General features: G+C 34.4%; 3 protein-coding genes across 3 annotated transcripts; 1 reads left to right on the forward strand and 2 right to left on the reverse strand.

Moving 5' to 3' along the window:
* The first annotated feature begins 4,884 nt into the window (after positions 1 to 4,884).
* Positions 4,885 to 7,933, forward strand: LOC139841382 (11S globulin seed storage protein 1-like). Its single transcript, XM_071831602.1, has 4 exons — positions 4,885 to 5,179; positions 5,744 to 6,009; positions 6,622 to 7,098; positions 7,538 to 7,933. Exons 1-4 carry the CDS (start codon positions 4,888 to 4,890, stop codon positions 7,931 to 7,933), a joined length of 1,431 nt encoding a protein of 476 aa, XP_071687703.1. The 5' UTR covers positions 4,885 to 4,887.
* Positions 7,934 to 10,742: 2,809 nt separating this feature from the next.
* On the reverse strand, positions 10,743 to 13,523 carry LOC139843273 (protein root UVB sensitive 2, chloroplastic-like). The gene is made up of 10 exons (XM_071833347.1): positions 13,386 to 13,523; positions 13,172 to 13,303; positions 12,986 to 13,074; positions 12,756 to 12,840; positions 12,613 to 12,672; positions 12,452 to 12,545; positions 12,263 to 12,360; positions 12,000 to 12,179; positions 11,768 to 11,890; positions 10,743 to 11,254 (listed from the first exon to the last, which is right to left on the reverse strand). Exons 1-10 carry the CDS (start codon positions 13,404 to 13,406, stop codon positions 10,841 to 10,843), a joined length of 1,296 nt encoding a protein of 431 aa, XP_071689448.1. The 5' UTR covers positions 13,407 to 13,523; the 3' UTR covers positions 10,743 to 10,840.
* Positions 13,524 to 29,038: 15,515 nt separating this feature from the next.
* LOC139841383 (inorganic phosphate transporter 1-4-like) lies at positions 29,039 to 30,631 on the reverse strand. The gene has a single exon (XM_071831603.1). It carries the CDS (start codon positions 30,629 to 30,631, stop codon positions 29,039 to 29,041), a length of 1,593 nt encoding a protein of 530 aa, XP_071687704.1.
* Positions 30,632 to 72,089: the final 41,458 nt, after the last annotated feature.

The raw sequence follows: 72,089 nt of genomic DNA on the forward strand, positions 1-72,089 counted from the left end.
GAAAGTTCGTAAGTTTACAAAATATTAAACACCCGTTGAATGCTAGCGCGACTAGCCCGAGCGGGGATGTCAAACCCTATGGATCCATATCTAAGATTCGCGTTCACCGGTTCATAAACCAATGATTAAACGTTACCATACTAAGGGGAATCTTTGTGCCGTTATGTCACCCACACATATATAAAGTTTAAGTACTCGTGTCTAGTATGTAAAACATAAAAAGCGCATGTATTCTCAGTCCCAAAAATAGTTAAAGTAAAAGGGAAGCTATAACTCACAGTGATAGATGCAGTAAATGTCGATATGAAAAGTATGCAAGTAGTAAGTCGGTCCGAAAGGTCCTCAACCTAAGTCAAAGGTCACTAGGTCAGTATATTGTCCCCAAAAGTTTAAAAGTGAATAAGTTAAGTCTTAAGTATCATCATCATCATCATCATTCGTAAAAGATAAAGTAAGTTTTTAACAAGAATAGAGATCAAAACAAAAGGCTGACTTCGGACAGCTGCTACGACCTCTATACAAACCGAAAAGATGCGTGGTCAGTGGCCAAGGCTCCGTATGTGAGTCCTCGTACCGCTGTCCAATTTTCAGATCCTAACTCGATGTAGTTTGACCGTGGCGACGGTTCAAGCGCGAGTTGGTCAGAATTTTCAGCACGTCATTACAAAGGTGTAGTGACTTTCGGAAGGCTATATATCCTAAACCGTATATCGAATTTAGGCGAGTCTTGAACGAAAAGTCATCTAATCAAACCGAACTATCTGAAAATCAATTTTCCAGAAGTCCCAGGAGTCTGATCAGACCCCGAAATATAGCAAACAAGTGCTCCAGTGGGTTTCTTGGTGCTTGATGCTCATCACAGTTCTCATTCTTGATGCGTGTAAGCTTCAAGTGTACAACTCTTTGATGTTTTAGCATCACTTTGACCAAGTTTCAACCACCAACACACAACTAAGAGTAAAAGCTAACATTCTACAAGTTTTGAACATCAAGGTTGTCTCTTTATTGCATAAACACAATAAAGCTTCAACCTTTGTCCTTTTAACACAAGTTTATGCATCTTCATCATATGAGATAATGAAGACTTGATTTTTATCACCATAAAAGGTTCCAAGTAAGTGAGATCTACAATAATAACTTAGATCTCAAGTATTAAGAAACCCTAAGCTAGAAAGCTTGGATTTTTACAAGATTAATGAGACCATAAGCTGGAAAGCTAAGATCTAGTAAAAGTAATGAGACCATAAGCTAAAAAGCTTAGATCTTAAACAAAATAATGAAACCCTAAGCTAGAAAGCTTGGATCTTTAATGTTCTTGAAGATCCTTAAAGCAAAAGGCTAGATCTTCAAGTTTCATGAAGATCATAAACACAAGTTTTGATCTTTTTAACAAAATAAAGGGATCATAAGCTAGAAAACTTAGATCCAACAAAGTAATGAAGATTCAAAGCTAGAAAGCTTGAATATTTCATGTTCTTAAAGGATTCAAATCCAAGTTTGAATCTTCAAGATATAACAAGATCAAGAAGCTAAAAAGCTTGATCTTATGAAGATGATGATGATGATGTCGTGTATAAGAAGAAGAGAAGAAGAAGAAGAAAATTTAAAACTTACAATTTTTAGTGTGAGAAAGACTAGAGAGAAAATTAGAGATTAAGTGTGTGTAAAATGAGAATGAAATCAAGTGTAAAATGGGTGAATAAGCTTGGTATTTATAGTGGGGAGGGTGATGGAGGTCGTAGGTTGTATGGGGGGAACAAGGGGACAACTTTTTGCTTTTTGCTTAGTGGTGGTCTAAAGGTGGTGCTTATTGCTGGGATCCCATGCAACATGTGTAGTAATGGTTAATAAAAATGCTAGTGTGTTGGCTCATATTAATGGATTTTTGTCATACATCTTAATGGGTCATAAACTTATTAAAGTTGGGCTAATTTAAAAGTTCATTAGCTAGAGTAGGGTGGGCTTAAGTCCAATAAGGTAGAAAGTCCACTAAGACTAACTAGTGTGCATTAGTAAATTACTAAGCATAATTAAGCAACCAATAAGCCAAGTAATTGTCATTAGAAAATAACAATTAGTATTACGTAGTCATAATATTCCAATTATACGTGTACCAAGTACGTAGCTCGCTTTAAACGTCAAGTGACACTAACGGTCGTAAAAACATTCGAGGATCAAGTTAAGTGATTAAACACTTAATAGCATGTTTTAAGACATTAACGAAAGTAATTAATCATGAATAAAGATCCCAGAGCATAAACTAGCTCAGTACGCACAAATACGCAGTTTCGTGAAAGTAATAACTACAAAAATATAAGTCGAAAAAGTCGGGTCGCTACATGTGGGCCAATGATCACTAGAATGGAAGGCCAACCCAACACAACTATGTGAATATCCAAACATAAGTTACGCTATGACCATTTTTGTAATGATATAAGGCTCGTTTAGTTGGCGATGGCAGATCGCTACAGATTGTTTGTATTGTGCGAAAACTTTCAGCCCGATAGTCAACTGACAACTATTACGATTGTACTTACGTTGACTATTTCAAACTCATGGGTCATTCATCAACTTGACGGTAATAACGGTTTCTTGCACATGAACCTTCATAAAAATCGTTTACATGCACCAACCTATGTGGATTCGTGACTCATCATCTCTTGAAGAAATCTTTATACGGGCTTTAACAAGCTCCTCGAGCTTGGTACCAAAGTTTTGCAGACTTTGTGACAACTCTTAGCTTCATTCATAGCATGTACGATCATTCATTGTTTATCTATAAATAAGGTTGAGAGACACTGCTTACATTTTACACTGTAGATGACATAATTTTTACAACCTCGTCTGATGTACTATCATGTGCCATTTATCTTTTGACTTTGTGATGAAAGATCTAGGTAGACTCAGTTATTTTTTAGGCATTGTAGTTACTCATACTTCAAATGATTTGTTTCTAAGCCAAACTAAGTATGCTCGATTATTGATCATGCATGGATAGCCTCTTGTAAATCTTCTAAAACTCTCGTAGACGTTAAATCTAAGCAAAGAGAAAATGTTGGTGAAACTTACTCGAATATGAAATTTTTCATACTTTAGTAGGGGCACTTCAATACCTGACTTATACTCGCTCTACTTCGGATATTGTGTTTATTTTGGTGATATTATTTCTTGGACATATAAAAGACAACAACACTTTCTCGGTCTAGTGTCAAAGCAGAATATCGTGGGTCTTCTAATGTTGTGTCACTGTTTTGTTGGTTGCGTTAACTTATTACTTGAACTACATTGTCCCATACACGAGGTTACTATTGTGTATTGTGATAATGTTAGTGCATATTTCTTTCGAGTAACCCTATTCAACATAGCAGACAAAACACATTGAGCTTATATTTATTTTGTCCGAGAAAAGGTTGCTCGCGGTCAAGTACGAGTCTTACATGTTCCTTCAAGATATCAAGTTGTAGACATCTTCAGTTAAGGTTTGCCAAATGTTCTCTTTGTCAATTTTCGTTCTAGTCTCAACATACATACTCTTCCTCATTCGACTGTGTAGGTCTATTAGAGGGTTTCCAACGGTAGTCACCCTAGTACCCACCTTGATCTAGCTCTTAAGGGCTCTATTGACAAAGGATGGATGTTTAAGAAGCATTAGTGGTCCTTTTTTCTTTAACATTTTTACATTCGATTAGTTAAATAATAGTGGGTCCCAACTGTAAGTTCTGGAAAGAAAATACGTCATGGTTGAGAGTGATTTAGTCATGAGTTAGTGCTTGTAAGGAAGTCCTGATATGTCGCTGATGTGACAGTCAATTCTGGTGAGGAAATATGACATGGTTGAGAATGATCTTAGCAAATGATATTATATTGATTATGATTATATACATAGTATTTAACTATTTGATCTAAGAATATATCTTATATAATTGGAAATGGATTTCTATTCCTATTTTGTCTCCTCGTTATAGTCAGTGTTTTAGAAGGCAACCGAGACGAGATGTTCATCTCTCGAGATTTCTCGGTCAACGGGGTCAAACTTAGTCAAAGTCACGATTTCTCAGATTTTCTTGCTAATTTGTAAGATTTTCTTGTAAAATTCATAATTTCTAAGATTTTCTCGCTCATTTCTCCGATATTTTTGTAAAATCTCGTAAAAACGTATATAAATATACATATATTTATGTTTTTATGTATATTTTTATTATAAAAAAAACTATAAAGTCAACGTACTCAACGTCCGAGATCTCCCCGAGATTATTTCGAGATGTCGAGATCTCTCTAAAAAAGTCCAAACGAGATCTTCCCGAGATCCGAATTCTCCAACCTTAGTTATAGGTAATAGGTATACATAGATGTATATATTGTGAATGGAATGGGCAGCCGATTACGTTCTTGTAGTATTCAGTTTTGTATATTCCTTACTAGCCAGATATATGAATACCAATTCCTTTGTAAATGTTAAATTCTCATTTGAGCTCCCGTCAAGAAAATTAGTAAAATATCCAAATATCTATAAAATGGAATCACGCTTTCATCGTTAAGATACTACAGTAAATAACATTAATATTAATAATCAACGACAACATGTATATAAATTAAATGATCATCCAAAGTACAACAAAAACCAGACGCATGTCTCATGCAACTAAACGACAGATACATGCACACACAAGTTGCCGCTCATTGTATGTAAAAAACCACAAAACCTTACAAAGTTACAAGTCACCTTAATTATGTGTCAATCCCCATGCCATGCAAGCTGCAACTTGGCTCCATTTTGCCTGACACCATCACCTTATGTGTCAACCACTTAGCCACCTTCAACTTCTTTAAATTCCACCATGATGCACCATACCATCCTATCGATCATACGCACTATCAGTAACCAACATGGCTAAACTCTTTCTCTCTTTGAGCTTCTTGCTACTCATCCATGGATGCCTTGCTCGCCAGTATCAGCATCCATTGTTCCAACAGAACAGTGAGTGTATGATTCAAAGACTTGATGCTCTTGAACCGGTTGAACGAGTTGAATCACAAGCTGGTTTCACTGAGTTCTTTGATCACAATGAACAACAGTTACAGTGTGCCGGTGTTGAGATAATTCGTCATACCATTCAACCTCAAGGACTTCTTTTGCCGTCCTACACAAACACTCCCATCCTTTTCTATGTTGAACAAGGTACCTTACATTATAGATTCACAAACTATTACTACGTACTATATATATTTAAAGACCAATCAAATACAGTATTATTTTTAATACTGAAAAAGGTTGCCAGCAAACAAGCCACCCAATTATCAAATGTATATTACAATCATGAATCATTTAAATATGGATTGGTTTTTTATAGCAATGCATCATGCATGCCATGCACAAGTTTTGATATACTATGTGTTATTATTACGCATCTTGTGTACTACTCTTTTCGTCCCAATATAACACAAATTGATTGTTCTTTTCCATTAGTTAAAATAAACAGGTAAAGTTCACTTATTGAGTTATAGTCTTAAATAATGAATGTATGCATTTAATAGTACAATAATATAAGTTAAAAGTAAGGAATAACATTTTAAAATAAACAAAAACTACTAATAATATTTCTTAAACTGCTTATTTTATATTTGTGCATCAGGTTGTTTAACCATTATATATATATTCATGTATTTGGATGGTATAATTAGTTAGTATATGAACATAAAAGTCTTATAATTAAGTGATAATCATTTTGTGTTTGTGATATAGGAAGGGGTATTCAAGGAGTGATGTTACCTGGTTGCCCAGAGACATTTGAAGAACCACAACAACTACAACAATTCCAAGGACGACGTCAAGGAGGTAGTCCAATGGAGGATCGCCACCAGAAGATTCACCATTTCATTCAGGGCGATATGGTGGCAATCCCCACCGGAGCTGCACATTGGCTTTACAATGATGGACAAGATGAACTTGTTATTGTTGCTTTACTTGATAGCACCAATGCTCAAAACCAACTTGGCAATGAACACCAAGTAAGCAGTTATATTAATATATAAATAAGACAAAAGAACACAACGTTGCTGATGAATGGTACACCATCCGACTAAAAAAAACCTGACGGTTATTATATACACAAATTCACTAACATACTCTTAAATTATGTCTTATACAAATTTTTTCACATAATTTATAAGAGGGTAATTTTGGAAAATGGCATCATATAGTGGTGGTGGATCTATTAAAAATGTGTTCACATCCCTTATTGAAAGTAAACCAGGCCTAGCTATTGTCAGATACTCGTAGTAGAAAATTTAGATTTGACAATTATATTTTAATATTTTATCCGCCTCTTATTAATATTCCAGTATTACTTTTTGAGTGTCATTGCTTTTGAGATTTTTCAAATTAATCAAATTAATTGTCAACTTTTAAATATACTTAAAATTATGTTTTAAATTTTTTTTTTTATACTCTTACATCATGCAAAACATAAAGATATGTAAAAAGTAAATGATTAAACTATAAAAGATAACATCTCTTAAACTACTTGTTTTTTGTTAGGAGGTGTAATGTAATTTGTTATGATTAATTGTTAATTTCCACTGACAATGTTCAAGACTAACTTTTAAGTTTTTTTTGTGTAGAGATTCTTCCTTGCCGGAAACTCTGGAAACTCACAACAACAACAATTTCAAGGAAGACCAAGATCATGGGGAAGAAGACGTCAACAAGGCATTGCGCAACAAAAGGGTTCCAACAACATTTTCCAAGGATTCGATGTCGAGATCATTGCCGAAGCCTTTAATGTTGACCGAGAAACAGCCGAGATGCTCCGATGTGAAGAGGACCAGAGAGGACACATTGTCATGGTTGAAAGAGGTCTTCAGGTTGTCAGTCCAACAAGCCGTGAAGGACAACAACAAGAGGGGCGTTCGGGACGTGGTGCAGCCAATGGGTTCGAGGAAACTATCTGCTCCATGAAGCTCCGAGAGAACATCGATGAACCTTCGAAAGCCGATATCTATAACCCACAAGCTGGAAGGTGCACAAACCTCAACAGCTTCAAGTTCCCCATTCTGCAGTTTTTGAAACTTAGCGCCGAGCGCGGTGTCCTCTACGAGGTAATATATTCAAATTATTATTCTCTCCGTTTCAAAAAAAAATGTTCACATTACTATTTATATATCTTTTAAAATAATTGTTTCTTTAAAATAATACTGAAAAGCAATGAAATTACAATTCTGTCATTTTAATAAATGGAAATTAAGAATTAGATAAGAATTAATAAATGAGAACACTTGGCATAACTTAATTATAACAACTTCCAACTTATTAGAATTAGAATTAGAATTATTTATAACTAACTTATTATATGAATTAAATAGACATTTTAGTAACATATCATAAATTAGAAAAAAAATTGTTGGGGGGACAATTTTTATGGCAGGGATATTAATTTACGGGATTATAGATCTAGAGGCTTACCATAGTAGGTATGTATATATATTACGATATTTTTTGAATCGATAATTGGACTAAAATTGTTAATAATCGTTGCAGAATGCAATAGTAGCACCACTGTGGACAATGAACGCTCACAACATCATCTACGTGACAAGTGGTAACATGAGGTTACAGATAGTAAACGACCAGGGTGAAGAAGTGTTCAACGACCAACTCCGTGAACGACAGCTCGTGGTGGTCCCACAAAACTTCGCTGTAGTGAAACAAGCTGGTCAACAAGGGTGCAAGTTTATTAAATTTAGAACCAACGACAACGCAATGATCAACACGTTGGCTGGAAAGAACTCAGCCATGAGGGCGTTGCCTGTGGACGTAATCTCAAACGCGTACCAGATGTCGAGGGAAGAAGCACAAAGACTTAAGTACAGTAGAGAAGAAACTGTGTTGTTTAGCCCACAATCAATGTCGTCATATGGTAGGAAGATGGAGTAAGCTCGTACGTAGTTGGTTCGAGTTTCTTAAGAATAAAAAGTGTAATATGTGGTTGATTATTATCGACTTCATAACTACAAGATAAATAAGGAAGAGATGTTTGTTTCGTGATGTTGCTTGTTCGAATAAATAAGATAATCTATGACCCTTTTGTTATGTACATGTGTGTTGTCATATTGCAAAATGGATTACTTCACTTTTGCAGTTTTAAAATTGTTATATATAACTAGATGAAGATTAAATTTTACTTGCTTTTCAAGTACAAAAAGCTGTGAGAATTGAAGCTTCTAAGTTTGAAATAAGTTAACTCTGGCGATTAAAAAAAATTCCAACTCATGTACATGTTTAATATCTTCTAGGAAAGCTAAAATTGAGTTTGAGAGTATAGCTCTGGTCGATAGGGATGTGTTAAACCCGGTGTTGCAGAACTAGGAATTACTCAATGAGTATTCGATATTGCAACTCGGAAGTACTCGGAAAGTACTCAGTCAAACTCAGCCCAACTCGGTCAAAACCCGGTCAAATTCGGTCAAAACCCGGGATTGCTCGGAAAATTGGTTACAACTCGGCGAAAACTCATGATTAAAGTCTTAGTTAAAATCGGTCAAAGTAAAACATGGTCAAAAGTCCCGACAGACCGAGTAGCAATTTTTGCAACCTTGGTTAAATTAGTTACATTGACGATAGCGTAATCACTGTTGTATCCTCTTAACAATGAACAATTATCTCTCTAGTCTTAAAAGTGATACATCATTCATGTAGAATTTTAGGAGCAGACTCTTTTAGGAAAGAGAAGGCCCAATCAGAGGTCAATGGCAAATCTTAAGCTACAAAATGGTTAGACCTTCTCTAACGTTCACGTGGTACCAGCAATGTGCAAGGAACACGCCTCCAACACGTGGCTAACGCGGCATGTTGGAGGGTAGAGTCCTAGGCGTGCTCATTCCCAACAAGGTTCAGTTTACCAGCGTGCCACATGACGTGTTCGAATATTATTGGCCAATTCAAATATAACGGATACGTTTGGTGTTGACTCAAAATAAATAAATTAAATAAAATTAATTAAACACTCCTCTATATATACACTTCAAACATATACACTTTTTCACAACTCAAACACTTCATCTCATATTCATTTTCAAATACTTTATCTCACAAAATTATTAACAATGTCAAACCCGAACGAGTGGTCGGTGTTTAACAACATTTTAACTGGCAGCGGCGAGCCGACAACACCAGGTTCGTCATCTTCAAACCAATCCCGACCTGGACTTTGTTTTGCCAATTATACAACTAGCTCGTTCAATATGAATATGAACCCACAAGAAGTTGAACAACAAATCCATCAACTACAACAATTACAAAAATTACAAAAAATTCAAAGAGAACTCGGGTTATCCCCACATCCACGTTTTCATTCACAAACACAAGTATAAACTGAATCACAACCCGAAGTAGAACCCGAACCCGAACAAGGCGGTGATGCGAGGAGAAGAAGAAGTCACCAACGTAAAGACAAACAAAAGGCACGTGAACCGTGTCAAAAAAAAATTTGGACATCGGCCGAAGAGGTTTGGTTGGCGAAATGTTGGCTTGATGCGTCCGAGAATCCGATTGTCGTAAAGTCTATGAAAATATGCATCATTGTGGGGTACCTTTATGAGCAAATTCAACAATAACGAAGAAGGATGGTATCGAAATGAAGATGCGTTATCGGGAAACTGGCATTATGTGGAGTGGGGGTGCAAAGCTTTTCAAGGCTATTATGAGGTCAAAAAACGCAATTCAAGGTGTAGTGGAAAAACTGAAAAATGCTTTTGTGAGGTTGCAGTAAAAGCGTATTGTAACACTGAGTTGAAAACTTGGGCGTTTAAAGATGCATGGGAGTTTTTGAAAGATAAACCGAAGTGGCTTGAGCCTGCTGCGATTGGTGGAACTGTTTATGGTGAAGGTGTGCGCGGAGAAGATGAGGAGTACACAGTCCAAACGATTGATATCACTGATGACCGTCATGATAATGTGCTTTTAGATGATGATCCGATTGAAAGGCCCATTGGAAGGAATCGAGCAAAGAAAGCGGCTAAGACTTTCGCATCTTCCGATGCATCACAAAGCTCTTGTTCTACAAACTCTTCAAAATTTGAGGAGTTATTTGAATCGGTTAACGCGTAAAAGACCGAAGTTGCAAAGAAAAAGCTTGAACAAATGGACACAATCAACAAGGTGGAACGTATGAAAGCCGCACTCGAAGCCACAAAATAAATTTCGTCCTTGGACATCGCAAACATAAGGAACCCGAAGGAAAAGAAACATTGCTTGAAGATGAAGAAGACCTTGCTCGCAGAGTACGACGACTTAATTCAATTGTCGGATGACGACGGCGACGAATAGCTTTAATATTTATATTTTATTGTATTTTTAAAATTTTAGGACTTTTTAAAAATAAAGTAAGTTGGTTTTTTTTATTATTGTATTTTTTTTAGAACTTATGTAATCGTATTATTTTAATTTTAGTATGTTTTATTAAATTTATTTGTTTTTTATAATTTACAAAATAATAATAATAATAATAATATAAGTAATTAAACAAAATAAATTAAAATCAATAAAAATGAAAGAAAAATGAAAAAGAAATTAAAAATACCCACCCCTACCAGCAATACGCCACTCATCACGTCACCCATTATCTAACAGTTTACCAGCACGCCCATCAAGCACCCCACCCCCACCCAACAACACGCCTACACACCCGAGAGGGTTAAAGATGGTCTTAGAACCCAATGGCCCCTGCACTCTAACTAGTGTCAACTACCATTTAAACCGAAATTCATAATTAAAATTTAGCCTAAGATATTCATATACATATAAGCCTAGCTACAACAAAAACCGTGTATTAAGAATCAAAATCTACAAGCCATAACGGCTACCTGTTCCATCTAGAAAACGATCAGTATGCCATCCTTTCGACTGTAATTCAGACTGCAACATAGGCATCACTGTATTCATCTTTTCATACGCCTCTTCTAACATTTCAACATCCAGGTTAACTGCCGGAAACACATACGCCGCCACCAGCCAGCCTCGTAACGCGTCTTCACCGCTAGCATTCTGCTCTAATACCATATCGGTCGATTTGTTTCCAAAATTCAAAATAAATTTCTCGTCTGGAAATATTTCTTTAAGTTGTTTAAACCTTGAAGGCTTCATAGCCTTGTGCAATTGTCGTCCCACTTTGACATTTCCAGCTTCTTTTATTACTCTCCCCGGAAAAAGAAGATCTTCTCTGTATCTCAGGTCTGCAGGACTTGATACCTTTCCTGTCTGAACAATAAAGTTCGGGTCAAATCAAACCGACCAACCTATTGATATTTGCTTATATCATACATATATTTAGTGGTAACATCGGTCATTATTATATCTCATGTTAGTTACCTTTATGAACTTTTGATACTTAATTGGCATCGATGTCAAATTTAGCACCAAATTAAATCCTATTACAACTACGGCTCATGTTTTATTCTAGACAACCTGGGCGATTTTGATAAGATCTTAGGCCACCAATCATCATCTTAATTATTATAGTAGTTATAAAGGATCATCATTTATCAAATAAATTTACTTTCTTCGGTTAATTATCATTTCTATCAAGCATTTCAGTCCACAAATCCCTCTAATTTGTCATTATTGAGAGGTATATTTAATGAGTTAAAAATCAAGCATTTTTATCAACCTACGTCATGGTTGCAACTCTACTGAACATAGACTAATCAAGTTCAATGATATAGATATAGGGTAAGTAATTAGCAAAGCCTGAATATCATTCGCTATACCAACCTTTAAGAAATCTTCTATAATCATTGCAGTTCGCTGTGGATTAAGCGTGTTAATAGGAGCAGCTCGCATTTCTTCATAGGTACTGTAAACATGTACTACCGAAAGCAAAGATCCAACAATCATCTGCCACAGAAAACAAATTAGAATACCCAAACCTTATGCGAATATGTCAAATAACTTATAATTTGCTAGCAAGACATACAAAGACATGAAAAGTGAAAACAAAGTGTACCTTTCCTTGCATTGATGTACAAACTGTAGAAAGTAACTGAATCCCAGCACCCAATCCAACCACATTAAACACGGTCGAAATCGCCTCTCCTTTTGCATATAAGTCACTAAGATTTCCCTCTTTGGCAAATGAAGAATAGATCGGCAATCTTGTTGCTCTTGCAGCAACCGTTGCCATTCCCTGTCAATTTACAACATAAAAATCGTTTTAAACGTTAGATAATTATGTAATCTTGCAAGATAAATGACGAACAGCCGATATACCTTTGCAAAGTTTCCAAGTCCAGCCATTTCAAGAAACAACTGTGGACATAACGGGGAAAGAACTTCCAAACTAGTGCCCAAGTCATATAACACATCGGCTACAAATCAAAAGGTTGGTCAAAAATAAGCAATTCGGTGATAATGTAAAAAAAAAAAATAAAAAAAATTGTTTATTGGAACGATTCAAACCAAAAACCCGCCAACGTTTGGGCTCAGAATCCATTCTTGCACCTAAACTGCTACATATTAGCTTTCCCATATGCTGCATACCGTCCTTAAGTATCTGATCGAAACAAACTGAATCAATAAAATGTAACCAAATCATTAGCATATTAAGAACTCGTTCTCACCCAACTAACAGCCGTTGCTTGTGCCGGTGTTGGTCTCAATCCTGCAGCATATAATAGTGACTGCAAAGATGTAACATCAATTAACCCCATTATTCTAAATAAATTAAATTATGTAGATAGATTTCAAGTATCAGAAGCACAACCTGAGTTGATAAAACAGATAATGCTGCACTCGAAAAGTGTTGTAAAGCTCGAAATTGTGTGTATCTAAGATAACCTTCATTAACACTGCCACATGATATTTCAATTAGACTCTTTACAAGTAACAAATTAGCATAAAAATGTGTGTGTGTGTGTGTGTGTGTGTGTGTGTGTGTGTGTGTGTGTGTGTGTGTATGTATGTATGTATGTATGTATGTATGTATGTACTCACCTATATGGATAACCAGAAGGGAAAAAGGTATTCACAAAAGACTCAGACACTTTATGAATAATTGGTCTTGAATCATTAACCACTTTCACCTACACCAATAAACAAAACAAAATAAAAAATCCCTAATTTCTAAAATTTTGGATGTAGCATTTCGTCGAACAGGTACAAGGCGTGAAAAACACTGACGTAAAGTTGGCCGTCGGGTTGAAATTGGAAGTGGCGGGAGACAGTGTCGGAGGTCTCCGTCCATGACACGGTCTTCGGCACTACTTCCGGCGACGAAATTTCAGGTTCTTTTTTCAGTAATTTGATCTTTTCCTGTATAGAAATATATGAGCAAATGTAAAATATACAACAATTAGAAGTTAAAAGATGGAATTTGGATAAATGAAGGACGGACCAGAAAATTCAAGGCGTTCATTATCAGATAACGGAAACTTTTGGATTAGATTTTGCAGCCGGGAGGATTGGGATAGTGATTCACCGTAGCAAACTCCGGTGGGCACTTTATAGTAGGTCAAAATAACACCCTGGAATTTCAATAAGTCCAACTTTTGCCCTCCCTTAAGTTTTACGGTAACTACTTAAAAAAGGAGTTAGACGTTTTGAGTTTTTTTTTACTAAGATTTTTTTTTTATATATAAATAAAATCTTTGCGATTGGTAAGAAAACACAACGATTATAAAGGCATCAAGAGCCAAGCGTACCTACAAATTTTATATTTTTCTATATTACAAGGCCAGCTAAAAGAGAAGTTACGAATGGAATCGAACAAATAATCCTTCTTTATCGAACGAAAAGCGAACAAAATGTTGTTGCGATATCTCCAAATATGTCACAAAAAAGAAGCTACAATGACATAGATATTGATTTTAAAATCGGAGGAAGCATACCAAGACTCGTGCCACTCAATCCAATCATGCTAAGCATCAAAATCAGGCAGCAACTCGACATCGACCCAATTTTTGACTTTTCTCAATACGTCTCTAGCTAAAACACACCCAAACAAAAGATGGTTCAACGATTCAGCCAATGACTACATAAATTACAACTAATATCATCAATCTCCAAATTCCTCGAATAGAATAATTTAACCTCGTAGAAATTCTATCACAAGCAACTCTCCAAATAAACACATTAATCTTACGCGATAATTGCTTGACCCACCTAGTTTTAGCATTCGAATTAGGTAAAATAACATAGTGCTACCTACCTTATACGACCCATCCTTATATAAACTCCACTTCCATCGATCATCAACATCCATGAGCGAACATTGTCCCACTTCCGAAGCTAGCTGATGCAAAGAAGCTAAATTTCGAGGATAAGTGTTTTGTCTATTACAATTCTAAACACATTTGCCATCAACACCCCATAACTTTTGTATGAAGTTGAGCATGGGTTAATATTTTTTTCTTTTTCATTTTTTTCATTTTTTTTATTTTTGAAATATTCAAAATATAAATATAAGGATACGAATACCAATCAGGTTACACATACAAGAGACTCTAACTAGTATGTTTCGAGTAGATCAACAATCTATCTGAACATGTAACAATCAAATTAAAACTACGACACAACTATCGAACTGACCTCCCAATACAAAAATAAATCTAACAAATAAAAACAAATAACTAATAAAACAATCAATCACCGATAAATCCTTGCACCTTGGACCGAGAGCATCATTAGAGAGTCGTCACATAATAACAAATTGAAGACAAAACACATTACGATTCAATGAAACAACCAAAACGCCGTCGTAACAATAAGTATGAGTTATTCATTAACCACCGGTTAATTGCTTACAAAGTGGTTAAACTGAAGGGTCTTTTGAATACAAATAAAACAACTTACTTTTTTTGTGAAAATACAAAAAATATAAATAATTTTAAGTAATGATGTATATGAATATACACACTTATTGGGCTTTTATATGGTTTAAGCCAACGAGTCTTACTTACAAAACCAAATTTTCCCTATAAATAGAGGGGTTCTGCACCTCATTTGTATTCATTCAAAATCATCCACTTTCACTCTCTAGACTTTCTCTTACACACACACACACACTTTCTCTTTTTACTCAAGATATGGAAGTCTCAAGTTTTCAAGCCTTCAACTCTCAAGCATTCAAGTCTTTAACTCTCAAGCCTTCAACTATCTAGCCTCTGGGCTTCATCCTCTCAGCTCCATCCTCTTAGCACCATCAGCTCAGCAATCAGGCAGTACACATGTAAGCTCTATATGTAATGACAATACATAAGCCCTTCACACATTGTTCCCCCCTCAGGACGCAATTCATCACAACTAATCGGGTCCAAAGCATCTTGAATATGAAGATTGATAATAAGGTCACCCTGCAATTCTTAGATCGTGATTTGGGTATGCACGGTCACTTGACCGGGGAGCAAACAATCAATCAACAAATTACCCCTTGAGTAGTATATTCTGCCTGCACTCGTTCTCATATCTGGTAGTCGAAAATACGAACGAACGTTAAGCAAATCGTCAAATACTTGAAATGCCCAAGAAAATTACAACTGACTGAAAGTGAAAAAACCACGAACTACATGACTATTCACAATTTTCATTACATACAAAAACAACCAACTTTGTTTTCCGAAAAGAAAAACACAAATTCTACATTGGATCAATTAACACGAATTCGAATGACACCATCATAAGACCTGACTAGGAGATTATTATCTCTTTCGAAAAACATATCGAGCTCTATTCATGCTAACTATTTCTGCTCAAATTTATGAATCATGGACCATTATAACCATATCCTTATTGGGGCTTTGGAACCTGAACTAGAGAGAATCACAGACTTTTGCATAGAGAATTAACAACGCGTAGTGATATATGCACTTATGTTTTTTTATAAATTCACTCATTATCATACATTCGGTATTTGTACAAAAAGTTATGCATTATAAAAGTGAATATATCAAAATTGTAGGTGGATTTGTCAACACCCAATCACAAACCATGAATAAAGAATATGAGCTACACACTTATAAACCGCAAATTTAATGATTTAATTTAATAATTCAAAACACCCACTTCACTCATCTGATCACAAAATCTACCCATTTAGATATGAAGACTAACCTTGAACCTTACTTGGTTGTAAAGACGTTGATCGTCATTTATTCTTGACATCGATATTTTTTTTTGGTAAAAGCTTTTACTTCAAAAGGATGTCTACCTATAAGCTCCAAAGAAAAGCAACCTACAAGAACGAACCAAACAACCCACAACACATCAAGACACAAGCTTAAATTTGCCACGCTAACTTAAATTTTCAAACCTGATTACAACTAGTCCGGAATCGGCCCGCGCGATGCGGCGGGGGATTTCGACCTGCGTATTCATATTTGTAACGACCCGTCAAAATCGCTATTGATGCGATACGTTATTCATTGATTCCATAGTGAGGTTCTGACCTCTACATGATACGTTTTAATAAAAATATTGCATTTATTAAAATAAGTGACTTTCTAAACATAGAAAGTTATAAACATGTGGGCGATTACTTAAGTATAAGTAAATCCCCGGAAATACATAAGTCTTTATTTTCAGGTTGACATCACAGTTAAATTATTTATTACACAACGTAGTTTTGTTTCGAATGCAATAAACTTTATACAAAGCATGAGAGACTCCATGCAGGAAACAAGCACATCACAGCGGAAGCAGTTCAAGGACCTGAGAATAAAACATGCTAAAAAGGTCAACACGAATGTTGATGAGTTATAGTTTTAATTTCTCGAGTCATAAGTATATAAAGATGGACCACAAGATTTCATCAAAAGTTTATCAATAGATTCTACATAACAGAGCACCCTGGTAACTAAACTTAACGCTATAATAATAATTACCCTTTAGTTTTAATACACGCAAACCAACGTGTCGTAAACTCAAATAACATACGTCCGTTAAAAGGCTAGCGCTACTAGCTCGGATGGGGATATCAATCCCTATGGATCCATATACAATTATTCGCGCCCACCAGTCCACATCCTATGTACTGGCAGCTACTAGTTACCAAAGCTAAAGGATTTTCGGTTTAACTCAGTGTAGAATTAAGTATGTACTTGTGTCCATTGCGTTTAAAATAAATTGCATGTATTCTCAGCCCAAAAATATTTAAAGCATTTAAAAAGGGAGGCTATAAACTCACAGTTCAATATTGAGATTCAATATTGTAGGTAGACGTAACGATAGTGGATGATTGTATGGTTGGTCTTGGATTCACGAACAATACCCCTAATATTTCTTTAGTTTTAACCAGCTTGAAACCCGATATAAAATACCCGTATATAACCCGTTTACAGTAGATAACTACTAATCTTGAATTTTTAACTAGAAATTGATCGTAGTGAGTATGTGTTGCTAGAATAATACTGAGTAATATGTGAATGATTCTGTTTTTGTGTGTGTTATACTCGTTAATAGAACCAGTATTTATAGGCAACATATAGCATAAAGAAACAAGAACTCATGAAATAAAAATATTTAGCTTGTGGAGTAATTAGTCGTTCCATAACTAAAACATAATTCGTGATAACAGAAATATATATATAAAAGCTTTCTATCCCACATGCAAGAAACAATCAAAAGAAAACAGTTGAAAGTGGTTTGTTTGTGTCAAGAAGTCAGCAAAGGTGGTCGACTATTTGGTTGTAGTTCTTGGCTCAAAACAAGAGTAGGTGTTAGACTAATAAAACTATAATTACTTGAGGACAAAAACAATAATTCTCTAGCCACCTTTAACTAATTTAATCTAGATTAAGTGCCTTTAAATTGGCCATATTACGTGTACATATTAATTTATGACCAATCAAACTAAATCCACTAATAAGAGATAATGTGCATTTTTTTTAAAATGCATAAACAATTATACTTTGAGTTATAAAATGAATACTTTCAATATGTATAAGTTGCTTGTGGTCTTTAAAATCGCGGTAAATAAAACTGGAATGTAGTGCAAAAATTAAATACGTGTTTGACTTCTTTCGTCTAGCAACTTCATTACCTTTTAATTTTTGTGATGGTTAGTGATTATTATTTATTTTATTTAATCAATAATATAAATAAGTTATATTAAAATTAATATGTTATATAAATAAGTTATATAATTTGGTTAATTACGTCGCTATATATTTCATATATATTTTATTCGGAAACCATTTAAGTTAGTTGTTTAAGAATTTATATAATTAGACTTAACATAACAAGTTTGCTTATTATGTCGAAAATATTAAATCACATAGGAATTTAAATTAGAAATAAGTCGAAATTTTCCTGGTCATCATAGTACCTCCCCGTTAAAGAAAATTTCGTCCCGAAATTTTGAGTAGTACCTGTTTTATGAGCGATATCAGTAACAAATGTGGATACTTTTGCTTCATTTGATCTTCACATTCCCAAGTAAACTCAGGTCCTCGTCTAGCGTTCCAACGAACTCTAACTATCGGTAGTTTGCTTTGTTTTAATTGTTTGACCTCACGGTCCATGATTTCAACAGGTTCTTCTATAAAATGGAGTTTATCATTGATTCTTATTTCTTTAAGAGGAATTACGACATCCTCTTCAGCTAAACATTTCTTCAAATTTGACACGTGAAATGTGTCGTGAACACCACTAAGTTCTTGTGGTAGCTTTAATCGATAAGCAACTGTTCCAATTCTTTCGGTGATTTCAAAGGGTCCTACGTACCTAGGACTTAGTTTTCCTCATTTACCGAATCGTACAATGCCTTTCCAGGGTGACACTTTCAACATGACTTTGTCGCCCATTTGAAATTCTAGCGGTTTTCTTCTTTTGTCAGCATAACTCTTTTGACGACTCATGGCCATTTTCAATCGCTGTTGTATTTGAATGATCTTTTCGGTAGTTTCATGAATAATTTCTAGTCCGGTAAGTTGTATTTCTCCTACTTCGCTCCAACAAATAGGAGATCTGCACTTTCTACCGTAAAGTGCTTCAAATGGCGCTGCGTTGATGCTCGTACGATAGCTGTTATTGTATGAGAATTCTGCCAAGGGTAAGTGTCGATCCCAACCGGTTCCAAAGTCAATCACACATGCCCATAACATGTCTTCTAATGTTTGTATAGTTCTTTCACTTTGACCATCTGTCTGTGGGTGATAAGCGGTGCTCATATCTAATCGAGTTCCCAATGCTTTTTGTAATGACTGCCAAAAATGTGATACGAATCGGGTGTCACGATCAGATATGATGGAGATAGGTACACCATGCCTGGAAACTATTTCCTTCAAATATAAGCGTGCTAATTTCTCCATACTGTCTGTCTCCTTTATTGGTATAAAGTGAGTTGACTTAGTGATGCGATCAACTATCACCCAAATAGTATCGTGACTACTTGCAGTCCTTGGCAATTTCGTAATGAAATCCATGGTTATTCTTTCCCATTTCCACTGAGGAATTTCTGGTTGTTGCAGTAATCTTGACGGCTTTTGGTGCTCAGCTTTGACCTTCGCACATGTCAAACATTTGCTTACATAAGTAGCAATTTCTCTCTTTATATTCGGCCACCAATAGAACTTCTTGAGATCGTGGTGCATTTTCCCATTTCCCGGGTGAATTGAGTACCTCGTTTTGTGTGCTTCATCCAGTACTAGTTATCTTAGGTTACCATGTATTGGTACCCATATCCTACCAACAAAATACAGGGTTCCATCGGCTTTTACTTCAAGCTGTTTTTCTAACACTTTGCTCATTTATTCTTTTACGTTTTCTGCTTTTAAAGCTTCTAACTGTGCTGCTTGAATTTACTTTGTGAGATCAGTACGAATTGTAATATTCAAAGCTCGGACCCTAAGAGGTTTTACTCTTTCTTTCCGACTTAGGGCATCAGCTACAACATTAGCCTTTCCGGGGTGGTAACGAATTTCACAATCGTAATCGTTCAATAGCTCTGCCCAGCGACGTTGCCTCATATTGAGTTGTTTTTGATCAAAAATATGCTGAAGACTCTTATGGTCTGTGTACACTGTACACTTGGTTCCATATAGATAGTGTCTCCATATTTTGAGTGCAAAAACTACTGCTCCAAGTTCCAAATCGTGCGTCGTATAGTTCCTTTCATGAATTTTTAGTTGTCGTGAGGCGTATGCAATAAATTTTGTGCATTGCATTAATACACATCCTAAACCTTGGCGCGAAGCGTCACAGTAGATCACGAAATCATCATTTCCTTCCGGTAATGACAAAATGGGTGCAGACGTTAACTTCTTCTTTAATAACTGGAATGAGGATTCCTGTTTCGTGGACCAATCATACTTCTTTTCATTTTGAGTCAATGCAGTTAAGGGTTTGACAATTTTAGAGAAATATTGAATGAATCTTCGGTAGTAACCAGCAAGACCTAAGAATTGGCGGATTTGTGTCGGAGTCTTCGGTGTTTTCTATTTACTAATGGCTTCGATCTTGGCAGGGTCAACTTTAATTCCATGTTTACTGACAACATGGCCCAAAAACTGTACTTCTTGTAACCAGAAATCACACTTAGAAAATTTTGCGTACAGTTCTTCTTTCTTGAGTATTTCTAGTACCAGTTGCTCATGTTCTTCCTTGTTTTTTGAGTAAATCAATATGTCGTCGATAAAAACAATGACAAATTTGTCTAAATACGATTTGCAGATGTGATTCATCAGATCCATGAATACTGCTGGAGCATTAGCCAATCCAAAAGGCATGACTAAAAACTCATAGTGACCGTAACGGGTTCTGAACGCGATTTTAGGAACATCTTCTTCCTTCACTCTCAGCTGATGATATCTGGAGCGTAGATAATCTTAGAATAAACACTTGATCCTTGTAATTGACCAAACAAATCATCAATCCTCGGTAATGGGTACCGATTCTTGATCATTAATTTGTTTAATTCTCGGTAATCTATGCACATTCTCATAGATCCATCCTTCTTCTTGACAAACAAAATAGGAGCACCCCAAGGTGAAAAACTGGGACGAATAAATCCACGATCCGATAATTCTTGTAATTGGCTTTGCAATTCTTGCATCTCAAAAGGTGCAAGTCTATATGGGGATCGGACTACAGGTGCGGCTCCTGGTACGAGATCAATCTGGAATTCTGCACATCTGTGTGGAGGTAGCCCAGGTAATTCTTCTGGAAATACTTCGGGATATTCTCTTACAACCGGCACGTCGTCGATGCTTCTTTCTTCGATTTTAATTTTCTTCACGTGTGCTAAAATGGCATAACAACCTTTTCTTATAAGTTTCTGGGCCTTCATATAGCTAATAAGGTTCAGCTTCAAGTTGCTCTTCTCCCCATAAATCATCAATGACGTTTCATCCTTACGAGGGATGCGAATTGCTTTCTCAACACAAACAACTTCCGCTCTTGTTCCGGACATCCAGTCCATGCCAACGATTACGTCAAAACTTCCTAATTCTACGGGTATCAAATCGATTTTGAATGTTTCACCAGCAAGGTTTATCTCACAACCATGGCATATTTTATCGGCTTTTATTAGTTTACCATTAGCTAATTCAATAGTATATTTATCGTCTAGAGGAAATGATGAACATTTCAGTTTAGAACTAAAGTCTTTACACATATAACTTCTATCAGCACCAGAATCAAACATAATAGAAGCTACTTGATTATTAACGGTAAACGTACCCGTAACAAGATCAGAGTCCTCACGCGCTTCACTGACATTAATATTAAATGCCCTCCCACGTGCTGGTTCTTTGTTCTTCTCCTTATCAGGGCATTGATTTTTAAAGTAACCAGGCTTCCCACATCCAAAACATTTCTTGATATCGGTCAGGTTTGTCTTCACTCCAGAAACAGTGACATAACAATCTTTTGCCACATGTCCCTTCTTGTTTCATTTATCACAGAGCACCTGGCAATAACCTGAATGATGTGTGTAACATATTTTGCAGAACGGATGGGATCCCTTGTAGTTTAGACTAGCAATTGCCCCATCTTGTTTGCCCTTAAAAGTCTCTTGCCTCTTCGAGTGAGAATTTTTGCCCTTATGGTCTTCCCATTTCCTTTTTCCTTCAGTTGTCTTGACTTCGGTAGTTGGTGCCTTAATCGTACTCTCCGTCATCTGGTCCATGAGTTGGTGTGCCATTCTCATGGCTTCCTGTATCGTATTCGGTTTGGATGATGTAACATTTCGTTTGATATTGATTGACAAACCGTCAATATACATTTCTATCTTTCGTTTCTCGTTTGGAACTAATTCGGGACACAACAAGGCTAGTTCCATGAAACGCTTTTCATAGTTCTTGAGATTCACACCGAAAACCTTCAGATTACGTAACTCAGATTCTATTTTTCTGATCTCGTTTCGAGGACAGTACTCCTCGATTAGCATCTTTTTCAATTCTTCTCAAGAGATATCGTATGCCGTATCTACTCCTTCTGCTTTAGTATAATTGTTCCACCAAGTAAGTGCACCGTCTTGCAACGTGCACGAAGTATATTTTGACTTGTCTCCATCTGCACAATTACTGATTTTGAAAACGGACTCCATCTTTTCAAATCATCGGGTTAGACCGACTGGTCCCACGGTTCCACTAAACGTCTGTGGTTTGCATGCTTGAAAAGTTTTGTATGAGCATCCGTTTCGTGAGTTGTATTCAAAGCTGCTGCTTGGGCTGCTGCTTGGGCTGCTACTTTTGCTGCCTCGGCTGCAGCAATTCTTTCATTCACACGTTTCTCGACTAGTTCCTCAAACTCATCATCCGACATTTGAGACTTGTTTCTTCAATAAACATATAAGATAATTAATCACGCAGAATATTATAGATGTAGCGAGTAATTAATGGCACATCGTGGCATATTAATAATATGAACTAATTATTATAAAAGTCTTTTCTTCTTATTAGCGTTTTATAATTATTTCTAGGGTATTACCTACTCGTTAAAGTTCATACTTAATAGCTTAGTACAACAATTAACTACTACAATTCAAATAATATTCTTTTATGAAAAACTAATGCATTATCATTTCACGCTTTATTCTCCCATGCATTATTGTACAACGATACAATACCACTTATTCACATAAGTTTATTTTACATAGAACATATGTAGGATAAAGTAAAGCACACTAATTAATATTATACAATGCATGAAGTGATGTCGTAGCAGAAATGATTTTTAAAAGCGGCGGGGCTTCTTGTTATCAGGTACTAGCATAACGCTTATTCGAGCGGTATGTTTATATTTTGGTCGGGGTTCTGAGGTACTTGATACCTCAATAGAGTTGGTAAGATAAGGGTGACTAGGGGTAGCAATGTCAGGAGTACTTTGTACAATAATTGCTTTATTAATTTTCGGATTCAGCAATTCTGGGTTGGTGACTACAGGTTCCTTTCCCTTGTTAAATTCTTTTTCAGTAATCTCCTTTACTTCCTTCTCCTCCTCACTGATCTCATCTGATGATGAACTGTCTGAGTCGTCTGAGGGTGGTGCAGGTGCATCATGTGTGGGAGAATATGTCCGGCCGGTGGTCATGATCCGATGTCTGCCAGGCGAAATCGACACAACACGCTCGTCGTCGGTGTATCTGACCCAATGTCCACATTCGTTAAGAAATGGACGACCCCCGTTTATTCCAGGGATCACGATACCATCGAAACGATACTGTGGCTCCGGGAAACTAGGGCTGGGTGGAGCTGGGACCTCCTCTGGGTTTACCGGGAGTTGAGATTCTCCGGCTAACACAATTTCTTCTTTAATAGGTATTGGAACGTCCTTTTTAGTTGTGGAGAGAATAGACTCAGTGTCCGATTCAGAGTCGTACAAAATGATGGGATTAGAAGAAGTCATCTATTACATAATTGAAAAAACAATTACGTTAGCATATAAATATATCACATATAGTGTTTTTGACAAAAATGATAAGCAAAAAATCGGTAAAAATAGATACGGTCATAGTCCAGACTTACTAATGCATCCTAACAATTACCAGTTAGACACACTAATGCAAATTCTGGTTCCCTATGGCCTCATGCTCGGATACCAACTGTAACGACCCGTCAAAATCGCTATTGACGCAATACGTTATTCATTGATTCCATAGTGAGGTTCTGACCTCTACATGATACGTTTTAATAAAAATATTGCATTCATTAAAATAAGTAACTTTCTAAACATAGAAAGTTATAAACATGTGGGCAATTACTTAAGTATAAGTAAATCCCCGGAAATACATAAGTCTTTATTTTTCAGGTTGACATCACAGTCAAATTATTTATTACACCACGTAGTTTTGTTTCGAATGCAATAAACTTTATACAAAGCATGAGAGACTCCATGCAGGCAACAAGCACATCACAACGGAAGCAGTTCAAGGACCTGAGAATAAAACATGCTAAAAAGGTCAACACGAATGTTGGTGAGTTATAGTTTTAATTGCTCGAGTCATAAGTATATAAAGATGGACCACAAGATTTCATCAAAAGTTTATCAATAGATTCTACATAACAGAGCACCATGGTAACTAAACTTAATGCTATAATAATAATTACCCTTTCGTTTTAATACACGCAAACCAACGTGTCGTAAACTCAAATAACATACGTCCATTAAAAGGCTAGCGCTACTAGCTCGGATGGGGATGTCAAGCTCTATGGATCCATATACAATTATCCGCGCCCACCAGTCCACATCCTATGTACTGGCAGCTACTAGTTAGCTAAAGGATTTTTAGTTTAACTCAGTGTAGAATTAAGTATGTACTTGTGTCCATTGCGTTTAAAATAAATTGCATGTATTCTCAGCCTAAAAATATTTAAAGCATTTAAAAAGGGAGACTATAAACTCACAGTTCAATATTGAGATTCAATATTGTAGGTAGACGTAACGATAGTGGATGATTGTATGGTTGGTCTTGGATTCACGAACAATACCCCCAATATTTCTTTAGTTTTAACCATCTTGTAACCCGATATAAAATATCGGTATATAACCCGTTTACAGTAGATAACTACTAATCTTGAATTTTTAACTAGAAATTGATCGCAGTGAGTATGTGTTGCTTGAATAATACTGAGTAACATGTGAATGTTTCTGTTTTTGTGTGTGTTATACTCGTTAATAGAACCAGTATTTATAGGCAACATATAGCACAAAGAAACAAGAACTCATGAAATAAAAATATTTAGCTTGTGGAGTAATTAGTCGTTCCATAACTAAAACATAATTCGTGATAACAGAAATATATATATAAAAGCTTTATATCCCACATGCAAGAAACAATCAAAAGAAAACAGTTGAAAGTGGTTTGTTTGTGTCAAGAAGTCAGCAAAGGTGGTCGACTATTTGGTTGTAGTTCTTGGCTCAAAACAAGAGTAAGTGTTAGACTAATAAAACTATAATTACTTGAGGATAAAAAAAATAATTATCTAGCCACCTTTAACTAATTTAATCTAGATTAGGTGCCTTTAAATTGGCCATATTACGTGTACATATTAATTTATGACCAATCAAACTAAATCCACTAATAAGAGATAATGTGCATTTTTTAAAAATGCTTAAACAGTTATACTTTGAGTTATAAAATGAATACTTTCAATATGTATAAGTTGCTTGTGGTCTTTAAAATCGCGGTAAATAAAACTGGAATGTAGTGCAAAAATTAAATAGGTGTTTGACTTCTTTCGTCTAGCAACTTTATTACCTTTTAATTTTTGTGATGGTTAGTGATTATTATTTATTTAATTTAATCAATAATATAAATAAGTTATATTAATATCAATACGTTATATAAATAAGTTATATAATTTGGTTAATTACGTCGCTATATATTTCATATATATTTTCTTAGGAAACCATTTAAGTTAGTCGTTTAAGAATTTATATAATTAGACTTAACATAACAAGTTTGCTTATTGTGTCGAAAATATTAAATCACATAGAGATTTAAATTAGAAATAAGTCGAAATTTTCCCGGTCATCATAATATTTAAAGTAGCTTTATGTATTTACAGAAGGGAAAACGGCCCATGTGTTGAGCGCCTTTGTAGATGTCGTTGTGTTTAGCGTTTTTTAAAAAGTGTCCGTTTCGAACGTAGTTAGTTTCGTTTTGTTCATAAAATTATTTCGAGTCTGACGGTGCTGTCGACAAAATTTAACTCGTGGCGAGCAGGAAGATACGGGTTGTCGTTGTGTTTTACGATTTTTAAAAAGTGTCCAGAACGTAGTTAGTTTCGTTTTGTTCATAAAAATATTTCGAGTCTGACGGTGCTGTCGAAAAAATTTAACTCGCGCCGAGCAGGAAGATACGGATGCGGCGGGGGATTTCGGCCTGCGTATTCATATTTAACGTAGCTTTATGTATTTACAGAAGGGAAAACGGCCCATGTGTTGAGAGCCGTTGTAGATGTCGTTGTGTTTAGCGTTTTTTAAAAAGTGTCCGTTTCGAACGTAGTTAGTTTTGTTTTGTTCATAAAATTATTTCGAGTCTGTCGGTGTTGTCGAAAAAATTTAACTCGTGGCAAGCAGGAAGATACGGGCTGTCGTTGTGATTAGAGATTTTTATAAAGTGTCCGTTTCGAACGTAGTTAGTTTCGTTTTGTTCATAAAATTATTTCGAGTCTGACGGTGCTGTCGAAAAAATTTAACTCGCGCCGAGCAGGAAGATCCGGGCTGTCGTTATGTTTAGCAGTTTTTAAAAAGTGTCAGTTTCGAACGTAGTTAGTTTCGTTTTGTTCATAAAATTATTTCGAGTCTGACGGTGCTGTCGAAAATGTTTAACTCGCGGCGAGGAAGAAGATACGGGATGTCGAAGTGTTTGGGTGGAGTTTTTATTTTAAGTTAGAGAATTTACGTTTTACCCCCTGAAGTTTGATGTATTGTTTGTAATTTGACTATAGTTGGGGGGGGGGGGTGATTGTTTTGTTGGCTTTGAGTTTAGGGGGGGTGGTGTCGTTTTTTTCCTGGTGAAACGACCAAAAACATCACCTCCTTTAGTATATTTCTAAGACAAAATTATTCCCGTCGTCCTTGAACTTATACCAAAATTACACGCGTCGTCCTCAAAGTTTTTTTTTTTTTTTTTACGTTCGTCGTCACTAAACTTGCATTTTGTAACGTGTGTCGTCCTTCTGTTAACTAGATGTCTATTTCTACCGTTAATCTGAAGCATGTGCCAAACATGTGAGGGAAATTCTGTCATTTTATCTCTTTTATCTGAAGGACGACCGGCGTAATTTTGTATTTCTTCCTTTCTTCTCTAATCTTCATCTTGAACCCCAATATTTCACAAACCCTAACTTGAAAATTTCATTTCTATCTTTATCTCATCCTTCCCAATCTCATTCACACCATTACCAAAATAAAAAATCAAAGAATATCATTTCACCATCTGCATCTGATCCTTTCTTTATCAACACTCAACGTTCAATAATATTACCTACCAAGTATGTAAACCAATTATATATAGGGGATAAAAAAAATATAGTTGCCCAGTAAATTAACTTTAAAATTGCAATCTTTCATGTTATTATAGTCTCACCAACCCACCACTTTTAAAACTCGAAATTTAATTTATAAAAGAAAAAAAAATGGGGTCACCATATCACGTAGCCATCACCATCTTCATTTTTAATTTTGGTAATGAAACCGAATCTGAAATCATTGGAACACCACTTTCGTTCGCCGGAACAAAATCCGGTCGCCGCCACTGCCGTCGATTACCACCGTATGTTGATCTGGAGGTGAAACCGTCATCGATTTAGGCGTTTTTCAATTAGAGTTTATAAACACAAACGGAGGTCGGATTCGTGATCTAGAATCAAAACTGAACACTCGAAGATCTTCAGATTACATTATCAGTTACCGATTCTATGAGTTTGAACTCGCGTTCATCTCTTGTTCGAACACATCAAAATCGAAGTCTCCGGATTAATCTGAGATGATTTAGCTAAATGTAAAAATAGAGAAGTGTTAGGATTCATCTCTTGATGCTCTATACAAAGTTTGAGGATCTAACTCGAAATGATGAAGGTCGTTGAAGTAAATGATCTACTGATGCCAAAAAATCGTCGTTCAAAAAAAAAATTGACGGTCAAAGTTGAGATTCATAAAGTCAAACGAATTGTCAATCCTCAAATTCGAATTTATGAATCTGTTTCATGTTATGGAGATGACGTTCGAAGATCATGTGACTGTTTTGCGACAGTTTTTGTTCAGGATCCATGATCTGAAAGTGTTTGTTTTGAAAAATCATTAATGGAAGAGAGGGATGTGAAAGATGAACATGGAAGTGTGAAAGAAATAAAATCTGGAATTCAAATAATTAAAATTAAAATTAAAATGAGTATTAAAAGAGGAACAAATAATAATAATAATAATAATAATAATAATAATAATAATAATAATAATAATAATAATAATAATAAAATATTATTATTGATAAAAAGACCTAAATACCCACACGTGCTATGCACATGATGCAGGTTAACGGGGCTTTTGAACGGCAAGCAAACAGAAGGATGACGGGAGTGATTTCCAGATAGTTTAGTGACGTCGTGAGTTCAAAAAAAGTTCCAAGGACGACGCGTGTGATTTGGGTACAAGTTCAAGGACGACGGGAGTAATTATGTCATATTTCTAATAATAATAATAATAATAATAATAATAATAATAATAATAATAATAATAATAATAATAATAATAATAATAATAATAATAATAATAATAATAATAATAATAATAATAATAATCTAAGTAGTATATTTCTAATTATAAAGTCTAAATTTTAAATTATCATATAAATATAAATATAAATATAAATATAAATGCACTATATAAACAAACACTATACACAAACATATATTCAGCATAGATGATAAACAATTGCAATTCAGTTCAACTCCACACATATCATTAAAAAAACACAATCCTCAAACAATCGACTAAAAAAAACAAAACAGAAGAGTTCAATTCAAAAAACATGAATTTAAGTCTATAACCCCTAAAATATTGATCCTGCTAATGAACTAATGTTAAGTAATGAAAGGGCAGTTCAACTTAAACTTGCGAAACAACTACTGTGGGTTCGTCTTCATTCTCTCTAGACATCTCCTCGAGAGACTTCCCATTCGATTCGGGCACCAAAAACGTGCACAAGGTTCCCAAAAAGTTGATCACACCCAAAACAATCAGTGCGTTTTTGACACCAATACCAGCAGGGTACCCTGCATCTGCCTTAGCCGGATCTTGATTCTGAGCCAAATATAAGAACCCGAAAGCACCAACAATCGCACCTAACTTTCCCGAAGCAGCTGAAATACCATGACAAGTTGACCGCAAACGGGCTGGAAAAATCTCAGCTGGGACCACAAAAGTGGTTGCATTTGGCCCGAAGTTAGCGAAGAAGAAAGTTAACGAGTATAACAACACGAACCCAATGTTGTTTTGCGGGTGAGTCCAATGGTTGTAAGGGATTGCTAACGCGAACATAAAGATTGTCATCATTGAAAACCCGAGTAGTTGAATTTTAAAGCGCCCGATTTTATCAATAAGAAACACAGTAAACCAGTATCCGGGTACAGTACTGCACAACGCGATGAGTGTTTGGGCTCTAGCGATTCTGTACACCTCGTGAATTGCGTTCATCTTTTTTGCGGCTGGGATCCACCCGATGGCGGTAAATATATCCTTTTGGAACAAGTTCTGACTATAATAAGCGATGTCGAGTAAAAACCACGTGGTTGTTGTTCCGAGTAAATGCAACCCATGTCGTTTTAGAAACTCCTTAGTAAAAAGCCCGAAACTGTTACCTGACTTCTCGACCACTTGATTGATCTTTTGTTGCTCGGGTTTGATCTCCATTTGCAAAACTTTCGACATGTCCTCAGCTGCCTTATTAGCGTTTTTCGCCACTAAGGCGGTGTAACGAGCCGTTTCAGGCATCTTCATCCGCCAATAATAAGTCAAAATTGCGGGAACCGCTCCCACCATTAGAATAATTCTCCACACGTAATCGGCCTCAGGGACAGTTGAACCAATCGGATCAACCTCGTAACTCAGAGCCTTAAATTTAGCATCGAACACCGATGAAATAATAATCGCAAAAATACCGCCTCCTAAAATCCCAAACCCTTGCATTGCAAACACAGCCGCTATAAACCCTCCTCGGGTTTTCTTATTCGAATACTCGGACATAATTGTCGCCGATAGCGGGTAATCACCACCGATTCCAAACCCAAGCCAAAACCGGAAAAAACATAGAGTAGACATAACCATAGTTGGGTTACTCCCGAATGACAAGCCCGAAGCAATCGAACAAAGACACATAAGCATTAATGTAATGCCATAAACCTTTTTCCTCCCAAGCTTATCCCCGAGCCACCCGAAAAACAATTGGCCGACTAGGGTTCCGACAAGGGCAACTCCGTTCACGGCGGCAGAAACGTTTGGTGGCAAACTTCCGGGCTTGGGCGAGCCCGGTGTGTGGTAGTAAATCCGGCCCAACATTTTAGTGACCAAAGAGATGCAAAAGAGATCATAAGCATCAGTAAAAAAGCCCATTCCAGCAATTACTATTGCAGTGAAGTGATACCATTGCGTTTTTGCACCATCAAGTGCTTTAAAAACTTGTAAATTTCCGCTAGATGCCATCTCTGAACAAATTATCGATCTTTAATCTTTCTTCCTCTGTAACAAACAACATAAATAAATATTATTAACATATTCAGAGATAAAAGCATGGCAAAAAAGTCATTAACCTATTACTAATTTAACGAATTCGAATAGATAACAATTACCATCCAATATTTATGTTTACACATATAATATATTCCCTCGTAGATTAGAAACCACATTATATTAATTTATTTTTCCCTATGAAATAATCAACTTTATATTCGGGTTTTAGACCCTTTGGTACATCTACAGCTTATATATACTCCGTATTAAATAAAGTTTTTGCTAAAATTTCCAATATCTCAACAGCAAATACTGTTACATATCAATATGTTTTACCAAAGAAACACACATATACCAAGAAAAAATAAAATTGCATGAAAAAAACACACATAGTATAGTAGACGCACAACTTCAATATGTGTACACATAATACCCAGTCATTCACAGAATAAAAAAACGTAAAAAGGTGATTAAAAATTAATGTTTAATTATAAAATACAAAAAGGTAATAGATCACGTACCGATTGTTGGATGAATTACTACTTTGACGTAATTCGTACGAAACAACGTACACTGGAAGTTTCAATTTACCATATGATCGATCTTAAAGTATAGAAAGTGTTTTATATTGTGCATGACGCGCGTGTATTTATTGTTGTGATAAAATAAAAGAGCTAGAATCAGAGTTGGCTACGGATTATGGAAATATATATGCATTCCAAATTCCAGATATATAGTTGTTGAAAATTAACGTATGCCACAAACAGAGCGAAAACATAGTTGGATCCGCATTATAATTCGTTTAAAGTTGTTGAGATTACAATTTATTTATATATAATTATAACTATATTATAATTATTATATATTATATTATATATTATAATTATATTATATAATTATATATTATATTATGCAATTTATAAATAATAATTAAATTAATTAAATGTTTTGCTAACATGTGTATATACAGTTATACACCATATAAAGTATATCGAATAAAATTGTAACATGTTTAACTTGTATTTATTATAACTAGTGAAATGACCCGTGAAAACACGGGTTTGTTTAAACGAAATAGTTTAATGATATGTTAGTTATTAAGTGAATGTAAATGTTAAAGTCATTTAGTTTATTGCCCCGTGAAACCACGGATTCCGACTAAGAAATTTGTCGTTGATTTTACAAACATAAAGTTCGCTCAAAGTTGAATATTTATATTTATATTTTTAATAATAATAATAATTATTAATAATAATAAATGTCTTTTAAATTTTTTTAGAAAAATAAATTTACAATTTATGAGAGATTAATATTTCCTTTTATAAAAGATTTTGTATTATTTTTTTAATTAAATTAATATATAATATGACATCATAATTATAAAAAGTAAAGGGTAATTTAGCTTGCTGATGATGTCATTATTTTAGAAGTTTATTAGACTATATAGAATAATAATAATAATAATAATAATAATAATAATAATAATAATAATAATTAATACTCCATAATATGTTAAATATTATATTATATTGATATTAATTTATTTATTATAACATTATGGATTTTGTTAACGACAACTCTTAGGGCTGTCGTTAACACCCATAAAAAACTTGTACAATCTAATAACCGTCACTTAAAGTCAATGTATAATCGCTATGTACAAGCTTTTTATGCGTGTTAACCACAACTCTAATTGTTGTCGTTAGCAAAATTCTAAAATTAAATGTAAATGATAATATCGAATAAAGTAAAAGAATTCAGGAAGAACTTAGGAATCTGTTGGAATAATGGACAATAATTGTTCGTTCTCTCATTCGATACTCTAAGTTTTAATAATGAATTTAATATCCCTTACCCTTTGTGGTGTTTGACACGATGAAGTAGTCGACCGGCTAAAAAGGCTATGCTATAAAGAAAAATCTATCGTACTAGCCCTACAAGAGACCAAATGCAGTCACACACAAGAAAATGGATCAAAAGTTTTTTGGGTGCGTCTGAATTTAACTTTGTTTCAGAAAGATGTGAATGGATTCTCTAGAGGTATGTTGGCGATATGGGATCCCAATACATTTAAAGTAGTAAGGCCATCAAAGGTAAATTTTACTTAGCTATAAAAGGCCATTGGTCCGGATTCAATTATGAAATTGCGTCAGTAAATATTCATGGACCACACTTTGTATGAAAAGAAACTCAGATGTTGGAAAGACCCTTACGAACCTACTGTGTTATAAAAACATGCCATGGATCCTTTGTGGTGATTTAAACGAGGATAGAAACAAGCATGAAAATTCAGTTGCCTTTTGTATAATTTACAATTCCAACCTCGTCGACCTACATATCGGGAGAAAGAAAATTACAAGAATGAGCGATGATGGTCTCAAACTTAGTAAATTAGATCGTTTTCTAGTCTCTCATAAATTATTACAATGATGGCAGAATATATTAGCAAAATATTTGAATAGAGGATTATCATATCATTGCCCTATCATTCTTAAAGATAATTTTGTCAACTTCGGGCCTAAACATGTTCGTGTGTTCAACACGTGGCTTTATTTTGTCACGACCCTAATATCACATGAATATGGATCGATAAGCCATGAATAACAAGAGAGCATAAGCTAGCCAGTCAACTTTCATTCCAGGGCTCTCTTATACTTTTTACATAACAATGGCTATAATCTCTAACTAGGGAAGTCCTAAGATTCTATATATAGCCCTCCTCTATAGAACCCTTGTATAATGCTTGGAACACAATTATCTCATATCTAGGATTCCAACATTGCCTCATATGAGTTGATTATGTTTCAAATGTTGCTTCCTATTAAATACATACAAAATTACATGAAAATAAATTTGCAATCACTAATTAACTCCCCCTATGAATCAAGTATGGTCGCTAATGTAGATGTCGAATCTTGATATTCTTGTATCTTCAACTGTCTTTTTAGATTATATTTCACTAAATTCGTCACCGTCTGTTAATATATAGGAACCTCCCATTGACTTAGTCATGATAGCTATTTAGCTTTCACCAACGTCTATCTCCGCCAAATGCTAGACAACAACCTCCCCCTAGATATCCGTCGTGAATCTCTAGAATTTGCTTGATTTGAGTTAAAGATTCGAAACTCTAGAAGCTCTCCCTCAAATTACATGGGATTTAATGAAAGGCTCGATTAGTGGTTATTGGTTTGGTAGCATGATCTGAATACTCCCCATATGATGTAGGAACTTTTTCGAATCTCTAGCTCCACCCAAACAACACTAACCTGAACAAGAAACCACCGAAAACGTCTTCGAAGCCCCAGACACAATCAAGAGATGATTTCAATCAAACGTCACAACCACTACAAACTACACTAAACCTGAACAAGAAACCACCCAAAAATACATATATCAAACCTAAAAACACAATCATAATGAAAAATGGAAGCTTGAAATATCACCTCAATCATAGTGACAATACGGAAACAAAAAAGTGAAAAAAATTGACCATTGTATAAATAACACCACCGTGGTGGAAACTAAATGGAAGCTTAAAAACTTCATTTAAACTCTCAAGTAGCAATGATATCGCTCAAAAAGTCATTGATAACTCCTAAATTATACATGTTTTTGAATACATTTTGAGGAGTTATTTTGGCATTTTAAAGACATTTTAAGTACTTTAACATACAAAAATGGATAAAATGAAGAAAAAGGTATTTTTAATGTTTTGTTTTTGAAATGTGTTAAAACAGGAAAAAGAACTAAGTATTGAAGAAATGCGAAAATCTGCGTGCTGTCACCGTTTTGGTCATATCTTGAGCATCCGGACTCCATTTTCGACGAGCCACCTGTCAAAATGACCGCAAGACAAAAAATATACAACATAATGGAGGAAGCTGCCGACTTGGTTAAAGGGAAACGTCTTGGTTAAAGGGAAGCCACCGTCTTGGCCAAGGAAGCCGCCAGCTTCGGTCAAAAAGTCAATATTTTGCCATGCAAGTTTTTCTTGGCCTCCAAGCTCAAATCTGAAGTGAAGCCGCCGGCTTGACATCCGAAGCCGCCGGCTTGGACCTAAAATGCGTTTTCTTGATTGTAACGATCAAGTTTTGAGTGGAGAAAAAGTCATCGCCAAGGGAAGCCGGGGGGCTTCGTACGAAGCCGCCGACTTGGCACGAATTTCGAGGTCTACAAATACTGGCCGAATTTTACAGTTTTCAATGTACCTTTTCATTATATCTCTCTAGTTACGAAATTCTGTACTTTAGGCTTTAGTTTTGGGTTTCTTTTCAATGTAACGTTTTAATTTCGCATTGGAATTCAAGTTTCTTTCATTTAATCAAGGTATCCTTACTTTATTATTCTCGTATCTCTTTAATTATGTCTTTATTTACTGTTAATTGCTTCTGTTCGTCTCCAACTATGAACTAAACGTTCATAGTGGTTACTTGGACGTAAACTGTGAAAATCTGGGAAAACAGATGAAGCCGTCGGCTTCCTCAGTCCAAGCCGCCACTTCGCTGAGCCAAGCCACCGGCTTCGTGCTTCAGTCCGTACAGTTTCTGGTTCTTTTCTAGATATGTATGTTCATGTTTCTGTGATGATTATTTAAACTGTTTATATTTGCCATGATTAAATAACTTGTTTGCCATGCTTAATGATTAAATATTATGAATTTAGGATTAACTAGTCATTGATTCTATGATCTTATATTCGATTCATATCAATTGTTTAGATCTAGTCCATCAAATAAAGTGTTTGGATTGCATGCAACTTAGGTAAACATCATTGGTAGTTATACAACTAGTTGAACTTGAATCACACTTATATAATAGATTTCATTATTGTTAGGTTTAATCGAAGAACCTTTGTTTATGTGTGTTTAATTGTCAATTGCATGAAAACTTGATTGAGATTAATTTTCAACTAGTAACTTGAGTTGATCTGATTAAGTTTATTAGCTTATCTATTTGTCAGTCTAATTAAATGTTGTCTTGGATCCACATCAAGTTTAGGTAATATTTATCATGTGATTATTTGAATGCCATGAATGAAGACATTAGCTATGAACATCACTTAGTTAATGTATGCTTTAGGTCCTACCTTATGAATGATATGCGACAGTTAGCTTAACCTTTTAGGGATAATGATTGGTCTATGATTGTTATCTTGCTATTTGTTAATATAAGTTATGAAATAATTAATATATTTCCCTTATGATCGCACGTCCTTGTAATCACTTCTCTTTTGTATTGTTTATTTAATTTAAATCTTTATTCTATATAGTTTATTAAAAGTTATCAAAAACATATCCTTAATCATCTATTTCCCAAGAGATAATAATTCAAATTTAAGCAACAACTCTTATCTGCTTCCACGCTCTCTTGGGACGATAACCTAAAATACTACATCTGACCGGGTCTTGTTGCTCATTAGGGTGTTAAAAGTAAAATAAAGGTTTTATAATTTTAAAAGTTGAAATAAAAGATTAAGCACTACTGCACACACTTTTGACACATCAACTTTTTGGCGCCGCTGCCGGGGAGCGCGGCAAAAACGAAAATTTGATATATTTTGGTTATTGATATTTCTTGAAAATGGGTGATGACTGTCTTCCTTTAGGGGAGGGTTACTGGAGTTCCGATTTAAAGGCTCCTACTCGAACCTAGACGCTGACAGTCACTTAAGTATTGAAAGATTCAATAGGCTGATTTATGTTTGATTATTCGTTGTTATGCGATAAAAGTTGTTATTTAATCTATTTATAAGCTATTTATATTTTATTACTTAAAATTTAATCTATTTAGTTATTATTTAATTACTTAAATTATTTTCTCATTCAAATCTTAATTCCTTCTATAAATTAAAATCTTCATTCTAAAATTTAAATGTCAAATCTTATTTAAAAATATGGAACAACCAATAAAGAGAAAAGAAGAGATAACGTTTATGGAAATGGCTAGACACTTTATTAAGGAAAATAAGGCTGAATATAAGGCTGCTCCATTTTCACAAAAAAAATAAAAATAAAAAATAAAATACAGTCGATATTAGAATGGAATGAATACATGAGACAATTAAAGGAAAAGGATGAAAATGTTCAAACTCAACATACGATAACTGTCACACCATATCTTTCCAATGCGTATTATTGGACTAATGATGAGGAAGAGTTGGTAAATAAGGAGTTCGAACTAGTTAAAGAAGAAGTAGAGGGTTGATATTGCCTAAAATGATCATATATTTAGACGCAATATCATTCCAAAATGTAATGTTTTTAATTGTAATTTCCTTATTTTTAGTTGTAATAGTTTAAATAAATAAGTGCGAAGACGAAAGACGAAAATCGCTCAAAAATGAAGATTTAAAGACGAAAACGAAAATTTGAAAGAAGAGAACGTCCAAAATGCTCAAACGTACAAGTTACACTCCAAGTGGTTCAATTTATTGATGAATAACGTCTAAAAATGACAAGAGTACAAGCCGCAAAACATAAGTACAAGATATCTAAGCATACGAAAAGGCGTTCGAAAATTCGAAACCGAGACATGAACCAACTATCAACGTACGACTCAACGGAGCTAAAATTACAAGTCAACTATGCTCAAGAATATAATATAATATTTAAATAATTCATAATAATAATAATATTAAATAAAAACTTACATCGATGAATTGAGAATTGAATTCAAGCACCCAATCAACAATCAACAAACTTTCATCAACAACCCTTCAACTATGCTACAGTTCCAAATTCTAAGCCTATAAAAGGAAGCATCCATCATCGACCAATTCACACCTTTTTCAATCTTTCTTTCTCCCTATATGTAATTTATATTTATAATTTTAAGTTTAAGTTAAGATTAATAATAATTGGATTATTGTAAGAAATGTTTTACGGGTTTTAAAGTCGAAACTCTGTCCGTGTAACGCTACGCGAAAATAATCACTGTAAGCTATGTTCTTCCTTTTTAAATTAATGTCTCGTAACTAAGTTGTTATTATGCTTATTTAAGTCGAAGTAATCGTGATGTTTGACTAAATATTAAGACGGGGTTATTGAACTTTGGACCATAATTAAGGTTTGGGCAAAAGACCGACACTTGTGGAAATTGGACTATTGACTATTAATAGATGGGGGGTATTGTCTAATTGAGTGATAACTCATTGGAGTCTGTCGAACCTATCTTAAAATTAATTAACCTAATAATTAATAATGATTATGGTTGTCCTATTTAGTGACGTTCATATGGAATCTATTATAATCATTTAATTAATTATTCGTGTTGGATAATTGATTATTCAAACTGATCAAGTGGGTAAATTAATATTCATATCTAATCAAAACAGGGGTGGATTACTTACATTGATAACTGGTGTAATTGTTGACAGAAGTGATAACTGCGTCACAGTTTAAATCCTTAATTAGTGGGAATATTTGACTTCGGGTATAAGGGTAATTTGACGAGGACACTCGCACTTTATATTTATGACCGATGGACTATTATGGACAAACACTCGCACTTTATATTTATGACCGATGGAATATTATGGACAAAAACCAGATAGATATCAAATAAACCAGGACAAAGGACAATTAACCCGGGTAACAATTAATTAAAATCAAAACGTCAAACATCATGATTACGGAAGTTTAAATAAGCATAATTCTTTTATTTCATATTCTATCGCAATTTTATTTACTGTTATTTTATTTATCGTTATTTATTTATTTTACGCACTTTAATTATTGTCATTTATCTTTACGCTTAAAAATATAAAATAGACAAACCGGTCATTAAACGGTAAAACCCCCTTTTTATATTATTATTACTATATATAAATATATATAGTTGTATAAAATAGTTGTTAAAAATATAGTACGTAATCACTAGCTCCCTGTGGAACGAACCAGACTTACTAAAAGCTAAACTACTCTACGATTAGGTACACTGCCTATAAGTGTTGTAGCAAGGTTTAGGTATATCCCATCCGTAAATTAAATAAAACTTGTGTAGTTTGTATCGTATTTCATATTAAAATAATAATATATTTCGTACACCTTCGCTTTAACATCAAGTTTTTGGCGCCGCTACCGGAGTCTCGTGGTTATTTAAAAAAAAAATAATTAAAAAAATTTTAAAAAAATAAAATCGAAAAATTTAATAAAAAATAAAATTTAAAAAAAAATAATAATAATAAGAAAAAAAAATCTCGTTTTTTTAAAATAAAAATATTAAAATTTTTTTTAAAAAAAAATTAAAACTTAAAAAAATAAAATAAAATAATAATTAAAAAAAAAAAATTATTAATTTCGTAAAAAAAGGAATATTTTTTTAAAAAAAAATATTAAAATCCTTAAAAAATTTTTAAAAAAATATAAAAAATTAAAATTTTTTAATTTTTTTTAAAAAAAGTAAAAAAAAAATATATATATTAATTTCGTAAAAGTGTTTTTAATTTAAGTTTTATTACCTTTAGATTTTTAGACTTTAGTCGCAACTTTTAGTTGTAAGTTTGTAGACGCTAAGCTTTAGACGTAAAACTTTAATTTGTAAGTTTATTTTGTTTTTCGACGATTATTTTTCGACCTCTTATTTTTCGACGCGCTTTTTCTTTTTCATTTCTACGCTCTAGTTTTTAGGACATAGATTTTTATTTCAAAATTTCGACGAAAAATTATTTTAAGTGGTTAAATTAATAGACATCCAAAATTTTCTGGTTCGTAGTAATAGTTGGATTTGTTAGTGGCGAGTTGTGGGCTTCCGATTTAAAGGGTCCTGGCTACCTGCTGCATCTTTTGGCTATTCGAAACGTGGGCAAAATCAGAAAAGTCTATTAATTTGATAACTTATATAATTTTTTTTTATTTTTATAACTAATAGGATATTCTGTGAATGCACCGAGCAAAACGTTCACCACCTTTCATACGTTCACCACCTGTAACTCGATCAAGACATCTAGACAATATTGTCGCCGTTGATTTTTCTTTAGAATCCTCATCTATTCGACCAAGTACTCCAATTCAATTTTCCGATAATCCATTTTTTGAACCTGACCTCCCAATTGAGAACCCGGAGAATAGTCAAGGACAATTCAGAGATCCTGAACCACTAATATTTCCTCCAGAACCGCCAATCATTCAACCAGAGGTTGTCGAGGAAGAAACCATTAAATCAGAATCCTCCAGTGATTCAGATTCAACAAATCCAATCATGGAAAATCAGGAACCTCTAAGTATGGAAGATCGAATGAGAGCTACAGGCACTGGCCAAGGTCATGCCATTACTCAACCAGATATTAATGCATCAGATTATGAAATCAAAGGACAAATTCTACACATGGTAACTAATCAATGTCAATTTAGTGGTACGCCAAAAGAAGATCCAAACGAACATCTTCGAACCTTTAATAGGATTTGTACTCTATTCAAAATCAGAGAAGTTGAGGATGAACAAATCTATCTCATGTTGTTTCCCTGGACTTTAAAGGGAGAAGTCAAAGATTGGATAAAATCGTTACCTGAAGGAGCGATTGATACATGGGATGTTTTAGTTGAGAAATTTCTTAAAAGATTCTTTCCGGCATCTAAAGCCGTGAGACTTCAAGGAGAAATTGTTACATTCACGCAAAAGCCAAATGAAACTCTATATGAGGCGTGGACAAGATTCGGAAAGTTGTTGAGAGGATGTCCTCAGCATGGTTTAGACACTTATCAAATAGTACAAATATTCTACCAAGGTGTCAACGTTGCTACACGAAAAGACATCGACACAGCAGCTGGTGGTTCCATTATGAAGAAAACCGCAACTGAAGCTCACAAGATCATTGATAACACAACATCCCACTCACATGAGTGACATCAAGAAAAAGATAGTGTTCGTTCATCTAAAGCGGCTAGAGCCGATTCTAGGCATGACTTTGATTCCATTTTCGCAAAGTTAGATGCTTTCGAGAGACGAATGGAAAAGATGACGAAAGATATTCACGCAATACAAATTAGTTGTGAGCAGTGTGGAGGGCCACATTTGACAAAAGATTGTCTCAGTGTTGAACAAACAATGGAACAAAGAGAGAATGTTTCATATATGAACCAAAGGCCTGAAAATAATTATCAACCGCCAAGACCAAACTACAATCAAAATCAGAATTATAACCGAAATTTTCCATACAATAACCAACATGGTCCTAGCAATCAACAAGTATCTAATAATACTTACAACCAGCAAAGACCTATTTTTCCAAATAAACCACCACAAACCGATGATAAAAAGCCAAATTTAGAAGATATGATGTCAAAGCTAGTTGAATCTCAAACGCAGTTTTTCACATCTCAGAAACAAACTAATGAACAAATTGCTCAAGCATTTAGAAATCAACAAGCTTCGATTCAAAATTTGGAACAAGAAGTGAGCAACCTAGCAAGGTTGATAGGTGAAAGAAAACCGGGGAGTCTACCTAGCGATACAAATGCTAACCCCCGAAATAAAACAACTAAAACCATTACCACAAGAAGTGGTATTACACTTAAACCACCTGAAATGCCTGTAATTTCTGATGACTCTATTCCTACTCCACAAGAAACACAATCTGAGCAAGAAAAGGAAAAAGAACCGGTAGTTGAAAATGTTAATGAAGATAACACAGTTAAGGCTAAACCTTATGTTAAACCATACCAACCACCGCTTCCTTACCCGAGTAAAATGAGAAAAGAAAGACTTGAAGCCGAGCAATCCAAATTCTTGGATATGTTTAAACAAATAAATGTCAATCTTTCTTTCATTTCAGGAATGCCAAGATATGCTAAATTCTTGAAAGATCTAATCATAAATAGAAGAAAAATGGAAGAACTCTCGGCTGTTACAATGAATGCGAATTGTTCTGCAGTGCTGTTGAATAAGATACCAGAAAAATTATCAGATCCAGGAAGTTTCACAATTCCATGTTTTCAGGGTAGTCTTAGTTCAATAGAAGCATTGGCAGACTTAGGTGCTAGCATAAATTTAATGCCGTATTCATTATACACTAAACTAGACCTTGGAGAATTGAAACCAACACGAATAAGCATACAACTCGCCGATCAATCAGTAAAATATCTTAGAGGGATAATGGAGAACATGCTAGTTAAAGTTGGTACTTTAGTATTTACAGTAGACTTTGTTATTCTGGACATGGAAGAAGATTCTCGAGTTCCTCTCATATTAGGAAGACCATTCTTAAACACTGTTAAAGCAATAATAGACGTGTTTGGTAAGAAACTGACCCTAAGTATAGAGGACGAGAGTGTTACCTTTTCAGTTGATAGAGCCATGCAACAACCGCAATCTGCAGATGATACATGTTATTATATTCAAACTATAGATTCACATGCAGAATTGTTAGATGAATTTCCAGAATTACAAGGAACAGGAGAATGTTCTTTAGGAGAAGGAACTGAACAAATTGATGAATCTGAATTATTAGCCACACTCATTGCTAATGAATATGAACCAACAACAGAAGAACTTCAAATGCTAAAAGAAGAAGACAGATATCGATACAAATCATCGATAGAAGAACCACCGATATTAGAGTTAAAGCCACTTCCAACTCATTTGGAATACGCTTATTTACAGGGTAAATCTGAATTACTTGTAATAATCTCGTCTTCTCTTACGAAAAATGAAAAATCTCGACTCATTTCTGTGCTAAAAGCTCATAAACCAGCTATTGCATGGAAGATTCATGACATTAAAGGCATAAGTCCTTCGTATTGCACACATAAAATCCATATGAAAGAAGGTCATAAAACCTATGTACAATGCCAACGAAGACTAAATCCAAATATGCAAGATGTTGTTAAGAAAGAAATAATTAAACTGCTAGATGCAGGTTTAATTTATCCAATTTCTGATAGTCCATGGGTAAGCCCAGTTCAATGTGTACCTAAGAAGGGTGGCATCACTGTCATCACTAATGAAAAAGATGAGCTTATTCCTACTAGGACTGTAACAGGATGGCGTGTTTGTATTGATTATAGAAAATTAAATGACGCCACCAGAAAAGATCACTTTCCCTTACCTTAAATTGTCAAATGTTGGAAAGGTTAGCCGAAAATAGTTACTATTGTTTTCTTGATGGTTTCTCCGGATACTTTCAAATTCCAATCGCACCCGAGGACCAAGAGAAAACCACATTCACGTGCCCTTATGGTACTTTTGCTTACAAACGCATGCCATTTGGACTTTGCAACGCCCCTGCAACCTTTCAAAGGTGCATGATGGCGATTTTTCATGACATGATAGAAGAATGCATGGAAGTTTTCATGGATGACTTTTCAGTCTTCGGTGATACATTTGAATCATGTCTAGTTAATCTTGAACGAATGCTTATTAGATGCGAGCAATCAAATCTAGTACTTAATTGGGAGAAATGTCATTTCATGGTTAAAGAAGGCATCGTTCTTGGTCATAAAATTTCAAAGGAAGGAATTGAAGTAGATAGAGCTAAAGTAGATGTAATTGCTAAACTTCCACATCCCACCAATGTTAGAGGAGTTAGGAGTTTTCTAGGGCATGCCGGTTTTTACCGACGTTTCATAAAAGATTTTTCTAAAATTGCCACTCCTATGAACAAACTCCTTGAAAAAGATGCTCAATTTATCTTTTCAGATGAATGTATCAAATCTTTTAATATTCTTAAAGAAAAACTCACTAATGCACCCATCATGATAACTCCAAATTGGAATCTACCATTTGAACTTATGTGCGATGCAAGTGATTTCGCAATGAGAGCCGTTTTAGGTCAAAGAATTGAAAAACGATTTCAACCTATTTATTACGCTAGTAAGACGTTACAAGGAGCATAAACGAACTACACAACCACTGAAAAGGAACTCCTTGCTATAGTCTTTGCTTTTGATAAATTTCGATCATATCTTGTTCTAGCTAAAGCGGTGTTCTATACCGACCATTCTGCTCTTAGATACCTATTTTCGAAACAAGATGCCAAACCACGATTAATCCGTTGGATCTTACTCTTACAAGAGTTCGATATTGAAATCCGAGACAAAAAGAAAATCTCGCCACTGTTCATCTTTCTCGTCTTGAAAATCCCGAATTAGAAGTTCTAAATGAATCGACCATACAAGATAACTTTCCTGATGAATATCTATTGAAAATCGATTATAATGAAATTCCATGGTTTGCGGACTATGCAAACTACTTAGTATGTGGATTCCTTGAAAAAGGGCTGTCGTACCAAAAGCGAAAGAAATTCTTTAGTGATATAAAACACTATTTTTGGGAAGATCCACATTTGTTTAAAAGTTGTCCCGATGGAATAATACGCCGATGTATATTCGGGGAAGAAGCTAGTCAAATCTTAAACCATTGTCACACAGGACAACAGGAGGGCATTATGGGCCTCAGCTTACCTCAAGGAAAGTTTACGATGCTGAATTCTATTGGCCTACAATTTTCAAAGACGCACACCTTCTTTGTAATACCTGTGATGCATGACAAAGGGCCGGAAAAATAAGTCAACGTGATGAAATGCTACAAAATGTCATTCAAGTATGTGAAGTATTTGACGTTTGGGGTATTGACTTTATGGGTCCATTTCTAAAATCTCATAATAATATCTATATTCTCGTTTCCACTGATTATGTATCTAAATGGGCGGAAGCACAAGCTCTCCCAACTAACGATGCACGAGTTGTAGTCAACTTCTTAAAATGTATTTTTGCTAGGTTCAGAACACCGAAAGCTTTAATAAGTGATCGGGGTACTCATTTCCGTAATAATCAAATTGAGAAAGTTCTCAACAGATATGGAGTAACTCATAAAATCTCAACCGCTTATCATCCACAAACAAGTGGACAAGTTGAAAATACCAACCGAGCTTTAAAACGTATTCTAGAAAAAACTGTAGGATTGAATCCTAAGGAATGGTCAATGAAATTGGAGGATGCACTCTGGGCTTTTAGAACAGTCTACAAAACTCCAATTGGTACTACACCTTTTAAACTCGTTTACAGAAAAGCATGTCACCTTCCAGTAGAAATTGAGCACAAAGCATTTTGGGCTTTGAAGACATGTAATCTTGATTTGCATGAAGCCGGACGTCTACGTTTAAGTCAATTAAACGAATTAGAGGAATTAAGACATGAAGCATATGAAAATTCGTTAATCTATAAGGAAAGAACAAAGAAATGGCATGATAAGAGAATCAGAAGTTCAAAAGAATTTAAGGAAGGAGACAAAGTTCTTCTTTTCAATTCACGATTCAAGTTATTTCCTGGAAAATTAAAATCAAGATGGTCTGGACCATTCATAGTCAAAAGAGTTTTCCCATATGGAACAATAGAGTTGATAAATTCAAACGGGATTGAATTTAAAGTTAATGGTCATAGAGTTAAACATTACATAGATAATCCAATGAAAGTTGAAGATGAAGTTAATCACAATTTCGACACCACAGCTAACTAAGTGTGGGAAGATTCGAATATTTTAAGGGTAATATGTATTTCTGTTAGAGTTAGATGTTCTGTTTTTGTGTAGTTCTCGAAAATGGAATCCGAATGGTCTTTCCCTAGCAGACCCTAAAGAACTAGTCTTCTCCCCCCATTCTGAATTTTTATTTTTTTAGGTTTTACGAGATGAAGAATTCCTTTGATTTGAACCATGGTCTACTACTACACGCTATGATTACTAAACGTAATAATAACACCTTCCCGAGTGAACTGGTATCATTCATAAAAGGCAAAATGGACAAAGAAAGAAAAGAACTCAGGAACAATCATAATAAGATACATTTTGGTAAAGGAAAATCAAAAACCGTAGCGAAAAGAAGAGCACAACACCTTGAAAGATGTCACAAATGCGGAAAATGGTCACATGAAGGGAAATGTTCGAACAATGAGACACATTCCAATACCGAGTTCGTTACTTTATGCAGAGAAGGACCGTTCATATGTTTAGACGAAAAATTATTGAAAATTCGTGGATACGCTTACGTAGCTATGGAAAACCAATTCGAACGACTCTCCTATGAGTCGGCTAGAGCAGGTCACTGAGAATTCTATCTCACAGGTAAGTACGTACAGTTTTTATTTTTATTTATTGCTTTTAACCTTTTGATAATAAACGCTGAATCGTTCGCTATAAAGTATTAAATTGATATTTAATAAAATTAGGTGTTAAAACCGAAATTATTGATATCATGCAAAAATTTAATTCATCACTGCGAAATTTACCGTTTATTCATAAGGTATAAATATCTTTAATCAATCAATCCAAAATATTTCAAAAATTCGTCAGGAGTAAAAAGTAGGTAAAATAGCCGAAATTACTTTACCCAAAAGAGGGACGTATATTTTTGTTAATATTTGATTGATTAAAGTGGGATAAAAAAAACCAAAAAGATTTTAATTTTATTTTTACCTTATTTTTAAAATTAATATATAACTATATTATTTTAAATGTAAAATTGTAAAATTAATGTATATAAAAAAAATATTTATATGAAAATTTATATGCTTTTTAAATTTAAGTTTGGTGTGAATTTAAACACAAAATTTACATTATTTCATTAAGTTAAAAATTGATTTCCAAAATTCATCGTAAGTTGAAGACTAGGTCTTTGAACCAAAATTGCTTTACCCAAGGGCGGGACGAGAAATTTTGTTATCATTATTTTTAATCTTATTGATCTAAAGTATGCCAAAAACATTAAAAAAAAAACCCGAAAATCTTTGCTTTTAAAACAATCACTTTAAAATGAAAAATTTTAAAATTTTGTCGAGTGACTGACCAGGTAAACGTACCGAAACTACTTCTACCTAAAGTAAAAGGAAACAAAATGTTAAAAATTATTTATTTAAATTGTTTTAATAAATAAAGGTTTTATAAAAAAATATTATATATATATATTTGTTTGTAGTTTATATTATACACAAAACATGGTAAAATAGCACACTTTCAAAAACTGGCATTATGTTCAGCAAAATGTAACAACCCAAACCAATAACCAACCGATTACGTGAAACAAAATTTTTTTTTATTTCATAAGAGTGCGCCACGCGCACCACCTCAGGGTGCGCGACGCGCACAGGCCCATTTCAGTTCTGTCCGTTTTTGTCAATTTTCAAATAAAGATCTCCCACTTCCCGACATATTTAGACGAAACGCTTTTCACAACATGATATAATAGTTAAAACTCACGCGTTTCAATAATAAAATAAGTTTTACGAAACCGGGCCCACATATGCCGTAATACGAGTTTCGTACAAAAGTTTGAGTTTCGACCACACTAGTTTAAATTCCAAACGACACTATGAGCATGGTGTTTGGGGTTAAACTACCCAAATATCGGTCAAACTCCAAAAGCTATAACATCCAAAAGCGTCCCCTAAACAACAAGCGGGATCTCTAATCCATACGAATGCCCTTACCCTTGTCTCCGCCGGAGCCTATAAAAAGATAAACAACGAGAGGGTAAGCAAAGCTTAGTGAATGCAATAATTATACCCATATATATATATATATATATATATATATATATATATATATATATATAAAATATACCTACTTGCAAACACTTACAAATATACCGCATACACGCTAGCAATACAATTAGCGTACCATCTCAAGTACAAAGCTAATAATCTGCAACAAACAGCTACTAGCGTAATCAATAACATATAATCGACATAATATAATATGCTACAAAACAATACACAACCATGGTTAACCATTCTCGCGTCATGGTGCTATCGGCTCTTTGGTTCACACCATACGCATTTGTCATGATGCTACCGGCTCTTTGGTTCACATCACAACTCGAGTCACACTCTAACAACGCTAAGGTGCTACCGGCTCTCTGGTTCACACCCTAACAAATCATGCTATAGTGCTACCGGCTCTTTGGTTCACACTACAACACACGTACTATGACGCTACCGGCTCTTTGGTTCACATCATAGCACGCTCGCACATACTATGGCACTACCGGCTCTTTGGTTCATACCATAGCATATAAATAAATACATTACATACATATGCATATAATCATTCCACTCACCTTAACGATTTGGTGACGGTTTTATACTTCCGCAAGCTTCAAAGCAAAGTACCTAATATAATAAGTACTTCAATCAACACACAAACTAGTTGGACTAAATACCAACAATTTCACTCATGTGTATTTAGTGACTTAAATGCATTAAATGTCCCATTTCCACCAAAACCGCCCTTAAGGGTCAAGACCATCATTAATCACTTAAAAGCTAGTGATTAAGGTCCAACAACACTAACTATTACATAATTAGGGTATTTCATACCCATATTTTCCAACTAGGTCAATCATTAGCCCTTTGACTAATTTAAAGTCAACACACCCATTTCGGGTCATCCACTAACCCATCTAACACCCATTTACTAATTTACTAGGTGTGCTAGTGATTATCTAACCAATTAGGACTCATAAACATCAATTAACACTTTGAAACCCTAGGTTAGTTACCATCGAGTCTTCATGACTCCATCTTACCCAAGAACACCCAAAATCACCAAATATGGGTTTTATGTTCTTCATTTACCCAAACCCTAACCCATACATAAATCAAAGTAAGGAAATCCAAGTTAGAACATACCACTACAACCAAAACGTAGCTAGAGAGGAGATGGACAACTTTAGAACTCGAGCTAAGACCCAAAACTAGCTCCTCCTTCCTTGGCTTGAGCTTTCTCACACAAGAATCTCACTCTCTCTCTAAAATTGAAGTGGAAAGGATAAGGTTGTTGATAATGGAGTTATGACTCTCCCAAAACTGACCTACTGGCCTTAAACTCGCCCACAAGTGAAATTACCAAAAAGCCCATCAAAATATATAATTAAAACAAGCAGAACCCCACTACAGTGGATAGTGCGCCACGCGCACCAATAGGTGTGCGCTGAGCGCACTTTGCCCAGCTCAGCTTCTGACCTCAGTTTTAATGCACAACGTCACCCACACTTCATGTACTCTATTTACAGCTCTGTACAATAAATATTAGGGTCTTACAACTCTCCCCCACTAGAATTGAAGCGCGTCCTCGCGATCCAAACCACATGACAAGAGGGAAGGTAAACCAATATGAACTCTTCGGGCTCCCAAGTAAACTCGGAACCTTTACTACGACGCCATTGAACTCTAAAAGTTCTCACTTCTTTATTTCTCAACCTTTTGACTTTCTCATCGAGTATAGCAATAGGCTCCTAAATATACTCTAACTTATTGTTTAGCTCGATCTCGACTAATGGCACCCAAGAAGAATCATCCTCAAGACACTTACGGAGATGGGAAACATGAAATGTATTATGGATCCCCGCAAGCTCTTTGGGTAATTCCAAATGATACGTAACTTCACCAACACGAGCTAGAATTTTAAATGGCCCAATAAACCGAGGAGCTAACTTTCCCCGTTTTCGATACCGAATAACACCTTTCCATGGCGAAACCTTAAGCATCACCATGTCACCTTCTTGAAATTTGATCATTCGTCTACGCTTGTCGGCATACGACTTTTGTCTATCTTGCGCCTTTTTCAAATGATCCCGAATCATATCAATCTTGCTATTCATTTCTAAGACCAAATCGGTACTCCCGATTTCTTTTTGACCAACTTCACCCCAACAAATCGGAGTTCGGCACCTCCGCCCATAATGCATCTCGTAAGGTGGCATCCCTATACTAGTATGATAACTATTATTGTACGAGAATTCCACCAAAGGTAAGTGCTCATCCCAACTACCACCAAAATTAATAATACAAGCCCGTAACATATCCTCCAAATTTTGATTCGTACGTTCGGTTTGACCGTCCGTTTGAGGATGATACGCCGTGCTCAATTTCAATTGTGTGCCCATATCTTCATGAAACTTTTCCCAAAACCGATATGTAAAACGGGTATCTCGATTCGAAATAATAGATATAGGAACCCCATGTCGAGCGACTACCTCCTTGATAAACAACTTAGCCAAGGTCTCCGACGATATCGCTTCCCGAATGGGAAGAAACAAAGAACTTTTTGTCAATCGGTCAACTATCACCCAAATTGAATCAAATTGGGTTCTCGCCGTCTTTGGTAACTTTGTGATAAAATCCATGGTAATGTGCTCCCATTTCCACTTCGGGATTTCTAACGGTTGTAACTTACCATACGGCTTTTGGTGTTCGGCTTTAACTTGCAAACACGTGACGCATTGCTCAACATACTTAACAACATCACGTTTCATGCCCGGCCACCAATACTCCTTCCTTAAATCAAGATACATTTTTGTTGCGCCCGGATGAATGGAATACTTTGACTTATGTGCTTCATCAAGTAGCACTCGTCGATAATCCCCCAACATAGGCACCCACACTCTTCCTTGAAAAGACAACAAACCATGCGAGCCCATAGTAATGAACTCCGATTGCCCCACTATTCGTTCCGCATGCTTGTTGTGAACGTAAGCCTCTATTTGAATCACACCAAGTTTTTCAAGAAAATCGTTAGTAATAATCATACGTAACAATCCCAATCGTAACGCCGGGTGATGACTCTTTCGACTTAACGCATCCGCGACCACATTCGCCTTGCCCGGATGATAAAGTATTTCACAATCATAATCTTTTACCACATCCATCCACCTACGATGACGATAATTCAAATCTCTTTGATCGAAAAGATGCTTTAAACTCTTGTGATCCGAATAAATCGTACACTTGACACCATACAAGTAATGGCGCCAAATTTTCAACGCATGAACGACCGCTGCCAACTCAAGATCATGAGTCGGATATCTCATTTCGTGTTCCTTTAATTGTCGGGAGGCATACGCGATGACTTTACCTCTTTGCATTAGAATACACCCAAGCCCATTTAAAGACGCATCACAATAAACCACCATGTCTTCCACCCCTTCCGGCAATACTAACACCGGAGCTTGACATAACTTCTCTTTTAACAATTAAAAAGCAATTTCTTGCTCGTTCTCCCAATTAAATCTCGCGTTCTTTCTCGTCAATTTCGTCAATGGAGAAGCGATCCTAGAAAAGTCTTGGATAAACCGACGATAATAATCGGCCAATCCGAGAAAACTTCGGATTTCCGTAGGCGTAGTCAGTTACCCCCAACTCTTCGCCGTCTCTATCTTCCCCGAATCTTTTGTTCACAATGTGGCCAAGGAATTGAACTTCCCTTAGCCAAAATTCACATTTGGAGAATTTAGCATACAACTTCTCCTTCCGCAACGTCTTTAAGACACACCGCAAATGATGTTCATGTTCCTTCATACTCTTCGAATACACAATTTAACACACACCGCAAATGATGTTCATGTTCCTTCATACTCTTCGAATAGACAAGTATGTCGTCGATGAACACAATTACCGACTTGTCCAACATAGGTTGGCACACTCGGTTCATAAGATCCATGAATGCCGCCGGTGCATTCGTAAGACCAAAAGGCATAACTACGAATTCAAAGTGCCCATAACGCATTCGAAAAGCCGTTTTCTCGAAGTCTTCCTCACGGACCCGCATTTGGTGATAGCCGGACCGTAGGTCGATTTTAGAGAAATACGATGCACCTTGGAGTTGGTCAAACAAATCGTCAATCCTAGGCAACGGATAACGATTCTTGATCGTCACTTTGTTCAACTCCCGATAATCGATGCACATCCGCATACTACCATCCTTCTTTTTTCACGAATAAAACCTGAGCGCCCCATGGCGAAGCACTCGGTCGAATGAAACCCTTCTCAAGCAACTCTTGGGTTTGATTTAACAACTCTTGCATTTCCATTGGTGCTAAACGATAAGGAGTTTTAGCAATGGGGGTAGCCCCCGGAACCAACTCAATGCGAAATTCAACTTGTCTTTCCGCCAGAACACCCGGTAACTCATCCGAAAAAACGTCTTCAAATTCATTAACCACCGGAATTTCACGAATGGGTGGTGGCTCATCACGAGTATCAACAACATGGGCAAGAAAAGCCATGCCACCACCAACAAGAAAACGATGTGCCCGTGCAAAAGTGCATATCGGCACAAGTCTTCTCCGCTTATCGCCATGAATAATTAACTCTCCCCCACTAGGGGTCTTCACTCGAATAGATTTTTTATGGTATGCAATAACGGCTCTATTATGATCGAGCCAATCCATACCAACAACGATATCAAAATCGCCCAAGGTCATTGGAACGAGATCAATTTTAAAGTTTTCGGCACCAAACACAACATTACAATTTTTACACACATCAACCACTAGCACTGTCTTGCCATCCGCTATTTCAACTTCTATCGGATGACTTAACTTAGCTAACAGTTTATTAAGTTTAGGCACAAATTTCGGTGACACAAACGACAAGTTTGCACCACTATCAAAGAGTATCCTTGCCGGATTAGAATTAACCATGAAAGTACCTGAGACAACTTCGTTAGATTGCTTGGCTTCCTCATTGGTCATCAAATAATTGCGACCCCTAGCCGTACCCGCCGCCTTCTCTAGCCGCTTAACATTATCGTTGCGCAAATCGGGACACTCCGGCCTCTTGTACCCTTCTTTGTTACAATTTAAACAAATGATTTTGTTGGAAGATGAGTTCGTACAATCACAGGCCAAGTGCCCTTGTCGACCACAATTGTAGCACGTGGGCCCAAAACTCTTAGAAGCCCCCTTTTTCGCACTACTGACGCTCTCGGTCACACTCTTGCTCTTCTTGTTCGAGTGGCTAGTAGTTTCAAATTTTCATTTGCCAAAGGTGAAGTCACTCTTTCTTGGAGCAAGCGACTCAAAACCCTTAGCGATATCAAATAGCTCATCAAAAGTCTTTGCCGAATTCCTACTAATCCTTTCCTGATAGTTTTCATTCAAGGTTCGGTAGAAATCTTCTTTCAATATATGATCGTTCCCGTCATACTCCGGGCAAAATTGGGTCTTTGATAAGAAGGTGGACTTGAGAGTGTTCAAATCCATTGACCCTTTCCTTAAAGTATGTAACTCGTCCTTAAGCTTTGAAAGATCGGCTGAAGTTCGGTACTCCTTGAAAAATTCTTCTTTAAACTCGTCCCACGTCAAACTCATACTTTGTTCTTCGCCATAAAGTCGGATTTTCGCGTCCCACCACAACTTGGCATCACCCCTCATCATGCTACTACCAAACCTCGTCTTTTTATCGAGATGGCACTCACTAGTACGGAAAGCCCCCTCCATATCGGAGATCCATCGAGCACTCTTGAGTGGGTCTCGTTCACCTTCAAAGGTGGGAGGTTGAGCATCTTTGAAGTTTTTATAGTGGAAGTCTCGCCTTCCTGCGTTATCCTCTTTAAGAACAATCTTAACTTGTTCCTTGACTAGATTGACTACTTGTTCGTCAATCGAATCCAAGAACATCTTCTTAACATCCTCTAAGAAGGCCTCATGACGCCTTTGCATAATGGCCTCAAACTTGGCCGTAAACTCAACATCCTCGCTCGAACCCCCTTCATTGGTCTCGGGTCCGTTTCTTGTCTTCATACTATAAAACGGAAAAGGTTAAGCAACAAAACGAAAAGACTTAATACATATGTATATCCATATACACCACATTACCCCACCTTGCTCAACAATCATCGTACATCGCTTGTTTGACACAATTTGAACCCGTAACAATGGTAGCTAATCGTTGTTACGCGAGCACGTCGCATTAACTTACTAGTACAACGTTTATCTCGCTTGATGATTGCTAATACAACATAAAACAATTAGCGCAAGGTTAGTTCACATAAACGTAAGCAGTAATCAACTCCCGGTCCGACCCATCTCCTACAAGTCCAGCATAAAGCGCATACACAAATAAATCTAAGTCTAGGCACATATCTCAAGTCGCCTAAATCCCTTAGACCATGCTCTGATACTACTTGTAACAACCCAAACCAATAACCAACCGATTACGCGAAACAAATATTTTTTTTTATTTCAGACGAGTGCGCCACGCGCACCACCTCAGGGTGCGCGACACGCACATGCCCATTTCAGTTCTGTCCGTTTTTGTCAATTTTCAAATAAAGATCTCCCACTTCCTGACATATTTAGACGAAACGCTTTTCACAACATGATGTAATAGTTAAAACTCACGCGATTCAATAATAAAATAAGTTTTACAAAACTGGGCCCACATATGCCGTAATACGAGTTTCGTACAAAAGTTTGAGTTTCGACCACACTAGTTTAAATTCCAAACGACACTATGAGCATGGTGTTTGGGGTTAAACTACCATATCTCGATCAAACTCCAAAAGCTATAACATCCAAAAGCGTCCCCTAAACAACAAGCGGGATCTCTAATCCATACGAATGCCCTTACCCTTGTCTCCGCCGGAGCCAATAAAAAGATAAACAACGAGAGGGTAAGCAAAGCTTAGTGAATGCAATAATTATACCCATATATATATATATATATATATATATATATATATATATATATATATATATATATATATATATATATATATATATATACCTACTTGCAATCACTTACACATATACTGCATACACGCTAGCAATACAATTAGCATACCATCTCAAGTACAAAGCTAATAATCTCCAACAAACCGCTACTAGCATAATCAATAACATATAATCGACATAATATAATATGCTACAAAACAATACACAACCATGGTTAACCATTCTCGCGTCATGGTGCTACCGGCTCTTTGGTTCACACCATACGCATTTGTCATGATGCTACCGGCTCTTTGGTTCACATCACAACTCGAGTCATACTCACGCTAGAGTGCTACCGGCTCTTTGGTTCACACTCTAACAACGCTAAGGTGCTACCGGCTCTTTGGTTCACACCCTAACAAATCGTGCTATAGTGCTACCGGCTCTTTGGTTCACACTACAACACACATGCTATGATGCTACCGGCTCTTTGGTTCACATCATAGCACGCTCGCACATACTATGGCACTACCGGCTCTTTGGTTCATACCATAGCATACAAATAAATACATTACATACATATGCATATAACCATTCCACTCACCTTAACGATTTGGTGATGGTTTTATACTTCCGCAAGCTTCAAAGCAAAGTACCTAATATAATAAGTACTTCAATCAACACACAAACTAGTTGGACTAAATACCAACAATTTCACTCATGTTCATTTAATGACTTAAATGCGTTAAATGCCCCATTTCCACCAAAACCACCCTTAAGGGTCAAGACCATCATTAATCACTTAAAAGCTAGTGATTAAGGTCCAACAACACTAACTATTACATAATTAGGGTATTTCATACCCATATTTTCCAACTAGGTCAATCATTAGCCCTTTGACTAATTTAAAGTCAACACACCCATTTCGGGTCATCCACTAACCCATCTAACACCCATTTACTAATTTACTAGGTGTGCTAGTGATTATCTAACCAATTAGGACTAATAAACATCAATTAACACTTTGAAACCCTAGGTTAGTTACCATCGAGTCTTCATGACTCCATCTTACCCAAGAACACCTAAAATCACCAAATATGGGTTTTATGTTCTTCATTTACCCAAACCCTAACCCATACATAAATCAAAGTAAGGAAATCCAAGTTAGAACATACCACTACAACCAAAACGTAGCTAGAGAGGAGATGGACAACTTTAGAACTCGAGCTAAGACCCAAAACTAGCTCCTCCTTCCTTGGCTTGAGCTTTCTCACACAAGAATCTCACTCTCTCTCTAAAATTGAAGTGGAAAGGATAAGGTTGTTGATAATGGAGTTATGATTCTCCTAAAACTGACCTACTGGCCTTAAACTCACCCACAAGTGAAATTACCAAAAAGCCCATCAAAATATATAATTAAAACAAGCAGAACCCGGCTACAGTGGACAGTGCGCCACGTGCACCAATAGGTGTGCACTGAGCGCACTTTGCCCAGCTCAGCTTCTGACCTCAGTTTTAATGCACAACGTCACCCACGCTTCATGTACTCTATTTACAGCTCTGTACAATAAATATTAGGGTCTTACACAAAAGCTATTAATTTTAACGACAAGACGTAAAATATCAAATGTGATATAAAACAATAGGTTTGCAAACTCGGTATTTTTAATCATTTTTCTATACTAATCACCCTCATGAATTTAAATTTTTACTGATTTCTTGCAAATGAGGGCATTGCAAGATCTCAAGTGTGGGGAAGGGTTATAAATTCTCTTGGGTTTACACTTGGTTTAATTGCCAAATTTTGTGAAAATTTGAAACATTTTCAACTAAATGAATTCAAAATCATGTTTATACATATTTATGAACGATGAAAACTAGGTGTTAACATTGAAATTAACGTTACCTCGGAAAGGACATAAATTGAGAAATAACCCAAAACGCTTGAATTCATTTAAAATGGAATAAAGGAGAATAAAAAGGCAAAGAAAGAAATAAATAAAAGCCAAGTGTGGGGAGAATGTACCAAGTTATTCAATTAAAAACCATCTATTGCATGTTTCTGTAAAGTTATTGCAGGTGCTTTTGTTTTGGACTAAATTAATTGTTTTATCCGGTTTATTGTAATACATTGAAAGAAAAGATGGATCTACACGATGAATCAATTCCATCATTAAAAGGAAGTAAAGTCTTCCGAAAAGACACGCGCTTCTTGATTTAGTTCAGGAAGTTGTCATCCAGACCAGTTGTAGAGTCTACGAAAAACCTTGAAAAGTTTTCTCGAAAATCAGCTGGAAATCCACGGAACTCAGCATCAAACAGGGTCGCCAAGTGGTCAGACTTATCCTAATCATGAGAGGATTTGTCTAGTAAAATGGGGAGGGCACCGTGCAAATTAGGTTGATAAGACTAATGAATCAGACCCCCAGAAAGGATAATCTCCTTAAAGATTAAAATCAGCTTTTAAGCCTGATATTACTCAATCCTTGAGATTGACCTTAAAGATTGAGAATTATAAACTCAATGAATTCAATGATATCTAAACTCGAGCTTGAACGAGAAAATATTTTGATCAAAAATAAAACCGATTTATTTTCTAAAAACCCATTTTCAATGCGTTCATTACCATTGAACGTAAAATCCTAGGAATTCACCTGGAATTCATTAGGTCACCTGAACCAAATCGGGTGTCAACCATAAGAACGGTGGTTGCATAGCATGGTCGAAGATAGGACTTTATGCCAGACCGAAAAATTATAGGGTGATCTTTACTATTTCTCCTACAAAGGATAGTAATTGCATCCGACATGATGTGGACCATAATCAAAAGCATGTCATTAGTCATTGCCTTAAAAGTTGCTTGTTCATCGCTTTTCTTTACAACTGGATGGTAGTTTACCGAAAGGTAATATACAGAGCAAGTATATTGGACGTGTTGCTTTCCTAATACAAGGTTAGCAAGTGGGTGACACAAAACCGGAAGTTTTGAGCTAAAATTTTAAAATCTGAAACCCACACAACCCACAAAAATATTTTGCAAACACCGGTGAAGGGTTATTCTGGAAAACTTGTCTAGGGTAAAATCTAGCTTGAATTATCAAAAGATCAAATGTTTTCATAAAGATCCAATTTCCTTAAAGGATCTAAATTTTAATAGTCATGTGGGACTGTAAACCACATCGTTACTATCATTGTTTATACCGCTGTATCAAAATCACTGATGTAAAAAGTGTGAGAATAAAAAAGTGATTCGAGTGAATTGTGATTTAATTTCAAGTTCTGTATTGCTTGAGGACAAGCAACATTCAAGTGTGGGGATACTTGATATTGCCTAAAATGATCATATATTTAGACGCAATATCATTCCAAAATATAATGTTTTTAATTGTAATTTCCTTATTTTTAGTTGTAATAGTTTAAATAAATAAGTGCGAAGACGAAAGACGAAAATCGCTCAAAAATGAAGATTTAAAGACGAAAACGAAAATTTGAAAGACGAGAACGGCCAAAATGCTCAAACGTACAAGTTACACTCCAAGTGGTTCAATTTATTGATGAATAACGTCTAAAAATGACAAGAGTACAAGCCGCAAAACATAAAGTACAAGATATCTAAGCATACGAAAAGGCGTTCGACAATCCGGAACCGAGACATGAACCAACTATCAACGTACGACTCAACGGAGCTAAAATTACAAGTCAACTATGCTCAAGAATATAATATAATATTTAAATAATTCATAATAATAATACTATAATAATAATAATATTAAATAAAAACTTACATCGATGAATTGAGAATTGAATTCAAGCACCCAATCAACAATCAACAAACTTTCATCAACAACCCTTCAACTATGCTATAGTTCTAAATTCTAAGCCTATAAAAGGAAGCATCCATCATCGACCAATTCACACCTTTTTCAATCTTTCTTTCTCCCTATATGTAATTTATATTTATAATTTTAAGTTTAAGTTAAGATTAATAATAATTGGGTTATTGTAAGAAATGTTTTACGGGTTTTAAAGTCGAAACTCTGTCCGTGTAACGCTACTCGAAAATAATCACTGTAAGCTATGTTCTTCCTTTTTAAATTAATGTCTCGTACCTAAGTTATTATTATGCTTATTTAAGTCGAACTAATCGTGATGTTTGACTAAATATTAAGACGGGGTTATTGAACTTTGGACCATAATTAAGGTTTGGGCAAAAGACCGACACTTGTGGAAATTGGACTATTGACTATTAATAGATGGGGGGTATTGTCTAATTGAGTGACAACTCATTGGAGTCTGTCGAACCTATCTTAAAATTAATTAACCTAATAATTAATAATGATTATGGTTGTCCTATTTAGTGACGTTCATATGGAATCTATTATAATCATTTAATTAATTATTCGGGTTGGGTAATTGATTATTCAAACTGATCAAGTGGGTAAATTAATATTCATATCTAATCAAAACAGGGGTGGATTACTTACAGTGATAACTGGTGTAATTGTTGACAGAAGTGATAAATGCGTCACAGTTTAAATCCTTAATTAGTGGGAATATTTGACTTCGGGTATAAGGGTAATTTAACGAGGACACTCACACTTTATATTTATGACCAATGGACTATTATGGACAAAAACCAGATAGGTATCAAATAAACCAGGACAAAGGACAATTAATCCGGGTAACAATTAATTAAAATCAAAACGTCAAACATCATGATTACGGAAGTTTAAATAAGCATAATTCTTTTATTTCATATTCTATTGCAATTTTATTTACTGTTATTTTATTTATCGTTATTTATTTATTTTACGCACTTTAATTATTGTCATTTATCTTTACGCTTAAAAATATAAAATCGACAAACCGGTCATTAAACGGTAAAACCCCCTTTTTATATTATTATTACTATATATAAATATATATATATATATTTGTATAAATATAGTTGTTAAAAATATAGTACGTAATCACTAGCTCCCTGTGGAACGAACCAGACTTACTAAAAGCTAAACTACTCTACGATTAGGTACACTGCCTATTAGTGTTGTAGCAAGGTTTAGGTATATCCCATTCGTAAATTAAATAAAACTTGTGTAGTTTGTATCGTGTTATATATTAAAATAATAATAGTATTTCGTACACCGCTGCACACTTATAAATACACATCAAGTACTTCATATTTGATAGTGTTCCGAATGATCATATATTTAGTCGCAATATCCTTCCAATATGTAAAGTTTTTAGTTGTAATTGTTCTATTTTTAAGTTGTAATCGTTTATATTAAATAAGTGCGAAGACGGAAGATAAAAATGAAGATTTGAAGACGCAAATGACCAAAAAGCTCAAACGTACAAGTTAAAATCCAAGTGGTTCAATTTATTGATGAGAAACGTCTAAAAATTACAAGAGTAAAAGCCGCGGAATGCAAAGTACAAGATATCTAAATGTACAAAAAGACGTTTGAAAATCCGAAACCAGGACATAAACCGAGTAGCAACGTACAAATCAAAGGAGCTGAAAGTACAAGTCAACTATGCACAAGAATATAATATAATATATATATAATTCGTAATAATAATATAATATAATAATAAATATAATATAATATATCATAATAAGTGAACGTATGTGTGATTGAATTGAATCAAGTTGGCCAATTATCTCAACTAACATTCAACTTTGGCAAAAAAGTCAACAAAGGTGGATGAAAGAACATGGCTATATAAGAAGACATACGGAGCAAAGAAAGAGAGAACTCAACAACATAGACACCTTCACAATCAATTCTATCAATCTTTCTCTGTAGTAATAATTATTAGTATAGATTAGTAGTATATTAGTTAGTTTGGGTAATGTAACGGTTATTTTACGGGGTTTAAAGTCGAAATTCTATCCGTGTAAAGCTACGCGATAAATAATCATTGTAAGTTAAATTCTCATTTTTAAAATTATGTATCGTAACTAAGTTGTTATTATGCTTATTTAACCCAAGTAGTTATTATGTTTGACTAAAAATAGAAAATGGGTCGATTTAATTTGTACAACGATTAATATTTAGATAAAGAACGACCTTAAGGGAGATTGAGGTTTTAACTATTAATGGGTATGGTAAAATAATTAAGTGACAACTTGTTAAATTACCACTATTTATAATTTACTATATGTATACATAATAACATACGTTGACTGGACACGGAAGACGGGTTATTTATATATATGGTAAATTATTCATTGAAACGGACACGTGAATATATTAATGGTTAAAAGACTAGTTAAAATTAAGGTGGATTACATTCAGTGACAACTGGTGTAATTATTGACATACGTGACAACCGCGTCAAACCATCTAAATAGTAATTAGTTAGAATATTTAACTGTGGTAACAAGATAGAATGACGAGGACACTCGCATTTGATGCTTGTAATTATAGGACTGCGCTGGACAACTCTAGGTAGACATCTTAAATATTCTACGGGTGCAAGGAAAATTAACCCAGGGTAAAAAAAGTAAAAGTCAAACATCGTAACTACGGAAGTTAAATAAGCATAATACTCTTTTATTGTATCTTCATCTCGTTTAGTTAAAGTAATATTTATTTACCGCAGTAATTTTTATTTACTTCATTGCTATAATCTAGTTTAAATTTATTATCTTGTTGTTTAAATTAAAAAGAAAAAGCTAAAAAGACAAACCGGTTATTAAACGGTAAAACCCCCCTTTTTATAATAATAATACTACGATATTGTAAATATATATATAAAAAAATTTATATTTTAAAATAAATAACCGCTTAGTAGTCTCTGTGGAACGAACCGGACTTACTAAAAACTACACTACTCTACGGTTAGGTACACTGCCTATAGTGTTGTAGCAAGGTTTAGGTATATCCCATCCGTAAATTAATAAAACTTGTGTAATATTTCGTCGTATTTCGTAGTAAACAATAATAGTATTTCGTATACACCGCTGCACACATCAAGTTTTTGGCGCCGCTGCCGGGGACTCGTAGTTATTTAAAAAATAAAAAAAATTAAAAATTAAAAAAATATTATAAAAAAATTAAAAAAAAGAAAATATTAATATCGTAAAAAAATTTAAAAAAAAAGAAAAAAATTTAAAATTTAAAAAAAAATTAAAAAAAATATTAAAATCGTTAAATTTTTTTTTTAAAAAAATATAAAAAAATTAAAAAAATAATAATAATAAAAAAAATCTCATTTTTTTAAAAAAATAAAAATAAAATAATTTTTTTTTAAAAAAATATAAAAAAATCAAAAAAAAATTAAAACGTAAAAAAATTAAAAAAATTAAAAATTAAAAAAAATAAGAAAATATTAATATCGTAAAAAATTTTTTTTAAAAAAATTTAAATTTAAAACAAAAAGTTAAAAAAATAAAAATATTAAAATTGTTAAATAAAAAAAAACATTTTGCCTTGGTTTAAGTTTTAGAATTTTACGAAACCACTTTAGAATTTAGTTTTTTTTAGATTTTAGGGTCGATTTAAGTATGCCGATTTCCTTTTAGAATTGCATTTTAAGTTTAATTACCTTTAGATTTAAGTTTTTTTTAGACGCAATTTTTAGTTTTTAGTTTTTAGACTTTTATGTTTCGACGCTTTTCTTTCGACGTTTATTTTTCGACTTTTTGTTATTCGACGCGCTTTTTCTTTTTCATTTCTACGCTCTAGTTTTTAGGACATAGAATTTTCTTTAAATTTCTTTAAATTTCGACTAAAATTATTGTAAGCGATTAAATTGATAGACACCAATTTTCTGGTTCGTAGTAATAGTTGGATTTGTTAGTGGCGAGTTGTGGACTTCTGATTTAAAGGGTCCTGGCTACCTGCTGCATCTATTTGCTATTCGAAACGTGGACAAAAATAGAAAAGTCTATTAATTTGATAACTTATATATTTTTTAGTTTTATAACTAATATGATAATTAGTAAATGCACCACATTGTAGCTAAAATTTGGTAATAAGCGCATTATGGAAAATCTCGAAAATATTTTGGAAACTCTTTCTGACATAATAAATCAATTACATCAATACTCTCAAACGAGTATTGATGACAATTCGTTCGGTCAATCTTGGATCACGAATAAAACAATAACCGGTTGTGAAATATGTGGAGATTATCACTCGACATTAGAATGTTATTATTACGTTCCTATGAAAAATTATGCACACATGGAACTTGAATGGATCGATTATGAGGCATGCAATTTGAATTGGAATTATTCCCAAGAATATATCCAAACTCAACAACCAGAGGACAAGGAAAATTATGTGTCTGAAAATTTTTAAATTATATGAAAATCAAACTCGAAGAACTTAACGCTCAAAATGAACAAATAAGAGAGTTTGCAAATTGGCAGGCTGAAACTCTATCAGACTACACACCTGTTGATCTGAGGAGTCGTGTGCAAGAAAATCTCGTATCATCGAATTTTGATGATTTCTAGAGCTCCGAAATCACCAATTATCCCGATGATAATTTTTATTCAGTTTTACCAATTTCACAACATATCGACTCATTAGCATCTACCGACGAAATCATCGATCCATCAATGGATGAAGAAGAAGTAAGGGTGACAAATTGGTACTCTTGGGAAAACAATAACGTTGAAAATTTTACCCTCGAGACCAAAGTGGTAGGACCGATAAGGACAGTTAAAGAAAAAGATTTTTCTTCGATCCCGAAATTCACCATACCACAACCTTCCAACCCAATATTCTCAATAGATGAGTCATCTAACGAAGATGAACTACAAGTTGTAATAGATAATGACACCTCGGATTTTACCCAATTGGGTAATATATCATAATAAGTGAACGTATGTGTTATTGAATTGAATCAAGTTGGCCAATTATCTCAACTAACATTCAACTTTGGCAAAAAAGTCAACAAAGGTGGATGAAAGAACATGGCTATATAAGAAGACATACGGAGCAAAGAAAGAGAGAACTCAACAACATAGACACCTTCACAATCAATTCTATCAATCTTTCTCTGTAGTAATAATTATTAGTATAGATTAGTAGTATATTAGTTAGTTTGGGTAATGTAACGGTTATTTTACGGGTTTTAAAGTCAAAATTCTATCCGTGTAAAGCTACGCGATAAATAATCATCGTAAGTTAAATTCTCCTTTTTAAAATTATGTATCGTAACTAAGTTGTTATTATGCTTATTTAACCCAAGTAGTTATTATGTTTGACTAAAAATAGAAAATGGGTCGATTTAATTTGTACAACGATTAATATTTAGATAAAGAATGACCTTAAGGGAGATTGAGGTTTTAACTATTAATGGGTATGGTAAAATAATTAAGTGACAACTTGTTAAATTACCACTATTTATAATTTACTATATGTATAAATAATAACATACGTTGATCGAACACGGAAGACGGGTTATTTATATATATGGTAAATTATTCATTGAAACAGACACGTGAATAGATTAATGGTTAAAAGACTAGTTAAAATTAAGGTGGGTTACATTCAGTGAAAACTGGTGTAATTATTGACATACGTGACAACCGCGTCAAACCATCTAAATAGTAATTAGTTAGAATATTTAACTGTGGTAACAAGATAGAATGACGAGGACACTCGCATTTGATGTTTGTAATTATAGGACTGCGCTGGACAACTCTAGGTAGACATCTTAAATATTCTACGGGTGCAAGGAAAATTAACCCAGGGTAAAAAAAGTAAAAGTCAAACATCGTAACTACGAAAGTTAAATAAGCATAATACTCTTTTATTGTATCTTCATCTCTTTTAGTTAAAGTAATATTTATTTACCGCAGTAATTTTTATTTACTTCATTGCTATAATCTAGTTTAAATTTATTATCTTTATAAAACTTAGTATTATTATCATTATTAACATCATAATTTCCATTAACATTATTATTATTATCACTTTTATCATTATTGCTATATAGTATCAATATTATTACTAATACTAGTATTATCATAATTATTAATTTCACATACAAATGATCTTCATAAACATATATTTAACTTAATTATATTAATAATTATATATATATAAAATGAAAATGTATATAATGAAACTTATTGATTTATTATATATATAAATTATATCATTAATAATAAATACATATATGTTGTTCGATTACAATTATGTATATTAATAAATATACAAATGATATAAGTTCGTGAATCCGAGGCCAACCCTGCATTGTTCAGTATTGTCATATGAATATTTTTACTACAAAATATTGTAGAGTGAGTTTCATTTGCCTTTTTACCCTTTATATTTTTTGGCTGAGAATACATTCGTAATTTTTATAAATGTTTTACGAAATAGACACAAGTAATTGAAACTACATTATATGGGTGAATGATCGAAGCCGAATATGCCCCTTTTGCTTGGTAACCTAAGAATTAGTAAACCGATCTACTAATTGATGCGAATCCTAAAGATAGATCTATTGGGCCTAACAAACCCAATCCATGGTTGCGGATGCTTTAGTACTTCGATGTTGTTTTATCATGTCCGAAGGATTTCCCGGAATGATAGGGGATATTCTTATATGCATCTTGTTAATGTCGGTTACCAGGTGTTCACCATATGAATGATATTTTGGTCACTATGCATGGGACGTATATTTATGAGAACTGGAAATGAAATTCTTGTGGTCTATTAAAATGATGGAAATAAATGATTATGATAAACTAATGAACTCACTAACCTTTTGGTTGACACTTTAAAGCATGTTTATTCCCAGGTATGAAAGAAATCTTCTGCTGTGCATTTGCTCATATTAGAGATATTACTTGGAGTCATTCATGACATATTTCAAAAGACGTTGCATTCGAGTCATCGAGTTCATCAAGATTATTATTAAGTCGATTATAGTTGGAAATATTATGAAATGGTTTGCATGCCGTCAACTTTCGATGTATTGAAAGTTTGTCTTTAAAAACGAATGCAATGTTTGTAAAATGTATCATATAGAGGTCAAGTACCTCGCGATGTAACCAAATGTAATGTATTCGTCCAGATGGATTAGTGTTAAAAAACTATTAACGTTTTATTTTTTTTTATATTTTTTTTAGGTTGATAATAATGATGATTAAGTGGTTGGCGATGATGATAGTCAATGATAATGAAAATAGTATGAACGATGGAGATGGTTATAATTCACGTTTTTATGATGAATATGATATAGTGAGGATAGACGTTCGATTATGATAGTGTAAGATGATTGAATGATGATGGGTTCATGATAAAATGATTGATGATGATGATAAGTGGAAGATGATAAGGATGATGTGAACTTAAAATAATGATTGATGATACGGTTTAGATAATTAGATGATAAATATTAAGTAAATTATATGTATTTATATTTAGATCACAGCCAAAAACTTGATGTTAAAGCGAAGGTGTACGAAATATATTATTATTTTAATATGAAATACGATACAAACTACACAAGTTTTATTTAATTTACGAATGGGATATACCTAAACCTTGCTACAACACTTATAGGCAGTGTACCTAATCGTAGAGTAGTTTAGCTTTTAGTAAGTCTGGTTCGTTCCACAGGGAGCTAGTGATTACGTACTATATTTTTAACAACTATATTTATACAAATATATATATTTATATATAGTAATAATAATATAAAAAGGGGGGTTTTACCATTTAATGACCGGTTTGTCGATTTTATATTTTTAAGCGTAAAGATAAATGACAATAATCAAAGTGCGTAAAATAAATAAATAACGATAAATAAAATAACAGTAAATAAAATTGCGATAGAATATGAAATAAAAGAATTATACTTATTTAAACTTCCGTAATCATGATGTTTGACGTTTTGATTTTAATTAATTGTTACCCGGATTAATTGTCCTTTGTCCTGGTTTATTTGATACCTATCTGGTTTTTGTCCATAATAGTTCATCGGTCATAAATATAAAGTGTGAGTGTCCTCGTTAAATTACCCTTATAACCGAAGTCAAATATTCCCACTAATTAAGGATTTAAACTGTGACGCAGTTATCACTTCTGTCAACAATTACACCAGTTATCACTGTAAGTAATCCACCCCTGTTTTGATTAGATATGAATATTAATTTACCCACTTGATCAGTTTGAATAATCAATTACCCAACCCGAATAATTAATTAAATGATTATAATAGATTCCATATGAACTTCACTAAATAGGACAACCATAATCATTATTAATTATTAGGTTAATTAATTTTAAAATAGGTTCGACAGACTCCAATGAGTTGTCACTCAATTAGACAATACCCCCCATCTATTAATAGTCAATAGTCCAATTTCCACAAGTGTCGGTCTTTTGCCCAAACCTTAATTATGGTCCAAAGTTCAATAACCCCGTCTTAATATTTAGTAAAACATCACGATTACTTCGACTTAAATAAGCATAATAATAAGTTAGGTACGAGACATTAATTTAAAAAGGAAGAACATAGCTTACAGTGATTATTTTCGCGTAGCGTTACACGGATAGAGTTTCGACTTTAAAACCCGTAAAACATTTCTTACAATAACCCAATTATTATTAATCTTAACTTAAACTTAAAATTATAAATATAAATTACATATAGGGAGAAAGAAAGATTGAAAAAGGTGTGAATTGGTCGATGATGGATGCTTCCTTTTATAGGCTTAGAATTTGGAACTATAGCATAGTTGAAGGGTTGTTGATGAAAGTTTGTTGATTGTTGATTGGGTGCTTGAATTCAATTCTCAATTCATCGATGTAAGTTTTTATTTAATATTATTATTATTATATTATTATTATTATTATGAATTATTTAAATATTATATTATATTCTTGAGCATAGTTGACTTGTAATTTTAGCTCCGTTGAGTCGTACGTTGATAGTTGGTTCATGTCTCGGTTCCGGATTTTCGAATGCCTTTTCGTATGCTTAGATATCTTGCACTTTATGTTTCGCGGCTTGTATTCTTGTCATTTTTCGACGTTATTCATCAATAAATTGAACCACTTTGAGTGTAACTTGTACGTTTGAGCATTTTGGACGTTCTCGTCTTTCAAATTTTCCTTTTCGTCTTTAAATCTTCATTTTTGTGCGATTTTCGTCTTTCGTCTTCGCACTTATTTATTTAAACTATTACAACTAAAAATAAGGAAATTACAATTAAAAACATTACATTTTGGAATGATATTGCGTCTAAATATATGATCATTTTAGGCAATATCAAATATCCCCACACTTGAATGTTGCTTGTCCTCAAGCAATACAGAACTTGAAATTAAATCACACTTCACTCGAATCACTTTTTTATTCTCACACTTTTTACATCAGTGATTTTGATGCAGCGGTATAAACAATGATAGTAACGATGTGGTTTATAGTCCCACATGACTATTAAAATTTAGATCCTTTAAGGAAATTGGATCTTTATGAAAACATTTGATCTTTTGAAAATTCAAGCTAGATTTTACCCTAGACAAGTTTTTCGGAATAACCCTTCACCGGTGTTTGCAAAATGTTTTTGTGGGTAGTGTGAGTTTCAGATTTTAAAATTTTAGCTCAAAACTTGCGGTTTTGTGTCACCCACTTGCTAACCTTGTATTAGGAAAGCAACACGTCCAGTATACTTGCTCCGTATATTTCTTTTCGGTAAACTACCATCCGGTTGTAAAAGAAAGCGATGAACAAGCAACTGTTAAGGCAATGTCTAATGACATGCTTTTGATTATGGTCCACATCGTGTCAGATGCAATTACTATCCTTTGTAGGAGAAATAGTAAAGATCACCCTATAATTTTTCGGTCTGGCACAAAGTCCTGTCTTCGACCATGCTATGAAACCACCGTTCTTATGGTTGACACCCGATTTGGTTCAGGTAACCTAATGAATTCCAGGTGAATTCCTATAATTTTACGTTCAATGGTAATGAACGCATTGAAAATGGATTTTTAGAAAATAAATCGGTTTTATTTTTGATCAAAATATTTTCTCATTCAAGCTCGAGTTTAGATATCATCGAATTCCATGAGTTTGTAATTCTCAATCTTTAAGGTCAATCTCAAGGATTGAGTAATATCAGGCTTAAAAGCTGATTTTTAATCTTTAAGGAGATTATCCTTTCTAGGGGTCTGATTCATTAGTCTTATCAAGCTAATTTGCACGGCGCCCTCCCCATTTTACTAGACAAATCCTCTCATGGTTAGGATAAGTCTGACCACTTGGCGACCCTGTTTGATGCTAAGGTCTGTGGATTTCCAGCTGATTTTCGAGAAAACTTTTCAAGGTTTTTCGTAGACTCTACAACTGGTCAGGATGACAACTTCCTGACCTAAATCAAGAAGCGCATTTCTTTTTCAAAAGACTTTACTTCCTTTTAATGATGGAATTGATTCATCATGTAGATCCATCTTTTCTTTTATCTTTATTATAATATTACGGGTAAAACAGTTAATTTAGTCCAAAACAAAAGCACCTACAATAAATTTTACAGAAACATGTGATAGATAGTTTTATTGAATAACTTGGTACATTCTCCCCACACTTAGTTTTTTTCTTTGCCTTTTTATTTTCCTTTAATCCATTTTAAATGAATTCAAGCGTTTTAGGGTGTTTCTCAATTTATGTCCTTTCCGAGGTAACGATAATTTCGGTATTAACACCTAGTTTTCATCGTTCATAAATATGTATAAACATGATTTTGAATTCATTTAGTTGAAAATTTTTCAAATTTTCACAAAATTTGGCAATTAAACCAAGTGTAAACCCAAGAGAATTTATAACCCTTCCCCACACTTGAGATCTTGCAATGCCCTCATTTGCAAGAAATCAGTAAAAATTTAAATTCATGAGGGTGATTAGTGTAGGAAAATGATTAAAAATACCGAGTTTGCAAACCTATTGTTTTATATCACATTTGATATTTTACGTCTTGTCGTTAAAATTAGTTGCTTTTGCTGAACATAATGCCAGTGTTTGAAAGTGTGCTATTTTACCCTATTTTGTACATAATATAAACTACAAACAAATATATACATAATATTTTTTTTATAAAATCTTTATTTATTAAAACAATTTAAATGAATAATTTTTAACATTTTGTTTCCTTTTACTTTAGGTAGAGGTAGTTTCGGTACGTTTACCTAGTCCGTCCCTCGATAAAATTTTAAAATTTGTCATTTTAAAGTGATTGTTTTAAAAGCAAAGATTTTTGGGTTTTTTTTTAATGTTTTTGGCATACTTTAGATCAATAAGATTAAAAATAATGATAACAAAATTTCTCGTCCCGCCCTTGGGTAAAGCAATTTCGGTTCAAAGACCTAGTCTTCAATTTACGATGAATTTTGGAAATCAATTTTTAACTTAATGAAATAAAGTAAATTTTGTTTTTAAATTCACACCAAACTTAAATTTAAAAAGCATATAAATTTTCATATAAATATTATTATTTTTTTTATATACATTAATTTTACAATTTTACATTTAAAATAATATAGTTATATATTAATTTTAAAAATAAGGTAAAAATGAAATTAAAATCTTTTTGGTTTTTTTTATCCCACTTTAATCAATCAAATATTAATAAAAATATACGTCCCTCTTTTGGGTAAAGTAATTTAGGCTATTTTACCTACTTTTTACTCCTGACGAATTTTTGAAATATTTTGGATTGATTGATTAAAGATATTTATACCTTATGAATAAACGGTAAATTTCGCAGTGATGAATTAAATTTTTGTATGATATCAATAATTTCTGTTTTAACACCTAATTTTATTGAATATCAATTTAATACTTTATAGCGAACGATTCAGCGTTTATTATCAAAAGGTTAAAAGCAATAAATAAAAATAAAAATAAAAACTGTACGTACTTACCTGTGAGATAGAATTCTCAGTGACCTGCTCTAGCCGACTCATAGGAGAGTCGTCCGAATTGGTTTTCCATAGCTACGTAAGCGTATCCACGAATTTTCAATAATTTTTCGTCTACACATATGAACGGTCCTTCTCTGCATAAAGTAACGAACTCGATATTGGAATGTGTCTGATTGTTCGAACATTTCCCTTCGTGTGACCATTTTCCGCATTTGTGACATCTTTCAAGGTGTCGTGCTCTTCTTTTCACTGCGAATTTTTATTTTCCTTTACCAAAATGTATCTTATTATGATTGTTCCTGAGTTCTTTTCTTTCTTTAGGGTCTGCTAGGGAAAAACCATTCGGATTTCATTTTCGAGAACTACACGAAAACAGAACATCTAACTCTAACAGAAATACATATTACCCTTAAAAAATTCGAATCTTTCCACACTTAGTTAGCTGTGATGTCGAAATTGTGATTAACTTCATCTTCAACTTTAATTGGATTATCTATGTAAATGACCGTAACTTTAAATTCAATCCCTTTTGAATTTATCAACTCTATTGTTCCATATGGGAAAACTCTTTTGACTATGAATGGTCCAGACCATCTTGATTACAATTTTCCAGGAAATAGCTTGAATCGTGAATTGAAAAGAAGAACTCTGTCTCCTTCCTTAAATTCTTTTGAACTTCTGATTCTTTTATCATGCCATTTCTTTGTTCTTTCCTTATAGATTAACGAATTTTCATATGCTTCATGTCTTAATTCCTCTAATTTGTTTAATTGACTTAAACGTAGACGTCCGACTTCATGCAAATCAAGATTACATGTCTTCAAAGCCCAAAATGCTTTGTGCTCAATTTCTACTGGAAGGTGACATGATTTTCCGTAAATGAGTTTAAAAGGTGTAGTACCAATTGGAGTTTTGTTGGCTGTTCTAAAAGCCCAGAGTGCATCCTCCAATTTCATGGACCATTCCTTTGGATTTGATCCTACAGTTTTTTCTAGAATACGTTTTAAAGCTCGGTTGGTATTTTCAACTTGTCCACTTGTTTGTGGATGATAAGCGGTTGAGATTTTATGAGTTACTCCATATCTTTTGAGAACTTTCTCAACTTGATTATTACAAAAATGAGTACCCCGATCACTTATTAAAGCTTTCGGTGTTCCGAACCTAGTAAAAAGACGTTTTAGGAAGTTGACTACAACTCGTGCATCGTTAGTTGGGAGAGCTTGTACTTTTGCCCATTTAGATACATAATCAATGGCAACGAGAATGTAGAGATTATTATGAGATTTTGGAAATGGACCCATAAAGTCAATACCCCAAACGTCAAATACTTCACATACTTGAATGACATTTTGTGGCATTTCATCACGTTGACTTATTTTTCCGGCCCTTTGACATGCATCACAGGATTTACAAAGAAGGTGTGCGTCTTTGAAAATTGTATGCCAATAGAATCCAGCATCCTAAACTTTCCTTGCGGTAAGCTGAGGCCCATAATGCCCTCCTGTTGGTTCTGTGTGACAATGGTTTAAGATTTGACTAGCTTCTTCCCCGAATACATATCGGCGTATTATTCCATCGGGACAACTTTTAAACAAATGTGGATCTTCCCAAAAATAGTGTTTTATATCACTAAAGAATTTCTTTCGCTTTTGGTACGACAACCCTTTTTCAAGGAATCCACATACTAAGTAGTTTGCATAGTCCGCAAACCATGAAATTTCATTATAATCGATTTTCAATAGATATTCATCAGGAAAGTTATCTTGTATGGTCGATTCATTTAGAACTTCTAATTCGGGATTTTCAAGACGAGAAAGATGATCAGCGGCGAGATTTTCTGCTCCCTATTTGTCTCGGATTTCAATATCAAACTCTTGTAAGAGTAAGATCCAACAGATTAATCATGGTTTGGCATCTTGTTTCGAAATAGGTATCTAAGAGCAGAATGGTCGGTATAGACCACCGTTTTAGCTAGAACAAGATATGATCGGAATTTATCAAAAGCAAAGACTATAGCAAGGAGTTCTTTTTCAGTGGTTGTGTAGTTCGTTTGTGCTCCTTGTAACGTCTTACTAGCGTAATAAATAGGTTAAAATCGTTTTTCAATTCTT

Source organism: Rutidosis leptorrhynchoides, chromosome 4 (assembly GCF_046630445.1).
Source record: "Rutidosis leptorrhynchoides isolate AG116_Rl617_1_P2 chromosome 4, CSIRO_AGI_Rlap_v1, whole genome shotgun sequence".
NCBI lineage: Eukaryota > Viridiplantae > Streptophyta > Magnoliopsida > Asterales > Asteraceae > Rutidosis > Rutidosis leptorrhynchoides.

Excerpts from the sequence above, each read along its gene's own strand:
- LOC139841382 (XM_071831602.1), top strand. The coding sequence starts at position 4,888 with ATGGCTAAACTCTTTCTCTCTTTGAGCTTCTTGCTACTCATCCATGGA. Across the intron at positions 5,180-5,743 it reads CCTTTTCTATGTTGAACAAG|GAAGGGGTATTCAAGGAGTG; the intron begins GTACCTTACATT and ends TTTGTGATATAG. Across the intron at positions 7,099-7,537 it reads AGCGCGGTGTCCTCTACGAG|AATGCAATAGTAGCACCACT; the intron begins GTAATATATTCA and ends TAATCGTTGCAG.
- LOC139843273 (XM_071833347.1), bottom strand. The coding sequence starts at position 13,406 with ATGAACGCCTTGAATTTTCTG. Across the intron at positions 12,841-12,985 it reads CCTTCTGGTTATCCATATAG|TGTTAATGAAGGTTATCTTA; the intron begins GTGAGTACATAC and ends ATCATGTGGCAG. Across the intron at positions 11,255-11,767 it reads TTATAGAAGATTTCTTAAAG|ACAGGAAAGGTATCAAGTCC; the intron begins GTTGGTATAGCG and ends TTTATTGTTCAG.
- LOC139841383 (XM_071831603.1), bottom strand. The coding sequence starts at position 30,631 with ATGGCATCTAGCGGAAATTTACAAGTTTTTAAAGCACTTGATGGTGCA.